Below are 61468 nucleotides of genomic sequence, written 5' to 3'. Positions count from 1 at the left end.
GGGTAACACTACAAATCTGCCTGGTCTGAGCACCCCAGGCACTACCTCCCTAGCTTTTCCTCAGCAATTCTAATGTCCCTGGAGTTCAGAAAGGCTCTGGTGTAGCCTCCCAAAATAAACCCTCCACCTCTGCCAGGCTGTAGTGCCCTTGGACAACAGGCGACTCATCTGTAACATGACCTCCTACCTCAATGTGAGTCCATTGCTGCTGGTAAAGGTAAAGGACCCCTGGACAGTTAAGTCCAATCAAAGGCGACTGGGGTTGCGACGCTCATCTCGCTTTCAGGCCGAGGGAGCCAGCATTTGTCCACAGACAGCTTTCCAGTTCATGTGGCCAGCAGGACTAAACTGCTTCTGGCACAACGGGACACTGTGACGGAAACTAGAGCGCACAGAAACGCCGTTAAGCTTCCCACCACATCGGTACCTATTTATCTACTTGCACTGGCGTGCTTTTGAACTGCTGGGTTGGCAGAAGCTGGGAGAGCAACGGGACCTCGCCCCGCTGCGGGGATTCAAACCGCTGGCCTTCGGATCGGCAAGCCCAAGAGACTCGGTGGTTTAGACCACAGCGCCACCCGCGTCCCCTGCTGGTGCTGATACTTCCACACTGGCCCTTGATTCCTACTTTGCTGGCCAGTGTAATAGCAGTTGTTTCTTCTGAGGATATACCTGAACGTGGAGGTGCCTTGTCACTTGTTCACTTCTCCCTCCGCTGTCCCAACCCCTTGTGCAGACTCCTGATGCTCTGCCACTTCTAGCCCAGCTGTGGCGCCTTCTCATTGGGCCATCTGGATGGGAGAGGGACACACAACATGGAGGGCTTCAAAGTTCAGTGCGTTGAATTGCACTTGGAAATAAACCTGTGACCAGTGGAGATGACTTAGCATAGGCATACAGTGGTACCTCTGGATGTGAACGGGATCCGTTCCGGAGCCCTGTTCACATCCAGAACAGAACACAACCCGCATGTGCGCGGGTTGCGATTTGCTGCTTCTGCGCATGTGCGTGATGTAATTTTGAGCGTCTACGCGAGCGGCAAAACCCGGAAGTAACGCGTTCTGTTACTTCCAGGTGCGCAGCCCGAAAACTCTCAACCTGAAGCAACTTCAACCCGAGGTATGACACTAATACTCATTCTGCTAACCTCAGACATTGATCTGGTAGTTGTACTGGAAATCACCTGGTTCAAGGGGAGCTCCTTGTAAAACATTACTAAGGGTTGAGGGATAGCTCAGTTGGTGGGCCGTGAGGCTTTTAACCTCAGGGTTCGAGCCCCACATTGGGCAAAAGACCCCTGAATTGCAAGGGCTTGGACTAGATGATCCTCACGGTCCTTTCCAACTGTAACTCATAGGAAACCTCCTGCTTGGCAGGGGGTTGGACTCGATGGCCCTTGTGGTCTATTCCAACTCTATGATTCTATGAATGGGAGCGACTGAGTACAAGCTGCAGCTGGTGAAAGGTGCAACCAAGATGTGAATTTGCTGCTGAACAGGGAATGTGCACACAATTAACGACTGTTAACGACTGGAATTGGTCTTACAGGAAAAGGAAGTGGCTTAATTGCAACTTATTACCAAACTTAAAACCATGGAGAGACCTGGTCTGAATAGAGACATTGGATTCTTATCTCATACATGATAAAGCTATTTTTAGCCATCTCACCCCTTGCTTTTTCCTGTAAGACCATTGCAGTCGTTAACACTCGTCAACAGGTTTACCACACCTATCAGCCAATCACCCATTCCCACCACCCTTCTGAGTAACACTCCTGCCCACCCTCTCACTATATATAAGGGTCTGGTGACTTCTCTTTCAGTGTATCTGGAGAAGTGTGCATGCACACAAAAGCTCATACCAATAACTAACTATGTTGGTCTCTTAAGGTGCTACTGCAAGGAATTTTTATATTTTGTTTCGACTATGACAGACCAACATGGCTACCTACCTGAGTTTCTACAGAATGCCTTTCCCACATGGCTATTTAGAACCAGGTTTATGATGATGATTTATTAAATTTGTATACTGTCCTATACCCGCAGATCTCGGGGCTGTTCACAAGATAAAATCACAAAATAAAAACAAAATATTTGCAATTAAAAACAAAAACAACAACAACCCAATAACACCCCCTTATACATCTGAGACTATTGAGGACAGTGTCCAGATGCAAAGGAATGACTATTCTGGCACAGTGGAGCCTCCTCAGCTCTAATGTTAGAAATGAATCATTATCCCCAACCCTGCTGAGGCAAACGAAATGCCACCCGTCATGCGGGCACGGGAAGCTTCTCTCCTGTGTCCGCAGCCCAAACGAGGCCTTCTGCTGCTCCTTTTCTCTCCCCTCTTGAAACTCCGAACAGGCCTAAACAGTTCGCTTCCCGGTCCTGACTTGTTGCCAATTTAAGAAACCAGAAACTCCTGAGATGACCTCGGGCCACCAGCTGGTTTCTGGCTCGGGAAGGCCCGCCTTGTGTTTCGTGCCAAGCATTCGTTCCCTGTATGCAGTTAAAGGAGAAGAAGACGGTGGAGGAGGTAGAAGAGGCGACGGCACTCTAGCCGGCCAGGAAGGAGCCATGGCTGCCGTCTTCCTGCCGGGCAACCTTCAAGATGAAGCCACTTGCTCGGTCTGCCTGGAGTACTTCAAGGACCCTGTCTCCATCGAGTGCGGCCACAACTTCTGCCGCTCCTGCATCGCCAAGAGCTGGAAGAGCCTGGAGAGCGATTTCCCTTGCCCTCAGTGCAGGGAGGTTTTCAAGGAGAAGAGCTTCAGGCCCAACAGACAGTTGGCCAACATGTCGGAGATCATCAGCCAGTTCATCGTGCATGGCGGCAAGGGCCTGGAGGAGGACGGGCTCTGCGAGAAGCACAAGGAGGCCTTGAAGCTCTACTGCAAGGACGACCAGAAGACCATCTGCGTGGTGTGCGACCGGTCTCGGGACCATAGGCCGCACACCGTGGTGCCCATAGAGGAGGCTGCCCAGGAATACAAGGTAAGAGATCTGATGCGCTGGTGTTCTGCACAGGTGTGGTGGGAGTGGCCCCTAGCTGGATAGCTCACAGGCCTTTAGACGGACATTGTTTGCTGCTAAGAAGACAACCCCTAAAGCTGAAAGTTCTCTCCAGAATTTGTGGAAGGGGAGTGGAGGAGAGCGGAGGGGAAGGGATGACAGACCCTTGGATCTCAGGGTTCGACTGCCTTTGGTTTTTGCTTTTCCAGGAGGCCTAGAACAGGAGGCATTGGCGCCTGTCACTCTCTGAGCCCCCTCAGGATGTTGTCATCATCACATAAGAGCCCACCCACCTGTCAGATTTGGCCCACAAGGGGTGCAGGAGTTTATGATCTGGCCCTCCAGCCAAAAAATACCCCCCCTCCTGCCCCCATTACCATATGGCTAGATAGGACCCAGGCAGTATTCTCTCTCCCCTGACGCCCCTGGAAGGGCAGGGTATAAATATTATTTAAACTGTAAAAGTTCCATGTCAGACTTTGGTTAAAGGCACAGGAGAGAAACTGATCTCAAAAGCTGAAAGCTGCAGGTTTCAAGGATGAACATAGAGAATTTGATTCCATTTGCATTTATGAGCAAACCTAATTTGCACTTTCCAAAGCAGTACGCAACTAAAACACGGCGATCTTCCCAAATTTGCATGTCTCCAAATTTTGCAGCGCAGTTCTCCAGTCACGTAATGTGTGCAGATATGCGTGTACTAGAGTAAAGTGTGCATATATCAGTGAAAATAGTATACAGGAATGCATTGTAGAAGAGAAATTGCTTTGCAGAAATGTGCATTTTATTCAAAAGTGCACACGAAGTTGTGTCGGTGGGGGGAAATTTGCACTGAAATGCTGAGGTTTTTATAAGGACGTGGTTTTCGTTTGTTTACAAAAATGCACAAACTGATGTGGAATTATGGAGGGCAGGCCTTGAGAATAGAAAAGCTGAGAGAAAAATGGACAGGTGTGTCCATCCCTAGTCTGGATGTGGCGTCTTAGAATCGTCAAGCATGGCAGTGCCTGCCTAGGTATCTCTGCTCCCTAGTTAGCCCCATTGAGCTCAATGGGACTGATTCCCAGGTAAGGGTGCATAGATTGCAGCTTGAATTTCCCATGAGAGGGCAGGCATAAGTTGCACCTGTGCAGCTTGTCCTTGTCAGGCAGGAAAAGGTTAAGCAAGTAACCAAATTCCCGATCTATTTCTGGGAGGGAGAGTTCCCAAAGTGGGAATAAGGTCACAGGCTGACACTGTTTCTCTGGAGAGCGGGAGCCCAGCTTGCTCTTCGCCTGTGCAGTGCCAATAGCTACTTAAAATAGAATTTACAGCTGATGAAGGAGGGGTGGCTGTAGGCTTAGAAAGGCTGGTCCATTGGCCCTGGAAGATTTTGGGGCAAGTTGTTCTGGGCTTGAGCTACGGGTCCTCCACCAACTTCCCTTTACACAAGTGGTCTTTGCACTGGGGACCACATAACACCGGTCCTGAGAGATCTGCATTGGCTCCTAGTACGTTTCCGAGCACAATTCAAAGTGTTGGTGCTGAACTTTAAAGCCCTAAACGGCCTCGGCCCAGTATACCTGAAGGAGCATCTCCACCCCCATCGTTCAGCCCGGATGCTGAGGTCCAGCGCTGAGGGCCTTCTGGCGGTTCCCTCATTGCGAGAAGTGAGGTTACAGGGAACCAGGCAGAGGGCCTTCTCGGTAGTGGCGCCCACCCTGTGGAACACCCTCCCTTCAGATGTGAAGGAAATAAGCAGCTATCCTATCTTCAAAAGACATCTGAAGGCGGCCCTGTTCAGGGAGGTTTTTAATATTTAATGCTGTATTGCTTTTAACACTTGATTGGGAGCCGCTCAGAGTGGCTGGGGAGATTCAGCCAGATGGGCGGGGTATAAATAAGAAATTATTATTATTATTATTATTATTATTATTATTATTATTATTTGTGGGAATCTATAGCTGGGTCTCCTTTTTTATTTTTAATACAGCTGCCGTGAAGGGCTCCCAATTTACATAGGCACCCAAGGCTGTTGGAAAGCAGTTTCAGCGAAGGGCAGTGATTCGAATCAGGGCTATGGTCTGACTGCACATAACGTAGCAATCTTGTTGAAGCTACAGTGGTGCCTGGCAAGACGAAATTAATCCGTTCCGCGAGTCTCTTCATCTTGCGGTTTTTTCGTCTTGCGAAGCACGGCTATTAGTGGCTTAGCGGCTTTAAGAAAAAGGAAACAAACTCGCAAGACGTTTTGTCTTGCGAAGCAAGCCCATAGGGAAATTCGTCTTGCGGAACGACTCAAAAAACGGAAAACCCTTTCGTCTAGCGAGTTTTTCATCTTGCGAGGCATTCGTCTTGCGGGGCACCACTGTACGTTGTTCTGTCATGGGAAGTTACAAGGGAACCCCAGGGTTAATGCGATCTGGTGCTTAGAGCAGGGATGGCCTACAACTCCCACGAGCCCCAGAGAGCATGGCCAGTGGTCATGGAGGATGGGAGTTGTAGTCCAATGACACCAGGTTCCCCATCCCTAGGTTAAAGCCAGGTGTTGGGATAGGGCTTGTGAGTTGTGGATTCGAATCCCCGCTCGGCCACGGGGTTTACTGGGTGACCTTGGGACAGCCCCCATTCAGTCTTACCTACCTTACATGGCTGTTGTGAGTTTAAAACAAACATGAGAGAAACCCTGGTGGGTCATTCTGTTCTGCATTCTGTTTGACCAGAATTTTCCCTCTGCTTATGGGAAGCCCACATGCAGGAACTGACGGCAGCAGCACTCCGTCTGTTGCTGCCAAATTACTGCTGCAACCTGAAGGGTGTGTGTGTGTTTTTGTGTCAAACCACATGCCAATATGAGCTTTTTGGAAGAAAGTGAGACCTAAATGAAACAAACTAAAGCTATGCCACTTTTAGTTTTGTTCGAAGGAAGGTTGGACGTAAATGTAATAAACAAAGAATAGATCAGTGAATCGTTTTTAATTGAATTTATTTCCTATCTTTCCTTCCCAAGGGTGGCAAACAGATACACATTAAAAAAAAACAACAACACTTATTGACAGCTGCACGAATTATTATAGCTAGGAAGTGGAAGGGGCAAGCAGAAAATAAAATGGAAGAATTGTATAAAGAGCTGTGGGATACAGCTATTAACGATACATTAACATGTGCCATTAAGGTAAGCTGGGGAATATTCAGGAGAAACGAGTCTGAGGAGATATGGAAAGTGTTTGTAGAATTTGTACTGTTAAAACAGAAAGGGGTCAAACCATCACAAGAGGTGTTGAAATTTTGGGAGGTTGGGTAATTACATTGGAATGGTCTCGGTGTGGGGTGCACATTTTTATTCCTATTTATGTATGATTATTACTTTGTCACGGGACGTGGGTGGCGCTGTGGGTAAAAGCCTCAGCGCCTAGGGCTTACCGATCGAAAGGTCGGCGGTTCGAATCCCCGCGGCGGGGTGTGCTCCCGTTGTTCGGTCCCAGCGCCTGCCAACCTAGCAGTTCGAAAGCACCCCCAGATGCAAGTAGATAAATAGGGACCCCTTACTAGCGGGAAGGTAAACGGCGTTTCTGTGTGCGGCTCTGGCTCGCCAGAGCAGCGATGTCACGCTGGCACGTGACCCGGAAGTGTCTCCGGACAGCGCTGGCCCCCGGCCTCTTGAGTGAGATGGGCGCACAACCCTAGAGTCTGTCAAGACTGGCCCGTACGGGCAGGGGTACCTTTACCTTTATTACTTTGTCAAAATAAAATTTAAAATAAGACAAAAAGAAAAGGAAAACAAAGGAAAACATTCCAAAACAGATTAAAACATTCCAAAAACAATTTAAATTAAAAAAAAACCCAACAAGCAGTCACAGTAAAAAACTATTCTGTCCAATAACCTTGGGGTTGCCAGGAACAGTATTCTTTAATAATAATAATAATAATAATAATAATAATAATAATAATAATAATAATAATTATTATTTATGCTCCGCCCATCTGGCTGGGTCCCCCCAGCCACTCTGGGCGGCTTCCAACAAAACACTAAAATACAATAACCTATTAAACATTAAAAGCTTCCCTAAACAGGGCTGCCTTTAGATATCTTCTAAAAGTTTGGTAGTTATTTTTCTCTTTGACATCTGGTGGGAGGGCGTTCCACAGGGCAGGCGCCACTACCGAGAAGGCCCTCTGCCTGGTTCCCTGTAACTTGGCTTCTCGCAGCGAGGGAACCGCCAGAAGGCCCTCAGCACTGGACCTCAGCGTCCAGGCAGAATGATGGAGGTGGAGATGCTCCTTCAAGTATACTGGACCACCAGATGCCTGGGAAAACGGGAATGTTTTCAAATTCCTCCTGAAAGTTAACAAAGGAGACAGGCACAGCTCACTAGGGGAGGGCATTCCACAGCCACCACTGAAAAATGGTGTGGAAGCAGGAATAACACAGCCGGTCCCAACGCCATCGTGCCATTGCTCTGATCATTTTTGGATCAGAGCCCCTGGCTAACTGCATTAATGTAAAGAAGAAACAAACATTGGGCGGCCAAGTTACAGATCTCCTGGGCAATGTATATTTAGGCCTTCAGGTTAATTTAGCTAGAAGAGCTACCGCTCCATGCATGAATCACTGGTTAGTTCCAGGTATCACTTGCTAATAGGAATGTTGGGAGCTTGTCCACATGGGCCATCACTTAGCACGGGCAATGCAAACATACCAAGGCTAAGCCTCCTGGCCCAGCTCTGAATGGGAGCCAAGCTGGGAGGTACTAAGGAACAGGGATCTGTCAGGACATGCAGATAGCAGTGCAAATTGACATTTAGGGCTCCTCTAAATGACCTGTTTATTGAGGCTTACATAGAGGTTAGACTAGGTCTGATCTTTACTGAGCATTCGTTCTGATTTATTTGCAGGAAAGGTGGTTCCAACGATGACAATTCATCTTGATTTGCTTGTGCAGGTGTACATGTACAGCTTCACCCCACGTTTTTTCAATGCATTCCCCCATCACTTTCCTAACTGCAAAAAGTCTGTTGTTGTTTTTTTAAGTAGGTTAGTTGCACAAGGCTGGCAGACCGCTTTAACTGTGCAAACCTACATTTCTTGCAAAATGCAGTCAGTCTGGAGGCAACCTTAAAACATGGCTGCACATTAGTCATCATCTCTCCATGCCTGAGCACATTGAGAAGATGACCCTCCTTTTAATACTCCTTGATGTCTATTGTATAGGTAAAGGTACCCCTGCCCGTACGGGCCAGTCTTGACAGACTCTAGGGTTGTGCGCCCATCTCACTCAAGAGGCCGGGGGCCAGCGCTGTTCGGAGACACTTCTGGGTCACGTGGCCAGCATGACATCGCTGCTCTGGCAAGCCAGAGCCGCACACGGAACGCCGTTTACCTTTCTGCTAGAAAGCGGTCCCTATTTATCTACTTGCACCCGGGGGTGCTTTCGAACTGCTAGGTTGGCAGGCGCTGGGACCGAGCAACGGGAGCGCACCCCGCCGCGGGGATTCGAACCGCTGACCTTTCGATCGGCAAGCCCTAGGCGCTGTGGCTTTTACCCACAGCGCCACCCGCGTCCCCGATGTCTATTGTAGGTCAGCGCATTAAAACGGTAAGCAGGACTGAATCCAAGCCAGGGATCACTTGGTTTGAACCTCATAACCTTTGTTCAGTATCCATCAGCATTAAGCATGTGAAATAACACAGAGCCAACTGTGGACTGCATCTCCCTTGTCAATCATCATTGTGACAGTGGCCTACGTGAGAATTGTTTCCCCTTCCTCCAAGTCTGAGACTGCAGCTTTGAGCCAGATCTGAGTCCAGAAGCATCTAATTTTAGAAATTAAACATGGGAGGTGTAATAAATCCTTGCCATGTGGGTATTCGTGCTGCCAGGTGGAACAGCAAGGCAAAAGCATCGCCTTTCTCTGCTTTCAGCTTCTGAGTGGAGGCAGGATCGCTGGCATGAAACACCTGGCAAACCTAATGGGCACTGCCAGTTGCAACTCCACACACACACACACACACACACACACACACACTGTTATGTACCATTACGTGTAGTGCTGTATAAAGGAAACCATTACGATTGTAACTAATGCCTTATCTCGGTGGGGAGGGGTGTTATGTACTGAAGTTCTCACACTGGGCCAGCAGGGGGATACTGTAGATAGTTTTTACTCAGGTCCACATATGCAAATAAGGGATCGAAAGTGACGTTCAGTGATTGGATAGTTACAGAAAGTGGTTACAGTTACGTTATCCTGGAGCTCTATATAAGTAGGCTGGCTGAACCCTTCAGTTCAGTTCTGTTCCAGCTTACAAATAAAGAGCTGTTTGAAGAACCGCTGTGTCATCTGATATGTTCACCCACAATTTCACACACACACACACACACACACACACACACACAGTGCCAGAATTACGTATAAGCTAAACAAGCTATAGCCCCCAAAAGAATTTAAAGGTGGGGAAACCCACTGGATGTACATTTCCAAAATATAAGATAAAAAACAAATAAAATAAAACCTACTGACCTACTTAGGATGTAAGTCACGGGTCCCGCCTGCTAGCCTGCTCCCTAAAATATCACTGGTTTGCTCATTTCTGTATATAGGGTGCCTACATTCTGCATAGACTGGTGAAATGGCAACATGTGCAAATGGCTTTAGATACCTATTAGGTCCATCAGTTACCAGATAGCATATATTCAACACAAAAAACAGTGACAATTTGTTGTTGACAAAGGACAGCTGGGCATATAAAGGGCCCCATTACCTTCAGTAGCTTAGGGCCTCATCAAACCTAAATCTGGCCCTGCGTGCATGTGTGCGCACACACGCACACACTTGTTGTTGAGTCATTTAGTTGTGTCCGACTCTTTATGACCCCATGGACCAGAGCACGCCAGGCACTCCTGTCTTCCACCGCCTCCCACAGTTTGGTCAAACTCATGCTGGTAGCTTCGAAGACACTATCCAACCACCTCGTCCTCTGTCGTCCCCTTCTCCTTGTGCCCTCCATCTTCCCCAGCATCAGGGTATTTTCCAGGGAGTCTTCTCTTCTCATGAGGTGGCCAAAGTATTGGAGCCTTGGCCAAAGTATTGGAGCCTTGGCCAAAGTATTGGAGTGCACACACACACCTACTCAAATCCCTGCAAATATACAAGTTGCTGTCAGGAATGACGTGGTCCTGCAGGTCCAATGAATTCTGCATCACCTGACGTTCCTTTTGCCAATAGGATTTCCCACTTTTATCAGACTGGAGAGATCCTGGTTCAATTCCTCACTCACCATGGAGCCCAAATGGGTGCCTATCACAATCTCTCGGCCTACTCTATTTCACAGGGCTGTTTTATAAGGATAAGGTGGGTGGAATTATTGCAGAGCAGCTTGAGCCCCCTGGAAGAAAGCTGGGATAAAAATGCAGTAAATAAACAGAATGGCGTAGTTGCTTGAGAAGCAGCAATTCCGGAGGTTAAGCCTTCTGCATAACTGTCCCTCCAAGATTTCTGTGCCTGGATTCCCACTTAATGCAACTCCTTCTCATTAGTAGCATTGGACCCTGCCTTAAAGTGAGACAGACCATTGTCCATTATTGAAGGACCAGCCACATCTGCTAATGGGTCCCCGGAGCACAGGTTCACACAAAGTGGCAAAACGTCCTTGCAGGTTATTAACAGGATTTTATTTGAAGTGCATATATGCAGAACAAAGGTACAGGGCGATAAGCAACCTGCACACCCAGTCAGGGTGCGCCCCCTTTTTATAGATTTGCAGAATAGAATACCACCTGATTTCTTGTAAATCACCTGATTTCTTGTAAACCGAAACTTACAGTAAGTTCCTATTACCATGTAAGGTCTTTGGCCTCCCTCCCTCTTTCCTGCAATCTCCCTCCTCCTGGGGTTACAATAAAATCCATTCAACCTTGTTCTTTATCTCTACCCGCCCAACCAGACATTCCAGCGAGAGGCCCATTTGCACTGTAACATTTAAGCAACAGAAAAAACCCTGTCCTGCTGGCTGGTGTAGAAACCTCCCCCCTTTGGGATAATATAGAACAATATTGCAATATGCCCCTTCATTATGGCCATATATATATAGCCAGAGTCTTTCTCAGGAAGCAGGTCTTTCCCACCTCTACCAACTGGATGTTAACCTTGTAATATTCTGCATTCAAAACGCATGCCATTTTTATATGGATGGTGAACTGCAGCCTGATGCAGCAAAAATATGCGATGGGACCAACTGACTACCTTTAACTTTATCTCTCAGTTATCAGTATAAAACTTGTTTTGTGGTTCCAGGTATGGATTGCTCTTTCTCCTGCAGAACAGATCCCAAAGTACACGAAAAATGCAGGAACTTTAATATATATCAATTTTATGTTTTTGGATCTTAGGAACAAATTCAGGCCCGTTTGGATTTCTTGAAGAAAGAGAGACAGGAGCTTCTGGAATTCAAAACACAGGACGACAAGAAAAGCCAAGACCTTTTGGTGGGTATCAGTTGTTACTTACAAGCTGGCAAATGGGTACAGCATTGACTCAGATGAGGGTGTATAATATAACAGAGCTGAAAAGGGTTGAATGGGTGGGGGCTGCCCTTTTGCCTTTCATAACAGCTTAATATTGTGATGAAGTGTGGAGCTGGTAAAGCAAATGTAGCACCCTGCTTGTGGTTAACGCTTAGCTGGAATGAAATATTCAACGCAGCAATAGAGAAATTAAAATAATAATTTATTTGTCAGACAAATAAATGAGAGGCACAGTGGTATATGGTTACCAAGCTCTGGCCTGGCCTCCTGCCATTATGGCCAGCACTTATATTTCCTTAATCCAGCCCCCTTCGCTCCTCCTGTGGCTGCATCTGTCCAACCAGCCTGGTTGGATTTCCTATTGGCTGATTGCTATAACTAATCCTAAAAGATACACCCACATCCTCCTGTCCTTATATGGAGCACAAAGAGCTATATATTGTTACATCTATAAATGACAAATAAGTAGTAATATATCTTACATGTGTCTCAACAAGGAATATTAATTACCAGCTCACCTCTTGCCCTCTTCGCCCTATTGCCTTCTAAAACAAATGGTTAATCTTAAATTTTTATCTTAAACATATGTCAAGGATCTTGAGTTTCACATCAACATTGAAAGATCTCCTTCATTTTGAAGGTTTCTAAACAAATGTCTGACAACCATATATCAGGAGCGCCCAGATGGCGTCTTCCTGTCTAGCAGGGGGCTAGGCTGGTGACTGACTTAATTTCAGGATAAATACAACTCTTACAACTATATGAAATAAGAATCTAGCATTTCTTAAATCCTTTGCATAATTACATTTAAGCCAATATATTTAAGCTAATATATTTCATACATTATCATAGGTAACCTTTTAAAAGAATAAAGCTTCTCAAAGTAGAAATTAAGGAACTCAGTAAAAAACAGCTTTTAAAAGAAACCTCTTCAGTTCACCCCCCCTTTTCACCCTCCTTTCCAGCCTCAAAATAAAATAGGAAGAAGCTTCTTCTTCCCCAGCCAAGCCAGTTGCCTTTCCCAACATTTATTGCTCTTTTTAACTCTCTCAGTTTAAGAAAGAAACTGCCTTTAAAAAAAGACTTCCCAGAAATGCTCTTTTTCTGCCAGCTAGATGCTTCTCCATTGCTCTTGGCCTTAGAAAATACAGCTCAAGGTTTAAGAGAGGCCCATAGTATCATTTTACTATTTACTCATTCCTAATTATATTTATCTCTGCCTTTGTTATCTTCTGTAACATGTAGGGTCAGTGTCCGTTCTCAGCCTGTAATTTCAGCTTTTACGACTTTGAGAATTGTTTTCTGCTATAAATCAAGGGGGGCCCCTTGTCTTAGGAGAATGGCCAAGATTTTCTCTGCCTGGCATGAAACATTTGTGAATTTAAGCCCATTTTAGACTTTATGAACCTGATCAAAATATAAGTCAATATAGACCTTGATTAAAAATGCAGTCTATATTCAGATGCCACACAAAGACAAGCATTATCATGCACTGCCCATGTCTGCCCATGTAGCTCCTCTTGAAGGTGCAGAGCATGACAAGAATTTGAAAATTTTGAATTTGAATTTGAAATCCCGCAGTCAAGCATTGCTACACAGAGAACAGAGGTCTTTGGCTACATCCTCACTCAAAAGAGAGACTATAAATGTGCTTCTGGGTTACATGACAGTAGAATACAAGGGGTATCTGGATGAGTTCCACAGCAACAGGTTCACAGCCAAAGACCTCTGTTCTGTGTGCCAATTGATGGGCAGGCACCTTGGTTACGTGGCTGGTTAAAGCAGTTTCAACTCATAACAGACCCAGAACACAAATTTATAGAGCGGATGACAAACTAGGTGAAAGGTTAGGAGTGTCCCTTGTTATTTTTGCAAATTATAACTCTGTTCCTTATCCTCTGCTGCCATCTATTGTTTGGACTTATTTATCATTTACTCACCCTCTACAGCCTTTGTGGAAGCGAAAAGATGCTTCCTGGATCTTTTTGGGGGCAGGATTCAAATCACATACTGGCAAATTCAGGTTACACGATTAAAGTGGATTTGGAGCTTGTAAGCAACTAGCCCACATCCCATAATGCTTTTTGCAATAAGGAAAGTGATGGCAGCATGTATTGGAAAGTGCAGGTCTGGCTGCCATCCCCAAACACGACAGTAGATGCCCTCACTTGTAATTTAAGGAGAGGCTACAGGTTACAGGTTTTAGGGGGTCAGTCTGGATGACACCCAGGGGTCCCTTACAAACCTGTGATCCTGTGTAGATGAGGTTAGAATCTATAAGAGGCAAGCGGCCAAACCAAAACCCCCAAAACCACCATTCTGAAGGGCCCTTTTATTGACACCATTCTGACGTTAGTTGGCCAAAGTTGTGCTTACGCGCAATCTTGGTTTTGTTTCTTTAAGAAAACTATAGAGACTGAGAGACAGAAGGTCCTCTCTGAATTTGAAGGGATGCGCCAGTTTCTGCATGAACAAGAGCAGCTTCTTCTGGGTCAGCTGGACAAGATGGAGAAGGGCATCACCAAGAGGCAGAACGAGAACATCACTGAGCTCTCCAAGGAGATTTCTCTCCTCAACAAGCTCATTGCTGACCTGGAAGACAAAATCCAAGAGCCAGTGCTTGATTTCCTCAAGGTAAGACTTTCAAATAAATTACGCATGTATCCCATAACCTTTGTGCAAAGCCAGATAATTTATAAGTGATGCTGGTGATAATAGTCACCAGCATCGCTTATAAATTATCTGACAAACTGCACCACGATAGATGTATGGATGTGTGCACACTTGCAGAACTTGACCTGTTGTACTTTCTTGATCAAGTACTTAGAAACCTCACCTCAGGAAGGTGCTTTCCTCAAGGAAAGTAAAAGCCATGTTATCTCTGCCTTGACAGTGCTGGATTTGACCAGAATATTGACATTTAGGGTGGTCTCCTAGGCCACATTCATGCCACACTTTTAAAGCACCATGATGCCACTTCAAACAGTCATAAAAAGGTAAAGTAACGGACCCCTGACTGTTAAGTCCAGTTGCGAACGACTCTGGGGTTGCGGTGCTCATCTTGCTTTACTGGCTGAGGGAGTTGACGTTTGTCCGCAGACAGTTTTTCCGGGTCATGTGGCCAGCATGACTAAGCCACTTCTGGTGAACCCAGAGCAGCGCACGGAAATGCCATTTATCTTCTCGCCGCAGCAGTACCTATTTATCTACTTGCACTGGTGTGCTTTCAAACTGCTAGGTTGGCAGGAGCAGGGACCGAGCAACGGGAGCTCACCCCCATTGGGTGGATTCAAACCGCCAACCTTCCGATCAGCAAGCCCAAGGCTCAGTGGTTTACACCACAGCGCCACCCACATCTCAAACAGTCATAGCTTCCCCCAAAGAATTCTGGGAGCTATAGTCTGTTATGGGTGCTAAGAGTCGTTAGGAGACTGCTATTCCCCTCACACACTACAATTCCCAGAGTTCCTTGGGAAGAAGGATTGATTGTTAAGCCACTCTGGAGATTGTAGGTCATGGAGGCGGAGATCTCCTAACAACTCTTCATTAAGGGTGCTGAGAGTTGCAGGTGAAGCTTTTTACAGCACAAACTGAAGCATTATCACTTGCTAACATCTGCGGATCGAGCAGCTGTCAAAAGCAGAGGAGCCAGGGAGTTAGGAAGAATGTAGGTCGCCCTGACATCCACAACAAATTGAATTAAAACAGGACTGAGTTTCTTTCGATTCAGAAACAATATTTTCTGATTTCTGTGTTGGGGGGAGGGAAGAAAAATACTCCCCCTCACCCCCGTCACTTGAAAATTGCTTTGCAGAAAAGCTGTGCTCTGTGGTGTTGATTTTTAAGCCTTGATTTTTCTGTTTGCCACCGTTCTCAAGTTGAACCTAATGTTCCCATGCCAAGCAGTTTCTTTGACCTATTTAAAGGCTGCAGAATTCCTCACTGAGGATGGCTGTAGCCCAGAAACCTGGGCTGTGGTCTCTTTCTATACATAGCATACTGTACTAAGGACATCATCACGATCATGAGAAAGATCACTGTGTGATACACTTTAATTTTATTAACTTTCAACATTTTAAACATATACAGTCAAAAAGCATTTTTGTCTTTTCTCTAATTTTTGCCAGCATCCCACCCCTTTTCCAATAGAGTTGCTGTTTCTCTCCTGCTGCTGCACCCTGTCTTTTACCTATCAAATCCGAACCACCAGTCCACAAATGGTGGACAATTCTGGTATGAGCATTGGTGGCGGTGTTGTGGCTGTGGACTAAACAGCATAGCTGTGGCATAGCTGTCAACCGTCCCTTATTTGGCGGGAAACTCCCTTATCCCAGCGCTGTGTCCCGTTGCTTTCCCTTATTGATGATGTCTCTTAAATTTCCCGGGTTTCAAAGGAAGCAGCTCCTCTCCCTCCCTCCCTCCCTGCCGGCCAGGGAGGAGGGAGGCTCCAACTGTGTTGCTTGGCTGCGTTGCTCACCCAATAAGGAGTCTAAGAACAACTGGGGGGTGGAGCTTGCATGCCTTGTGCCAATCAAATCGGCTGTGTTGCCTGGGGACTCGCCTTTGCTCAGCGCTTCCCAGCGGAGAGGTGACGGTGTGGTTTTCCTTGCTGCACTCCCTTTGCTGGTTTGCTGCGCTGTGGGAACCACCACTTGAGGCTTCATTTGGCTGCTGGGCTGGCTGGGCTTTCTGCCTTTGGCTCGGGAGCTGGTTGACTAAAGTCCCTTATTTTGGCTGCTGGTCCCTTATTTTCGAGGCTGCTGGTCCCTTATTTTTAAATCTGTAAGTTGACAGCTATGCTCTGCGGGCTTCCAGCCCTTCTCCAGACAGCTGCCGCTATGCTTCTGCTATACACAGAAGTCAGTTGTCAGGAACTGCAGCAGAAGAATCCTTTTAAAAAGCGTTTGTGACTCCTACATCTATATGGCAGTAGATGCAGCAGGATGGAGTGGCAACTAGAAAACCAGAATGTCCTACACCAAGGCGATCCTTCCATCAGGACAAGTGCTTAGGTTTGCCAGATGGAACGAGCCTTGCCCTGATCCACAGGCCCAAAGGAGGTGCCTGTTGAAGTGTAGGCGGGTTCCCATGAGGCAAGAAACAGTGATAACAGCAAGAACCTTTGTTGAACTAACAGAACTGGACAACGGGCAAAGCAACTTCTTATATACATTTCTGAAGGCCTGGGCCACTCCCACTCCCAACATGATTGGCTATCTAAACTTCCAAGCTGCGAATCATGACTCAGAGTTTGAGGGCCAATGGCATAAGCCCAAATACTGAATATGTACTGTGATTGGATATCATGTATCAAATCAGAACACAGGGGCTCAGAATCCTTAGTCCAGACCAGGCACCCCCAACCTGCGGCCCTCCAGATGTTTTGGCCTACAACTCCCATGATCCCTAGCTAACAGGACCAGTGGTCGGGGATGATGGGAATTGTAGTCCAAAACATCTGGAGGGCCGAAGGTTGGGGGTGCCTGGTCCGGACTCAAGCTCAGGCAAACACAGACCATGGAATACATAACACCTTTGCAAGTGGTTTGATGCAGGGGTACCAAAGAAGGAGGCCAGAAATGCCAGAGGGATGCCCCTCTCCGAGGCTGGGATCCAGTGGTGCGAGCAGGCTGCAGCTCCACCCCACAGCTCACCCCACACACCCTGGTTGGCTATTGTAGAAGTTACGCTGCTGGGGCAAACACAGAAACAGCAAGTGTCTGTCATGACTCTCTACTCCTGGGCAAACATTTTATGCATTACCTGTACAGAAAACTGTCGCCAATGAAGGGGGAGCAGGAGAAATCTTAAACATGTAGCAGAGTTTCCAAAAAACAGACCAGAGGCGATTGTACTTCATCCAGCAGAGCTTTACTTTCTACTGAAGGCAAATGAGCATAAATGGTCACAAATCCAGTGTAATCAGGATTGGCACAGTCCATAAAAATTCACTTGCAGCAAAAAACAATAAAACTTACACTTAAAAGAGTTTATAATCAGAACTATTCAGAATAGGAAAAATATCTACATATCAGATCAATACTTTCTGTACAAAGAAATGGAAACTGACAAAAACACCATAATCTCCCATTGGCCAGAATCTCCCCTCGGTCCACAGGTGGCAGGCATCGAACTCTGTCTCCTCTTCCTAGGCCAATAGCCAAGCGTGCCAAGACAACAGAGATAAGCGTGGCATCAAAGCAGGCCAATTAGCATATATCAAAGCAAACAGATAAACATAGTGAGCTCATTCTTGCATCAAATACTAATTAGTCTTGGGGTTCTCTTGACTACCAAGATGGCCTTTACAGGCCTTAAGGAACAAATATTCACCGTTTGGTTCTACACAATCCTCCTCTCTTCCCCCTGCATGCTGTTCCAGGGTGTCAATGACTGGCTGGATGCTGAGAAGTGGTGGGAGGCAGCAGCTGGGGGACCCTCATGGGAACCCCCAGGGGAAGAAGGCTCAGAGCCCGGGGATTGGTGGTGGGACGACGATGAGTGGCCAGAGGGAGCAGACCGGGAGGAGGAGGAGGAGGAGGTGTCGGAAGCTAAAGAGGTAACAGGGTTTAGCCAGCAGGGATATTCTGACAATTGAAGAATGGCAACAGAAAGTACAGTGGTACCTCAGGTTACATACGCTTCAGGTTACAGACGCTTCAGGTTACAGACTCCGCTAACCCAGAAGTATTACCTCAGGTTAAGAACTTTGCTTCAGGATGAGAACAGAAATCGTGCTACGGCGGCAGCAGGAGGCCCCATTAGCTAAAGTGGTGCTTCAGGTTAAGAACACTTTCAGGTTAAGAACGGACCTCCGGAACAAATTAAGGACTTAACCCGAGGTACCACTGTATTGGAGTATGTGGAAATAGCAAGGCTAACTGGAAAAATCTGACAGCAGGACGATGAGAAATTCCAAAAAGAATGGTCCAAATTTATGGTATACTTAGAGAAAACTGTACATAAATAAAGAGACTCACAGGACTGAAATAAAACTCATAACGTTTATTGTAAACATTTGGTTAGACCACAAGATGCAATGCTGTAATATAATAAGGAATGTATGTCTAAAGTAGAATACAAAAATTTATTAAGGAATTATAGACATTTATAGAATGTATACCGTATTTTTCGTCCTATAGGGCGCACCGGCCCATAGGACGCACCTTGTTTTTTGGAGGGGGGGAAGTGAATAAAAAAAAATTATTTCCCTCCCCAGCTGCGGCTGCCGCCCCAAGCCTTGCGGACACTCGCCCGAAGCATGGGGCGCCCTCCGGAGGGCTCCCCGTGCTTCGGGCTGCAGGCTGCCGCCCCAAGCCTCGCGGGCCGGGTGGGACCTCCCGCCGGGCGCGCAAGGCTTGCGGACACCTGCCCGAAGCACGGGGCGACCTCCGGAGGGCTCCCCATGCTTTGGGCTGCAGGCTGCCGCCCCAAGCCTCGCGGGCCCGGTGGGACCTCCCGCTGGGCGCGCAAGGCTTGCGGATAGCTTCCTGAAGCCTGGAGAGCGAGAGGGGTCGGTGCCTCTCGCTCTCCAGGCTTCAGTGAAAGCCTGCATTCGCCCCATAGGACGCGCACACATTTCCCCTTCATTTTTGGAGGGGAAAAAGTGTGTCCTATGGGGCGAAAAATACGGTATATAGCAATCACGCTTAAGTAAGAGCAATATAGAGAAGCCAGAAGAGGGGTGGAAGGAAGTTAATTCGGATAAGATATAGATTGAAAGGAGAATACTATTGTTAAGCTGTATTGTGTTTAAGATATTTGGAAAAAATTACTGGGGGGGAAACACCAGGGTTTAGTGAGCAGGAAGAGGCTGTGGCAGAGAGCAGCCCAGAGGCAGAAGCGGAGGCTGGAGAGGAGGGAGACCAAGAGGCTGCTGAGGGTGCCAGGGAGTCTCCCCCTCCTGCTGTGACCAGCTCCCCTCTCCCCTGGTCTCCCAGAGCCCAAAGATGTATGAAGAGGGTGGAGCAAAGACAGACAAGGTGTCAGAGTCTCAGGTTGCTTGGGAAAGACCCGGGGGGGGGGGGGGGGAGGAGGCTTAGAGAGCTGTAGGAAGGCAAGGACCTTCCGTCCTCGCAACTGCCTCATCGGGGCAAGATCTACAGGGAAGAATTGCTAGGCTCACTAGGCCCGAGCTGCTGCTTCTTTGAAAGGGTTAAATTCACCGACACCTTGTGAGTTACTGCTGACCTGCTACCGATATCCGACCTGACGCCACCCACACCCCCGCTCAAGTTGATTGCTGGGTGGGGTGAGAAGATGGGGGAAGACCTGTTGTGCATTCAGAAATCATTGTGTGGGATTCTGCTGACATGACTGGTTAGGTGAATCCCACCCATTGATTCTGGAATTTATGTGAATAAAACAGGAAGCAATTGCCGGGGGTTGGACTAGATGGCCCTCTGGGTCCCTTTCAACTCGACGGTTCTGATTCAATAATGGAATGGAATGAAACTGCTCTTCCCCCAACCCTCTTTCCCTCCCCTCTCCTGTTTCCAGTGTGGTGTAGTGGTTAAGAGTGGTAGACTCGTAATCTGGTGAACCAGGTTCGCTTCCCTGCTCCTCCACCTGCAGCTGCTGGGTGACCTTGGGCCAGTCACACTTCTCTGAAGTCTCTCAGCCTCACTCATCTCACAGAGTGTTTGTTGTGGGGGAGGAAGGGAAAGGAGAATGTTAGCCGCTTGGAGACTCCTTCAGGTAGTGATAAAGCAGGATATCAAATCCAAACTCTTCTTCTTTCTCTTCCAGGATGTGACAAGTGCCCTGATCAGGTACGGAGCTGCAATTTCACCCCCTCTTTGTTCTTTGTTCATGAACCAACTGAAAGGTCAGTGCCAGCCATTCAGGGAAGCAGAGTCTCTGAGGCATATTCTGCAGGCTGCAGCCTAGATGACTCTCTCGGGTCATTACAAATCCCAGGCTCCTTATAACCACTTTGAGTGTGAATATGATCCCACCCTCAAAGTCTCAGCTTTCCATCACCTACATAGACAGCCAGACTGGCAGCTCTCAGACAGAAATAGGGAGTGTGGGGAGGGCTAGGGAGAAGGAAGAGTTATTTTCTTGTTTATTTGTGCAGCAGCGAAGCCACCAGGGTGAAGTTTGACCCTTGAAGCCTCATATGTAAAAAAACAAAACAAACGAACCTCTTAAACTGGGAGGCAAAGCTTTGCTCTTTTGTCTGTCGTAACTCTCAGTTCAGTAACTCTTCTAATTTTCGCAACCTGTCAGAAGCGATGACCTTAAATGTCAGAGGCCGGTTCCCGTTTCTTCTGACATGAAGGGCCACACCTGCAATTTCTCTCTGAAGACCGTGGTCCTCAAGGGAGTGCTGAAGAAATTCAAAGGTAAAGAGAAGCAACACCTCTCCGTTCAAATCCAATCTTGATATTTTAGCATCTGAAAGTGGAAGCGTTGGCTTGTGGCATGCCATGGCCCAGCACAGAGCAGTTTCTTTCAGTCTCGATAACAATTTGCATTATTGATTTTACAGAAGACAGCCTGAAAGAACTGCTTTCTTAATTGACTAACGCAGGGGTTGTCAACCTGGTCCATACCGCCCACTAGTGGGCGTTTTGGGGTTCTGCGGCACAAGCTGAATCATTTCTTCCATCGAGCACTGGTGGGTGGTAAGGAAATTTTACCACCAAGAAAGATGCATTAGTGGGCGGTAGGTATAAAAAGGTTGGCTACCCCTGGACTACGGGATGCGTCATTGCAGTGCAGCGATGGCCTCTGTGCTAGCTGGATTTTCCGAAAGGGTTTAGACAAATTCACCTGGTAGCCAGCAGTTTGTGGGGTGCCTGCTCTGTATTCTTCTTTTGCACCGGACAGGGGTGGGATTTGCTGCCTCTACCAAAGGCTATTAATCATGGTGGCCGTAAGGAGCAGCCTCCATGTTCAAAGGGAGGGGGCAATAACAGGGGGGGGGGAGAGCAGCTACCTCCATGAATCAGAATGCTGTACTACAGGGGTGGAGAACCTCTGGCCTCTGGGCTTAATTTGGGCTACCTGGTCCCATCATTTAGCCAGTGAGGTCATTTTGGCCTAGCCACGCCCACCTGCCCTACACTTGGCATCAGGTATGGGGCAGGTAAAGAGACAGCAGGGTTTGGGGGCGGGGAGGTTGCAGGTAACCTGTTGAGCAGCACCTACAAAGCCCTGTGAATGTGGTTTTGCAAGCCCCGACAATCAGCTGATGCGGACAGCTGTAACCAGCAGATCTGGAACATGGAACAAGTTGGTCTGTGCCAGCCTTCATCAATCTGCTGCCCTCCAGATAAATTGGACTACAACTCCCATCAGCTCCTGGAGGGTGCCAGCTTGGGAAAGACTGGTATATGCCATTGACAATATTTGTTTATGGCACAGAGGTTACTAACAGTTTCCATTCTCTTGTATGGGTCTGTGTGTGTGTGTGTTTGGTACAGTCATACCTCATGTTACGTTTGCTTCAGGTTGCACATTTTCAGGTTGCATCCTGTGGTGACCCGGAAGTACCGGAAAGGGTTACTTCTGGCTTTTGCCGCTCACGCGCAGACGCGCAAACACGCAAAATGATGTCACGTGCATGCGCAGAAGCAGTGAATCGCCGCCCGCGCACGCACAGATGCAGGTTGCGTTCTGCTCATGTTGCGAACAGGCCTCTGGAACGGATCCCGTTTGCAACCGGAGGTACCACTGTATATGCATATCCAGGGAGCTGATTGTAATTGCAAGAGAAGTTAAATTATACACACACACACACTGCAAAAAAAACCTGTGTACCCAATTAAAAATAGTGGGTACTGTATAGTATAATATAATATGTACGTATATGGTGTTTGGACAGAATCTCTTTCCGCTGTTCCTAGTTAGCCCTGATTTTCATTAATGGACTTCCTCTTCTTTCAGATCACCTGCGGGATGAATTGGGGAAAGGTGAGAAAGGTAAGTGCTGGTAATTAGCTAGATTTTCTGAAGAACCAGATCATACAGATAGCAACCAGGGGAAGTTCCTGAACAGATTCCTCTCCTATACCCAGTGCTTTTTTTTCTTTAAAAAATGTTTAGGGGTACTCTCATTTTGACTAATAAAAAATAATCACCATTTTATAGCTCAAATCGGGAAAAATAAATACAGTAAATGGACAAAAGTACAGAGATTCACAAAATGTACCCCTGCATCCCCCCAGAAGAAAGCACTGCCTATCTCTTTCAACCTCCTTTGTATTAACTGTCAATGTTTGCCCAGATGATGATGATGATGATGATGATAATAATAATAATATTTATTTATTTATTTATTTATTTATTTATTTATTTATTATTATTATTATTATTATTATTATTATTATTATTATTATTATTTATACCCCGCCCATCTGGCTGAGTTTCCCCAGCCACTCTGGGCGGCTCCCAATCGAGTGTTTAAAACAATACAGCATTAAATATTAAAAACTTCCCTGAACAGGGCTGCCTTCAGATGTCTTTTAAAAATAGGATAGCTGCTTATTTCCTTGACATCTTATGGGAGGGCGTTCCACAGAGCGGGCGCCACTACCAAGAAGGCCCTCTGTCTGGTTCCTTGTAACTTCGCTTCTCAGCACTGGACCTCAGTGTCTGGGCTGAACGATGGGGGTGGAGACACTCCTCCAGGTATACTGGGCCGAGGCCGTTTAGGGCTTTAAAGGTCAGCACCAGCACTTTGAATTGTGCTCGGAAACATACTGGGAGCCAATGCAGATCTCTCAGGACTGGTGTTATATGGTCTTGGTGGCCACTCCCAGTCACCAGTCTAGCTGCCGCATTCTGGATTAATTGCAGTTTCCGAGTCACCTTCAAAGGTAGCCCCACGCAGAGTGCATTGCAGTAGTCCAAGCGGGAGATAACCAGAGCATGCACCACTCTGGCGAGACAGTCTGTGGGCAGGTAGGGTCTCAGTCTGCATACCAGAGGGAACTGGCAGACAACCGCCCTAGATGCAGAATTGACCTGTGCCTCCATGGACAGCTGCGAGTCCAAAATGACTCCCAGGCTGCACAGGTGGTCCAGATGCTCTGCACTGAGGGATGCCTGACTAATAATAATAATAATAATAATAATAATAATAATAATAATAATAATAAAATTTATTATTTATAACCTGCCCATCTGGCTGGGTTTCTCCAGCCACTCTGGGCGGCTTCCGACACAATATTAAAATACAATAACCTATCAAACATTAAAAGCTTCCCTAAACAGGGCTGCCTTCAGATGTCTTCTAAAAATCTGGTAGTTGTTTTTCTCTTTGACATCTGGTGGGAGGGCGTTCCACAGGGCAGGTGCCACTACCGAGAAGGCCCTCTGCCTGGTTCCCTGTAACTCGGCTTCTCGCAGCGAGGGAACCGCCAGAAGGCCCTCGGCATTGGACCTCAGTGTCTGGGCAGAATGATGGAGGTGGAGACGCTCCTTCAGGTATACTGGACCGAGGCCAGTATATGCCCTTCCTGTTAATTTTTGCTGTTGTTCCTGTGGGGGGTTGACTTAACGCTCTTATCCTGCCTCCTAGAGGAGCTGCTCCTGGACCCAGAGACGGCCAACCACCTCCTCATCCTCTCGGCGGACCTCAAGGGCGTGAGGATGGGCTGCCGAAAGCAAGATCTACCTGACAACCCCAAGCGCTTCGACACCAACTCTCGCGTCCTGTCCACCGAGGGTTTCAAGTCGGGGAGGCATTACTGGGAGGTGGAGGTGGGGTCTGCCGACGGCTGGGCCTTTGGGGTGGCCAAGGAGTCGGTGCGCAGGAAAGGCTTGACCCAGTTTAGCCCTGAAGAGGGCATCTGGGCATTGCAGCAAACGGGAGGGCGGTACTGGGCAGTCACGGTCCCCAAGCGCACCCCGATTTTCATGCCCGAGAGGCTCCACAAAGTGAGGGTTTACTTGGACTACGAAGGGGAAGAGGTGTCCTTCTACAACGCTGACAACATGCAGCACATTTTCACCTTCAACGTTGCCTTTACAGAGAGGGTGTTCCCCCTATTCTCCGTTTGCTCCACTGTCACCTACATTAAACTTTGCTCCTGAGAGCAGCTTCGTTCCAAGAGGGTGGGCAACTACATTATTTGTGCGCAATGAAAACCATAGCCCGCTTGTTTTCGATGCCAAGGCGTCTGTCCCTGGGGGCCACCACCGAGGAGGGCCTCGTAGTCACATAACCTTGTGATGGCTGCAGGAAAAGTGCTTTGGGGGTGGGAAATGCCTTCAGAGAGCCAGTGTGTGTGGTGTAGTGGTTAAGAGCGGTAGACTCGTAATCTGGTGAACCGGGTTCGCGTCTCCACTCCTCCACATGCAGCTGCTGGGTGACCTTGGGCCAGTCACACTTCTCTGAAGTCTCTCAGCCCCACTCACCTCACAGAGTGTTTGTTATGGGTGAGGAAGGGAAAGGAGATTGTTAGCTGCTTTGAGACTCCTTAGGGTAGTGATAAAGCGGGATATCAAATCCAAACTCCTCTTCTTCAGATGCGGCGGGTGGGGCAAGATGGCTGGGTGTGTGTGTGTCTCCTGCTTAAAACATTGGAAAGAGGCACTTACCAATATGTGTTGAAAGCTAAGGGCTGTGCAAGGCCGTTGGTTTGCCCTAGGTTACTCAAAGGCACGTAGACAACAGGCCTAGATGCACCCACAACTGCACTATAAATTTTAGTGCGCTATGATACCACTTTAAACTGTCATGGCTTCCCCCCAAAGCATTCTGGGAGCTGTACTTTGTTAAGGGCGCTTTAGGAGATGCTAATTCCCCTCGCAGAGCGACAGTTTCCAGAGTGGTTTAACAACCCAGGGTTTCCCGCCTAAAGTAACTGACGTGGACCTGAGTGAAAACTATATACATTATACTCCTGGTGGCCAGGGTGAGAACTTCAATACATAACACAAACAACCCTTTTAATAACCATTAATTAATGCAGAATGAGTACTGTATTGGCTACAACGGGCAAAACATCCTCCTGTTTCTCTCCTTGACATTACATGGAAGCATTAATGTTTTGGATTCAAATTTTACACTGTGACTTTGTGTTGGGTTTTTCATTTCTTTACTCTGCACTGGATCGGTTTGACTATCAACATACACTCAAACCTCAGTTGTCGAATGTAATCCGTTCCGGAAGACCGTTTGACTTCCAAAGTGTTCGACAACTGAGACGTGGCTTCCGACTGGTTGCAAGAGTTTCTTGCACTCAAGCGAAAGTCGCGTTGGACATTCGGGTTCCGAAAAATGTTCAAAAACTGGAGCGTTTACATCCGGATTTTTGGCGTTCAGGAGCCGGAGGCATTTGGGAACCAAAATTTGACTGTGAGTCACTGCACAGACTTAAACTGACCCAAGTCATTCCTCCTTCACTGCAAGGGATGTGAAGGGTCCCTACCAGAGACTCATCGATGCCCTCACGAAACTAGAACCCCCAGAATTCTTTGTTGGAGGCAGACTATTGACCTAGCATAACCTTGAAAACAATTTATAGAGATATGCATTGTCTCATCTGGGAAGAAGAGTCCCTTTTGCGTTACGGAATCTCCTTTCAGCTCTCGAACGCTTTGCATCATACATACGTCATTTGGTTTTCTATACCTACTTTTAAAAATTCTGCAGCACGGAGTTTGACCGCATGATGACGAGCATTTTGAAACTTGCTGATTGTTGAAAGGCCTTTGCAAACAGTACCTGTGGATATGGCCCAATCCCTCCCTCCCTCTTTCTGTCTTTGCCTTCATACCATTCAAGCTCTCTGCCTAGGCTTAGCCATTGTTGGAAGCATTCAATGGGTGCTTAAGTTGCTCATTATCTAAATATGACCTTGGAATGTGCCTACAAATTCCATCCATTTGCAGGATGGAACTACCGTAATTTGTTTAGCTTGAGCAAGGGCAAGGAGACTGACAGATTTGCTATGAGGCTGAGCTTATTTTGGGGGGAGCGGGGTTGTATGGCCCTGATGCAGCTGTGAACCTAGAACTGCTCTTCTGTGTACTTGCTTTTGTGCCTCTGTAATCCTCCTTGCTCAATTTGTACATTTGTAAATAAATTGGTTAGTACAGAGACACCATAAGTGTGTGTTGATATTTTCTTTGAAGGAAACGTCTCTGGACTTTCTCCTTGACTGTGGTGGTGAGGGGGAAGGATGAAGGAATATTTTTAAAATTGCTGATATCTTTTAAATAACTGACATCAGTGCATTTGGTATCATTAGCCATTTCCCACCCCTGTGGTTCTGATATCATTATGCCTTCTTCCTCAGAAGACAGATTGTTGCTCAAAGGCTGATATTCAATCTTGTATGCATCATGGGCATAGCAAGAATATTTGTTAGGGGCAGGCAGGCCTTTTGTTAGTGGGGGGGGGGCAGAACCTCCATTAGCTATGTATTCTTATTGATTTTTTTTGACGGGGGGGGGGGGAAGCTGCCCCTTCCCACCCCTACTTGGCTGCGCATTATTTCTTTTTAATTTATTTAATTGATTTATTACCCTGACCTTCACCATAAGGTTTCAGAACAGGCATCAATTTCAAAATGCAGCATTAAAAACAGTTTAAAACAAATGAACAAACAAATGCTGCCTTTCAGGCTAGGGAAAGCCCTATTTTAGGATGCGAGGACAGCATCTAATTAAAATATGGCCTACATTAGAAAGCATTGGGCATAAATTGGTCTGAGTGGAAACACACAGTGCTTTGGTATGCTAAGTTCCTGTTAAGTTGTGGGCGAACATATCAGACGACACAGCGATTCTTTAGACAGCTCTTGTTTATTCACAGGCCAGAACAGAACTGAGCTGAAGGGTTCGGCCAACCTGCTTATATAGAGTTCAGCTACAAGGCAACAGTAACAACTTTCTGTAACTATCCAATCACTGAATGTCACTTTCAATTCCTTATTTGCATATGTGGACCTGAGTGAAAACTATCTACAGTATCCCCCTGCTGGCCCAGGGTGAGAACTTCAGTACATAACAGTTCCTTCATTGCTCCTTTTCACATCCAACTACTGCAGAGGCAGGAAGTCCCCCAAGTGGAGAAATCTCTCTGTAGATGTCTTAGTAACCATACATGGGAACTAAGGCTGTGTGCACACCATAAAGTACATTTGCCCCGCAAAAATCTTGGAAACTGAAATATGTTAAGGGTGATGGGAACTGAGCATTGACATTTGGAACAAGTTTACGTATACAGAATATAGTAGGTTATTAATAATCATATATGTATTAGGATAATGATAGTACTTATATATCTATATAATAATGTATGGTAGTGTAACTGATTATATTTAGTGGACCACATTATTTAGTTTTTCTTATTATATTTTTACTTTTTTGCGCTTTCCTCTCTTTTTCTCATTATTTTCTATAACTGATTTTTTATATAATAATAATAATAATAATAATAATAATAATAATAATAATAAATTATTATTATTATTATTATTATTATTATTATTATTATTATTATTATTATTTGCTGGGAACTATAGCTCAGAGGAAACAACAGTTTCCAGGAGTATTTGAGGGGGGAAATGTGCTTTGAATGTGCTTTTAAGCTATAGTGTGTACAGATTTGTACCTGATATGAGATGGTGCATAGTCAGAGACAAACCAAGGAGGGCGTTTGAAGATGACCTCAGTGCAGGGAAAACTATGGAGATAGGAAACCTGTCCATGACTCTGGACCCAAGCCATGAAGGAGTTTAAAGGTAAGCATCAGCATTTGGAACTACCCTGGAGATGGACTGGGAACTAGATGAGAAAAGACATTCCCAGCAGTCAAGGAAGCAATTTTGGGAAGTTGAGGCAGTCAAGGAAGACGTATTTTCCACAAACTGCCATTTCCAAACCTGTCTTCAAAAGCAGCCCCCGTATAAAGAATGGCAGTAGTCTAGGAGGTTACCAGAGCAGAGAATACTAAGGCTAGGTTACCAATCAATAATATTCACAGTAAATTGATCCTTTGATTAGATTTGATAGACTTGATTCATACACATCAGCATGTAGCCAGAATGCAACTATCAGTATAGGAGGGAGGTGTTATAGGAATTCTAAGATTTTTTTTATATCAGGAGGTATCTGCTGACTAGGGGAAAACCTCAGGTTTCCAGAAGACACAACAAAACAAAACTTTAGGGCACCTTTTCCCCAGACTGAGAGTCAAGGCCGGCTCAAGGAAAACATTGCTGGTTCAGGCCAATGATCTACCTATCAGGGGCGGACTTTGGTAATATGGTTGCCCTGAGCGAGGACAAAATTTGGCGCCCTCCCTACTAACTTTGAATATAAATATAGGTTGTTGTTGTTTAGTCGTTTAATCCTGTCCGACTCTTCGTGACCCCATGGACCAGAGCACGCCATGATCACTGCAGATGGTGACAGCAGCCACAAAATTAAAAGACGCCTGCTTCTTGGGAGAAAAGCAATGACAAACCTAGACAGCGTCTTAAAAAGCAGAGACATCACTTTGCCAACAAAGGTCCGTATAGTTAAAGCTATGGTATTCCCAGTAGTGATGCATGGAAGTGAGAGCTGGACCACAAAGAAGGCTGATCACCAAATAATTGATGCTTTTGAATTCTGGTGCTGGAGGAGACACTTGAGAGTCCCATGGACTGCAAGAAGATCAAACCTCTCCATTCTTAAGGAAATCAGCCCTGAGTGCTCACTGGAAGGACAGACCCTGAAGCTGAGGCTCCAATACTTTGGCCACCTCATGAGAAGAGAAGACTCCCTGGAAAAGACCCTGATGCTGGGAAAGATGGAGCGCACAAGGAGAAGGGGACGACAGAGGATGAGATGGTTGGACAGTGTTCTCGAAGCTACCAGCATAAGTTTGACCAAACTGCGGGAGGCAGTGGAGCCCTGTATAAAAAGAGATTTAAGCAGAGTGTGGCCTGCCTGACGTCACCCACGCCGGCTTGCGCGCCAGAACCAGACGCTTGTAATTACACGTTCCGGTCGGCAGATGGCACTGTTCTTGCACAATCTCCCCGCTTCTCTCCTCCCCGCCGCGAAGGCGAGCCTGTTTTGCTATTTCGCTGCCTTTTGAAGCCGCTGCCTGCAGCGATCAGGAGAAGGGCCGCCTGCAGGGTTTGAGCGAATTCCACTGCGGAGCTCGCCTGTAACAGCCAGCGAGCACGATTCAGCGTAGAAGCATAAATTAGCATTGCTTATTAAAGCAGGAACAGCAGCACGCAAGCGGCAAGGAGCTTTGTCTACAGGAAACAGCACCATGTTTAACATGTAGGCTCCATAGCTCAGGGGTTAGAGCACTGGTCTTGTAAACCAGGGGTCGCGAGTTCAAATCTCGCTGGGGCCTTACATTTTCCCCCACTTACATAAATCGCCATGAACAAGGCAATCCTTTTCCTGCATTGGTACATTGAAATCTCCTTTGCAATCGTGCGCTAAATGTTTTATTTAAATCGACAATGTTACGTGGATTATTGTAAAAAGTCTAACAAGCGATTTTAGGATTTTGTTACCACCCAATCTCAAATTAACATATCCTGAAATTTCCGGCTCAGATATCAAAATAAATGTGTTGCCTGATTTATATAAATTACCCCCTTTTTTTGCTGACATTAATTAAGGGTAAGGAGCTGCTTATAGATCCCAGACTAAACAGTTCAGTCCATTGCAAGTCTGCTCATATGTTACTTCCATATAAGCGTCAGCAGAAGTGCAGCCTCAGGTACCATTTCTGCAGTTATGACTGATGTACATACTATATATTAATTTATTGGGCAAAGCTGTAATACGAGAACTTTTAAGATTCCAGAGAGGACATATTATACCAGACCGCACCTCCATTCCGCACTCCCATTTATTACCGGTAACTGATTTGAAGAGCGGGGGGGAATAAATATAGGAAGATGAAAGTAAAAAAGTAGAGGTAGTAGCACAACGCGAATATTAAAAAACAGCAAAACAAGGAAGTGAATGGTGTGTGTACAGTCAGTACAGAAAGTTATCTGCGAGGTTCAAATACTTTACTGCGCTCAACTTTCTGCGAGGTGGCTCGTTGGTCTAGGGGTATGATTCTCGCTTTGGGTGCGAGAGGTCCCGGGTTCAAATCCCGGACGAGCCCGTTTTTTTTTGGTACGCAATTATAATTTGCGAATTTTAAAAGTATGTTTCTCTCGAAAATATATCTTCGGGTACGCACATGTGGTCTTTTTTACTTTTTTTTTAATAAGTGGTGCATGTTACAAACCACCTTCGTTTGCAGCAGATGTGTTTTTTCAAGAGAAAACATTCGTTTCAGAAAAGGGTCAAGTTACCATGTGGATTGTGTAATGTCTTTGACGGGGAGAAGTTTGTGATTGCCGTGAGAAAAACTCAGAAGGGCCCTCCCGCCACTTAAACCAAGGGTTGGGCACCCTGAATGAAACAAGAGGAAGACCAAGATCAAATGCAGATCTAAGGGTTTGATTCCTTTTTAGCACATAGTTCAGAACGCAATATTTTGGGTACAAAGTCTACTGCTGGACAAAGAAAGTGACTGTCGTGACCCAGCATCTAATTCCCAATTTTCTAGATTTTCTAACTTATATGATAACGGCATTCTGTACCCACAAAATGACTTTAACTTTCTTTTAAAAGTCACGAGGCACTCAGTTTTCACATCGTCATATCTACCGTAAATTCTGTGTGCAATCCTTAACTTTCCTAAAACAAAAAAATAAAACAGTGCTGCGATTAGGTTTAGGGAGCATTGAGGAAAGCGAGTGGGCGTGGAAGTTTCTGTAGTGTAGTGGTTATCACGCTCGCCTAACACGCGAAAGGTCCCCGGTTCGAAACCGGGCAGAAACAACGTGAAATTTTATTTTACACACAGCAATAGTAAGATATTAATTTAATAATGTGTTGCGGCCTGTGCAAGAGTAAATTCCCTGATTTCGTTTGCTTAAGCTAAAGCAAAGACTTGTTTTAAATGCTGACAACTGACTCAGTAACGACTCATTAATTAATTACTACCTTCAACACTGTAATTTAAAAGATGAGAGCAAAGTATACGCAAGGGATATTTTATGGGGAACGGTGACATCAACTCTCAAAAATATAAAACAAATTTTGCTGGCAGCGGTGGGATTCGAACCCACGCCCCCGAAGAGACTGGAGCCTTAATCCAGCGCCTTAGACCGCTCGGCCACGCTACCGTATAAACTCTTCCGCTCTCTGTCGAAGTCCATGTTCTACATACAATGACTAAAAAGATGTAAATTAGGACATCTAACTTAGTAGCAACTGCACTGTTATGGAGTTGTTTATCCCACCGCCGAAGTAGTTGTCCATTCAGCCCGAAAAACAGCAACAACAAAGAAATTCAGCTCAGAAGAAAAGAATGCACTGGAACTGTATTTTCTTTGATAATGGATGCAATTCACTGAATAAATGCAAACCATCATTAATAAATAAAAGGCTCCTGGGGGCCAAATGTGGCCCTCTACGTCTTTTGCTGTTCTCAGAACTCTCCCCAGGCTACAACCCTCAATGGCCTTGCTCCCCACCCCACCCCGCAGGTAGCTCTGCGAGGGAAACAGGGGTCTCCTAAAAGCGCTCAGCTCGCTTAACAAACTACATTTCCCAGAGTTCTTGGGGGAAGCCATACTGCTCATTCTGCAGATAGGGCCTAAGACGTGAACAGGTACGGGAGCAGGGATTATACACACCGGGATAAAGTTTTAGAATACACCTGCAACCAAACCGACCGTTCCACCAAAGCAGATTCAGAGCAGCCCAAGCTGTCTAGGAAGATAAATAAAAAGGGAAAAAGGTAAAAGGCGGATCTACACGGATCCTCGTGAATTCATATGATTTTTTCATTCAAATTAAATAAAACCACCATGATACTGTAGACCATGTCTTACTCTGTAGAAAGCATCAAAAAAATCACGCATCCACTGTTTTGGGGGGGCGCAGGGGCGCAAAAACATGGTTAAAAAACACGGATCCTCATGGATCCTCATGATTTTTGCGCTAGATCAGCCCAAACTCACTTTCAAATTACAAATCATGTCCAGGGGCACAACATCCACCACAGAAATCACGCATCCACGGCTTCCTGGCGAAACCGTGGCCCAAAAACGTGGTTTTCAAGAACGGATCTTCATGGATCCACACGCTTTCTGCATCGGGCCAACCCAAACTCACCGTCAAATCACATATCATAGTAAGGGGCACAGCCTACAACACAAAAAACTCGGATCCACACCTGCCTGGCCACGCCCTGGCCCAAAAACGTGGTTCCGAAGCACGGATCCTCATGAATCCTCATGATTTTTGCACTAGATCAGCCCAAACTCACCGTCAAATCACACATCATGTCCAGGGGCACAGCTTACACCACAAAAAACTCGGATCCACGGCTTCCTGGCCATTCCATGGCCCAAAAACGTGGTTCCAAAGCACGGATCCTCATGGATCCTCACGCTTTTTGCATTGGACCAACCCAAACTCACCGTCATATCACACATCATTCCCAGGGGCACAGCCTGCACCACAAAAAACTCGGATCCACGGTTATCTGGCAATGCCATGGCCCAAAAACGTGGTTCCAAAGCACGGATCCTCATGGATCCTCACACTTTTTGCATTGGGCCAACCCAAACTCACTGTCAAATTACACATCATGTCCAGGGGCACAGCATCCACCACAGAAATCACGGATCCACGGCTTCCTGGCCATACCGTGGCCCAAAAACATGGTTTTCAAGAACGGATCCTCATGGATCCTCACGCTTTTTGCATTGGGCCAACCCAAACTCACTGTCAAATCACACATCATGTCCAGGGGCACAGCTTACACCACAAAAAACTCGGATCCACGGCTTCCTGGCCACTCCATGGCCCAAAAACGTGGTTTTAAAGCACGGATCTTCATGGATCCTCACGCTTTTTGCATTGGGCCAACACAAAATCACTGTCAAATCACATATCATAGCCTGGGGCACAGCCTACACCCCAAAAAACTCGGATCCACACCTGCCTGGCCATACCGTGGCCCAAAAACGTGGTTCCGAAGCATGGATCCTCATGGATCCTCATGATTTTTGCACAAGACCAGCCCAAAGTCACTATCAGATCAAACATCATGGCCAGGGGCACAGCATCCACCACAAAAAACTCGGATCCACGGCTTCCTGGCCATACCGTGGCCCAAAAACGTGGTTCCGGACCACGGATCCTCATGGATCTTCACGCTTTTTGCATTGGACCACCCCAAACTCACTGTCAAATCACACATCATAGCCAGGAGCACAGCCTACACCACAAAAGTCACGGATCCATGACTTCCTGGTAAATCCATGGCCCGAAAATGTGGTTTTGAAGGACGGATCCTCATGGATCCTCACGCTTTTTGCATTGAGCTACCCTAAACTCACCGTCAAATCACACATCATGTCCAGGGGCACAGCCTACACAACAAAAAACTCGGATCCACGGTTATCTGGCAACGCCATGGACCAAAAACGTGGTTTCGAAGCACGGATCCTCATGGGTCCTCATTATTTTTGCACTAGATCAGCCCAAAGTCACCATCAGATCAAACATCATGGCCAGGGGCACAGCATCCACCACAAAAATCATGGATCCACGGCTTCCTGGCCATACCGTGGCCCAAAAACGTGGTTTTGAAGGTCGGATCTGCACGGATCCTAACGCTTTTTGCATTAGGCCACCCCAAATTCACTGTCATATCAAACATCATGTCCAGGGGCACAGCCTGCAGCACAGAAAACTCAGGTCCACGGTTATCTGGCAATGGCATGGCCCAAAAACGTGGTTTTGAAGGTCGGATCTGCACAGATCCTAACGCTTTTTGCATTAGGCCACCCCAAATTCACTGTCATATCAAACATCATGTCCAGGGGCACAGCCTGCAGCACAGAAAACTCAGGTCCACTGTTATCTGGCAACGGCATGGCCCAAAGACATGGTTTTGAAGCACGGATCCTCATGGATCCTCACGCTTTTCGCATTGGGCCAACCCAAACTCACCGTCAGATCACACGTCATAGCCATGGGCACAGCCTGCACCACAAAAAACACGGATCCACGGCTTCCTGGTCATACCGTGGCCCAAAAACGTGGTTTTGAAGCACGGATCCTCATGGATCCTCACACTTTTTGCACTAGATCAGCCCAAATTCACCATCAAATCACACATCATCGCCGGCGGCACAGCCCGGACCACAAAAAACTGAGATCCACGGCTTCCTGGCCATACCGTGGCCCAAAAACGTAGTTTTGAAGCACGGATCCTCATGGATCCTTACGCTTTTCGCATTGGGCCAGGCCAAACTCATCATAAAAGCTTTTTGACACCTAATCGTCTCCGCCTCTCATTGCGCGGGAGTCTCCTGCGCAGGGTGGGCGTCGGTAGCGGAGTGCCTGGGCTCTCTTCACTGACTTCCAGGGAAGAATCCCGGAGCCCTTCCACCTCCTCTTCCCATTGCTCTCCTGGACTCTTGGTGTAACGCGTATTTCCTTCCCCTTCCACCGAGCTGAGTCTCCCCCTTGTGCTAGGACCTTCACCTGCAGAGTCTGAGACCCTCTCCTTCTCCCGTGTCTCTGATGTCAGTTCCCTGACAGGTTGCTAATACACCAGAGGACAGGGTCAGAATTCAAAATGACCTGAATAGCCTAGAGAGCTGGGCCAAAACCAACAATATGGAGTTCAATAGGGAGAAATGTAAGGTACTACACCTGGATAGAAAAAATGAAATGCACAGGTGGGGGACACTTGGCTTGACAACAGTACCAGTGAAAGGGATCTGGGAGTCTTAGTTGACCACAAGCTGAATATGAGTCAACAGTGTGATGTGGCAGCTAAGAACGCCAATGCAATTCTGGGCTGCATCAATAGGAGTATAGTGTCTAGATCAAGTGAAGGAATGCTACCACACTATTCTGGTTGGTCAGACCACACCTGAAATACTGTGTCCAGTTGAAGAAGGATATTGTCAAGCTGGAACATGTCCAGAGGTGGGTGACCAAAATGTAAAAGGTCTGTAATCCAAGCCCTATGAGGAGAGACTTAGGGAGCTGGATTTGTTTAATCTAGAGAAGAGAAGATTAAGGAGTGACATGATAGCCATGTTTAAATATTTGAAGGGATGTCATGTTGAAGAGGGAGCAAGCTTGTTTTCTGCTGTTCTAGAGACTAGGATGCAGAATAATAGATTCAAACTATGGGAAAAGAGATTCCACCTGGGCGCGGTAATCCAGTCAGGGAAAAAGGGAGGCATACTATGTTTAGGGCACCATTTCCAGCCTCTTCTCCTTTTCGGGGTGAGAATAGTGGATCCTAAAAAGGGCTGCTCAGTCATGGATACAGCTGCTGAGCTGCTCAACTGCCTTATTCCTTGAGTCAGAACGACTGAACGCCCATGTGTCGGCTCATGACTAGGGGCTTCACATTCCTGCCCCTGTAGCCATTTAGTGATCGCCATGGGGGTTGGGTTTGGGGGGGGTTGGGTTGGGTTTTTGGAAGATGCCTGTGCGTGAATTTGTTTTATGTGTGTAGATCAGTGCACACTGACCAACGCACAGCCTTCGCAGTAGGGCTCTGTTCTGATGGCATGAGTAGTCACGACGAACTGGTGGATCCTATCTCATGCAGCCTTCATCCGCCTTCACAGCCGTTGTAACACACTGCTTGTTATCACCCGCCTGTTTTGCCATTGAGGACTTCTTGGCTCATTCTTTGTCTAGCTCCTTCCCTGTTATGTACTAAGCTTGGATCCTAGAACAATAGGCAAGTAGGATCCTAGAATGCAAGAATTGATTGGCTTGCAGGAAAGACCAATCAGGCTCCAGGAGGGAAGCAGAACCAGCCATTCAGACGGGACTCATTGTGTAAATAATGTATATAAAAGCCTGAGGTTTTGGGGGAAATTCAGTCACTGTTTTACAAGCTGCAATAAAGAGCATGAAATCACTACAGGACTCTGAGCATATTTACTTTTCTTTGACCTTACCACCTTGGGTGACCCTGCTGGGAGTACGAGATTCCCAACGGCTTCACTCACAAGGGTCATAGGAATGTGCAAGCCCACTCACCATGACAAGTGAGAGAACTGAGATAGATTGCACTGAGCCCTGGTCTCATTAGACAAAGTGTTCCACCAAAAAGGCTCTGGCTCTGGTTGAGGACAGCTGGATATGTTTTGGGCCAGGGACCACCAGTAGGTTGCTGTTAGATGAGCATCACACTCATGGGGGTGTATTGGAAGATAATTCCCACAGATAAGAAAGGTCACAGACTGTTTAGGGCTTTAAAGATTAGCACCAAAACATTGAACCTGATTTGATACTCCACCTGGAGCCAATCCAGCTGATTAACAACCAACTGAATGTGGGCTCTCCACAAAGTCCAAGAAAGAACTCATGCATCTGCATTTTAGACCATTTGGAGTTTCTGGAGCAGTCTCAAGGGTAGCCCTGCATATCTCTCTCTCTCTCTCTCTCTCTCTCTCTCTCTCTCTCTCTCTCTCACACACACACACACACACACACACACACACACATATTTAAACCCTGCACTCCCCGGCTCAGGTGTATAGCAAGTTAAAGTACTCTAGTACTGTATGCAGGTGACTACTGCATGGATCACCATGGGTAGGTTGGAAAGGGACAGGTACAGTGCCGATTGCCTAACCTGACATAGATTCAAAAATTCCAGTTTGGCTACATTTGTGACCAATGCCTCCATAGAGACAGAAGCATCCAGGATCACACCAGGACTCCTGATGGCAGCTACAGGTGACTATTGCACCCCATGAAGAGCTGGGAGCTGGCAAACCAAACTGAAATTATTCTGGCCCAGCCATTGGATGCCCATCTTTAAAGGATAGAGATTCAGCCGACACTGTTTCCTCCATCCCAGCACACCCACCTAAAAATTGGCCAATATATCCAGGGTAGCATCTGGCCAGGGCCATGAAGCAGTAGATCCATGATGTTTGTGGTCAGATCTGTGGTTATGTACAAGATATGTGAATGAAGGGTGAATTTGGGGTTCCCCAATGCAAAAAGTGTGATGATCCATGAGGATCCGTGCTTCAAAACCATGTTTTTGAGCCATGGAGTGGCCAGGAAGCCATGGATCCGTGATTTTTCTGGTGCAGGCTGTGCCCCTGGAAATGATGTGTGATTTGCCGTTGATTTTTGGTTGGCCCAATGAAAAAAGCGTTAGGATCCATGAGGATCCGACCTTCAAAACGACGTTTTTGGGCCATGGCGTTGCCAGATAACCGTGGATGCTAGTCTTTTGTGGTGCAGACTGTACCCCTGGACATGATGTGTGATTTGATGGTGAGTTTGGGGTGGCCCAATGCAAAAAGCGTGAGGATCCATGAGGATCCGTGCTTCGGAACCACGTTTTTGGGCCACAATATGGCCAGGAAGCCGTGGATCCGAGTTTTTTGTGGTGCAGGCTGTGCCCCTGGCCATGATGTGTGATTTGACGGTGAGTTTGGGTTGGCCCAATGCAAAAAGCGTGAGGATCCATGAGGATCCGTGCTTCAAAACCACGTTTTTGGGCCATGGAGTGGCCAGGAAGCCGTGGATCCGTGATTTTTGTGGTGGATGCTGTGCCCCTGGCCATGATGTTTGATCTGATAGTGACTTTGGGATGGTCTTGTGCAAAAATCAGGAGGATCCATGAGGATCCATGCTTCGAAACCACGTTTTTGGGCCACGGTATGGCCAGGCAGGTGTGGATCCGAGTTTTTTGTGGTGTAGGCTGTGCCCCAGGCTATGATATGTGATTTGACAGTGATTTTGGGTTGGCCCAATGCAAAAAGCGTGAGGATCCATGAAGATCCGTGCTTTAAAACCACGTTTTTGGGCCACGGTATGGCCAGGAAGCCGTGGATCCATGATTTTTGTGGTGCAGGCTGTGCCCCTGGATATGATGTGTGATTTGACAGTGATTTTGGGTTGGCCCAATGCAAAAAGCGTGAGGATCCATGAGGATCCGTGCTTCAAAACCACGTTTTTGGGCCTTGGAGTGGCCAGAAGCCGTGGATCCGAGTTTTTTGTGGTGTAAGCTGTGCCCCTGGACATGATGTGTGATTTGACAGTGAGTTTGGGTTGGCCCAATGCAAAAAGTGTGAGGATCCATGAGGATCCGTGCTTCAAAACCACGTTTTTGGGCCATGGATTGGCCAGGAAGCCGTGGGTCCGAGTTTTTTGTGGTGTAAGCTGTGCCCCTGGGAATGATGTGTGATTTGACGGTGAGTTTGGGTTGGCCCAATGCAAAAAGTGTGAGGATCCATGAGGATCCGTGCTTCGGAACCACGTTTTTGGGCCATGGCATTGCCAGATAACCGTGGATCCGAGTTTTTTGTGGTGCAGGCTGTGCCCCTGGGAATGATGTGTGATTTGATAGTGAGTTTGGGTTGGCACAATGCAAAAAGCGTGAGGATCCATGAGGATCCGTGCTTTGGAACCACGTTTTTGGGCCATGGAGTGGCCAGGAAGCCGTGGATCCGAGTTTTTTGTGGTGTAAGCTGTGCCCCTGGACATGATGTGTGATTTGACGGTGAGTTTGGGGTGGCCAAATGCAAAAAGCGTTAGGATCCGTGCAGATCCGACCTTCAAAACCACGTTTTTGGGCCACGGTATGGCCAGGAAGCCGTGGATCCATGATTTTTGTGGTGCAGGCTGTGCCCCTGGGAATGATGTGTGATTTGATGGTGAGTTTGGGGTGGCCCGATGCAGAAAGCGTGAGGATCCATGAGGATCCGTGCTTCGGAACCACGTTTTTGGGCCTTGGAGTGGCCAGGAAGCCGTGGATCTGAGTTTTTTGTGGTGTAATCTGTACCCCTGGGCATGATGTGTGATTTGACAGTGAGTTTGGGTTGGCCCAATGCAGAAAGCGTGAGGATCCATGAGGATCCGTGCTTCAAAACCACGTTTTTGGGCCACGGTATGGTCAAGAAGCCGTGGATCCGTGATTTCTGTGGTGCAGGCTGTGCCTCTGGACATGATGTTTGATCTGATGGTGACTTTGGGCTGATCTAGTGCAAAAATCATGAGGATTCATGAGGATCCGTGCTTCGGAACCACGTTTTTGGGCCAGGGCGTGGCCAGGCAGGCGTGGATCCGAGTTTTTTGTGGTGTAGGCTGTGCCCCTTATTATGATATGTGATTTGACGGTGAGTTTGGGTTGGCCCAATGCAGAAAGCGTGTGGATCCATGAAGATCCGTTCTTGAAAACCACGTTTTTGAGCCACGGTTTCGCCAGGAAGCCGTGGATTCGTGATTTTTGTGGTGGATGTTGTGCCCCTGGACATGATGTGTAATTTGAAAGTGAGTTTGGGCTGATCTAGTGCAAAAATCATGAGGATTCATGAGGATCCGTGTTTTTTAACCATGTTTTTGCGCCATTGCGGCACCACGAAACAGTGGATGCGTGATTTTTTTGGTTCCTCCTACCGACTAAGATGTGGTCTACAGTAGCATGGTGTTTTTATTTTGTTTCAATATAAAAATCATATGAATTCATGAGGATCCGTGCCTCGGATCCATGTTTTTATGGTGCTGCAGCGCGGCAAATTGTTGAATCCACGTTTTTTATAGTCCAGTTTGTAGGCGTGCCTTCTAGGTGTGATTTGACACTGCATTTGTTGGAATTATTTTTAAAAAACTGGAGGATCCATGAGGATCCGTGTAGATCCGCCTTTTATGCAGACCCAATAAAAAGTATCTATCTCTAGGTGTGTTCTAAGAGCAGCTGACAAAGAAACCGTTTCTCTCTATATGTTCAATCTTGTATTTCATAGCTGTCAACTTTTCCCTTTTCTTGCCAGAAATCCTATTCGGAATAAGGGAATTTCCCTTAAAAAATGGGAAAAGTTGACAGCTATGTTGTATTTAGACCACAGTAGGCACTGTTGGATATAACTTTGTCTCTTCTGGTTTAGCTGTGTGTCCTGCCATTAGAAAGACTCAGAGGAAGGGTGAACATCTCCATCGACTGCACTTAAGCGAATTCTTGACTATGGTTTTGGAACAGGTGCTTTGTGCAGCTCCCATCTGCTCTCAACTTTGTGCTATAAACATCCATCTTCCCTTTTTTCCCTTTGTTTTTTCTCCTCTTTCAACACGATCTTCTCCCTCCCACCTCTCCTTTTTCTGTCTCTTTCTCCTCTTCAGAAAATACGAAGAAAATATCCAAGTTATAGCACACAACCACGAGCCCAAGTGGCTGAAAACCTATAAGAAGCGCTCCTCTCCTGACTTTGGAGCGGACCTGGAAGAGCGAAGTCTTCACTCAGGTCCCGCCCATAGGGAGCCAATCAGCGTCGAGCTGGGCTCCCGATGTCTCTCGGGATAGCAGGGCCCTCTGTGCGACTATTCAAGGCGGGAAGTCAGCGCCGGGGACAAGTCGAGGGCGGGAAGCGGCTGCCTACGTCTTACACCTTGCGCCGCGCCCCGCCGCAAACGCTGCTCTCCGCAAGAAGCGGGCGGGGAACGAGGCTGGTGTTTTTGCATCCCACCTCGAAGTAATAAATTTTAAAACTCTAACCTTGATTTAAGGAGATGCTTATATTCCAAATCAAATGGAGCCAAACTTGCGGCATAATCCATTAACTGAAAGACAAACTACCTGGCGACCTCAAGAAATATCCGTGCGTTTTGTGGCCCCAGGGCTTGATTCATATCAATATTCGAGAGCAAGAACTTTCATTTCAGAAAGCCCCGAATGAGAATTCTGACATTCTATGCCTATTGTCAACCTTGATTTGTTTTTAACGGGCAAAATGCCAATCTACGTTCCTGAATTAGGTGCAAATGATGAATGAATCACTTGGTGTTTAAAGTCAAAAATCCCAAACTTGTCCAGTCTTTGAGGAATATGATTCCTAAGAGAATTTTCCCAGGAAAATTTGACATCTGAGATATGGGCACTTCATAATTCATTAAAACATGAGTTACATGTTCTTCAGACTGAATTTTTAAAAAGAAAGAAACAATACATATCTCAGTTGGGTGTGGTGACCTTAAACCCTTGCCTTGTTTTCCTGAATAACCAGTCAGGAAGGCAGGTGGCAGGAGCCCACTGATACTATTGACTGCTCTACTGGTTAACTACAGGCAAAACTTTCATCAGGCTCTCATGCCTTGGGGAGTATTCTAGATAGGATTTTGATTCACATGAAGGTATGGGAAAATAAATATCAGGGCTGGGGGACTTGGGGCTCTGCCAGATGCTGTTGGACTCCAGCTCCAATCAGCCCTAAATATCATGGCCGATGGTCAGGGTTGATGGAAGCTGTAGTCCAGCCATATCTAGAGGACTCACCAGCTCTGATGGTCATCCCGGTTTTTACTTGTGTGTCTCTTCCAACATCCCCCCCCCCCCCGCCCCCGTTTCCAAACACTATATTTTATATGCCTGTTGTCTTTGTCCATGGGGTTTTCTTGGCAGGGATACTGGAGTGGCTTGCCAGTTCCTGCTCCAGGTGGATCACGTTTGGTCAAAACTCTCCACTATGACCTGTCCATCTTGGGTGGCCCTGCACAGCATAGCTCATAGCTTCTCTGAGTTATTCAAAGGCAGTGATCCATGAAGGGAATTGCTTTTCTTGGGAGAAAAGTGATGACAAACCTAGACAGCATCTTAAAAAGTAGAGACATCACCTTGCCGACAAAGGTCCGTATAGTTAAAGCTATGGTTTCCCAAGTAGTGATGTATGGAAGTGAGAGCTTGACCACAAAGAAAGCTGATCGCTGAAGAATTGATGCTTTTGAATTATGGCGCTGGAGGAGACTCTTGAGAGTCCCATGGACTGCAAGAAGATCAAACCTATCCATTCTGAAGGAACTCAGCCCTGAGTGCTCCCTGGAAGGACAGATCCTGAAGCTGAGGCTCCAATACTTTGGCCACCTCATGAGAAGAGAAGACTCCCTGGAAAAGACCCTGATGTTGGGAAAGATGGAGGGCACAAGGAGAAGGGTCCATGGCGTCATGAAGAGTCGGACACGACTAAACAACAACAACAATTTATATTTTCCACAGGTGGCCCTACCTCCTCTTCATTTTCAGCAATGCAGGTTTATAAGTTCAGAGTTCCTATTTAATTTTAAATTTTAAAATAAAAAGCTCTACCAAGTGATTTGGTTGCAAAACAGTGAGCCTGGCTGTGACATATCTGATGTACCAGCTCGCTATACCGACCATTTCAAATACGTTTCGATGCATTTCACATGGTGCTGCATGCAGAGGCAGAGCTAGCTGAACATGCTGTGCACCCAGGGGTGGGGCAAGTCACCCATGGGAATGGGGTGAGCATCCCAGGGGGCCGGGACGGTGATGTCACCCCCCTCAGGGATGACACCCAGGGCGGATCGCTCCGCCATACCCCCTTCCTCCGCCAGTGACTGCATGATACTGGCCATGTGCCAGTCATCCAGGTGGAGTCACGTACATCTCGTCGTATGCAGTATTGTCTTGTCTTGGGGGAAAATCCCTGAGATGATTTATCAGAAAAGAAAAATGGTCTACCATTCACAAAGCCAGCCTTCTCAGAAACTGAAGGTGACCGAATCAGCTAGCTGGGGAGTGGCACCAAGATGTTGAAGGGCAGGCGGAACTGTGTGCCAAGTGGCCTGCCCTGTGTTGCCCTCCTGCCCTCTGTCCTATTGGTATGGATGAAGCAACATCCAGCTGCCCATCTGGTTGGTTCCTGTAAGCAACCAGGCAGTGGTGCCTCTTCCCTCTCTTACCCCAGCTTGCTTGTTCATTGCTTTGCTGCTGCAAATGTTGTGACACCGCTGGCCATACCTTGGCTTCTGGCTCCCTATCTCCTCTGAGCCAAGCGAGCGTCTTTTGGACAAGGCATTCTGGGCAAGGGGATTGTCTGCACTGCTGCTGCAGCCTTGCCAGGGCAGCTAGAAATTGTTTGAAATAATAGTTAAAAGTTTAGTAACTGTTAACTGAATACAAAAGGTTACGCTAGCGCAGCAGAGCAGGCCTTGGTGACATCTAGGCTGGGCTACTGCATTGTGCTCTACATGGGCTACCTCAAGGGACGCAGGTGGCACTGTGGTCTAAACCACTGAGCCACTTGGGCTTGCCAATCGGAAGGTCGGCTGTTCGAATCCCCGCGACGGGGTGAGCTCCCGTTGCTCTGTCCCAGCTCCTGCCAACCTAGCAGCTCGAAAGCACACCAGTGCAAGTAGATAAATAGGTACCACTGTGGCAGGAAGGTAAACAGAGTTTCCATGCGCTCTGGTTTCCATCACGGTGTTCCTTTGCACCAGAAGCAGTTTAGTCATCCTGGCCACATGATCCAGAATGCTGTCTGTGGACGCTCCCTCAGCCTGAAAGCGAGATGAGCATCGCCTTTGGACTTAACTGTCCAGGGGTCCTTTACATTTACATGGACTCCCCTTGAGGTTGGTTCAGAAATTACAGCCAGTGCAGAATGCTTTGGCCCAGCTTTTGACCAAAGCAGTTCCATATTAACGTTTTACACCAGTGTTGAAAGCTCTGCACTGACTGCCAGTACATTATCAAGGGAAGTTCCAAGTATTGCTTTTAATGCACAAAACCCTAAATATCCTAGGACCTGGTTAATTTGTCACTGATTCACCTGCTGGATTACTGGGATAATCTGGAGAAGCTCTCCCAACTGTCCCACAGTTAACTTATATTTGTTTAGCTTCTATGCACAGCAAGCTTTTAGCAAGTGGTACCAGTAATTTGGAACACTATTCCTATAGACATCAGGCAACTGTCCTGCAGCCAAATCCTGATATTTCGTTGCTTGCTAAAAATGTGTTTGTTTTGGCAAGAGTCTATAGAGAATTTCTGAAGGGTTGGTCATTTTTTCTGCAATTTATGTTTTTAGAATTTTATGATGGTTTAATGATTTTATCTTATACTGCCGATATTTATTTAATGAGTTGGTGGTTCATAAATATTGTTCTAAGTAACTAATAAATAAATCCAGCTACAAATGGAAAGCAGCTCCAGCTGCACAACCAATCTCCACCTCATCCATAATGGCCTGTTGTGAAGGACCTCTTGCCCTTCTTCAGAGCCAAACAGACAGAAGGGGAGAGAGAGGCCACAACATGGTCACTTCTATGGAAAAGGGGATTGGGGAGATGAGGAAGTAGAGACCTCAGCAGTGGTGTCAGAGGGGAGGGCAGGGGATGGCTCTGAAGAGACATGCAATCTAGGAGATGGTGGACCAGGAGCAGTGCAAATCCACTCTCTCCTCCCAGCCCACCATTTATGTGGGGGTTATGTTCTAGGGCCCCACGAACATAAGTGAAATCGCGTAAGTGGGGAGCACCCTCAAAAAGCCCATTTTCCCCTGTTCTCCAGCTCTCTCTCCACCCAACTCTCTCTTCAACTTGAGCTGAAGCTCTGGGGCCGCCTGGAGGACATGTAGGAAAGTGGCAGCTGCTGCTGCGCTACTCCATGCATCAGCTGTTAGGTGGGGAGGCTGAGCAGCATGAACAAAGCCATGCTGTGCCTCTGGTCTCTTTGGGGCTTCCTCCGTCCTCAGTGAAATCCCCTTTGGGCTCCGGGGAGGGTCTCCTCACAAGCCACAAGGACTCTCCAGCTCTCTCCAGTCACGATCCTATTTATTTAATTATTTCTCGGCACCGTGTGTCCACGCGATCATGCACTAGTGGAATGCATGTACAGTGGTACCTCGGGTTAAGTACTTAATTCATTCTGTACTTAATGGGGCCTCCTGCTGCCGCTGCACCGCCGCTACACGATTTCTGTTCTCATCCTGAAGCATAGTTCTTAACCTGAAGCACTATTTCTGGGTTAGCGGTGTCTGTAACCTGAAGCGTCTGTAACCTGAGGTACCACTGTATATGTAAACTGCTAAAGATGAGGTAAGATGAAAATCAGATAGGGGGGACTTGAGGAAGCTCACCTAAAAATGTTTAGAAAAAAACAAGACAAGAATTTGTTTGTATTGTTTGTTTTGTTTAGTTGAGTTATAAAATGAATAATTTTTTTGGGAAAAAGAGAAGTCATGCTGGGAGCAATTCAGGAAGCTGAGGCAGCAAAGCCTGGTCAGATGGGGAACATATTTTGGGTGGTGTCGGTTTCCTCTTCTCCCAGAGGCCTGTCAGAAGCCCGCAAGCGGGACACGCCCTCTGCCCGCCTGAGATTCCCAGAAACTAGTGTTCAGAGGTATGAGGAAGCAGGCCGAAATAACTTCCAAACCCATGTGTTGAAATATTGCATTGGCAAACATGGGCATTCTCCTCCGTGTTTGCTAAACAACATGCCTGCAGGAGTTAGGGTGGGACCTTTGGCAAGGGAGAAGAAGTGATTAAGCAGCCTACATCATTTTGCTGCCCGAGGCAGAGGACAAAGATGGCACCTCCTCCCGTGAAGAAAATAAGAAGAGTCCTGCTGGAACGAGTCCCATGTACAAGGTGACTATGGGAGGTCAAGCCTATGGGAATCACATAAACTGGACATGAGAGTGATAGCATCCTTCTGCTCCATGTGCAGAAGCAGGGCCGGCTCTGTCATTAGGCAAAATTTACAGTGGTACCTTGGGTTACATACGCTTCAGGTTACATACGCTTCAGGTTACAGACTCCGCCAACCCAGAAATAGTACCTCGGGTTAAGAACTTTGCTTCAGGATAAGAACAGAAATCGTGCTCCGGCGGTGTGGCGGCAGCGGGAAGCCCCATTAGCTAAAGTGGTGCTTCAGGTTAGGAACAGTTTCAGGTTAAGTACGGACCTCCGGAATGAATTAAGTACTTAACCTGAGGTACCACTGTATCATGATTTTTAACCATTTTTTTATCACTCTTACTTTTACCATAAAAATCTTCACATTTTATCACTTACAAATAATACTATTTTAAAATACACTATCTTCTACTTCTAACCCTACAGCCTATATCCACTTCCAAAGCTATTCTAGGATTTAAATATTAACATATTTTTTTTGAAATATTCTTTAAACTTATTCCAGTCTTCTTCCACCGTCTCTTCTCTTTGGTCTCGGAGTCTCCCAGTCAGTTCGGCAAGTTCCATATAGTCCATCCAGCCTGACTTCTCAATCCAACAACCAGGGGCTTACAACAGAACTGAATGTGAAACAATGATGAATACAGGGTGGGTATTTCTTTTAAGGGTTGAGTCCACAGCCCTGCCACTCCAAAGCATAATAAATAGAGTCACAGCCCATTAAAAGCCTGGAGGACTGAAAAGGTCTTGACCTGGCATGTTAACCATAAATTATTTCTCATGGGTGCCTGCAGAACCCAATGGAGGAGGCATTGCTTAACAAGGGCGCTGCAGCTGATAAGGAGATGTTCCCGATTGTCCCCTACCTAGCCTCCAAGGGTGGGACCAACTCAGAGTTATGCCATGAATCTGAAAGACACAATTGTTCCTTTTAACCTAATGCTATGCTACACCAGGGGGACGCGGGTGGCGCTGTGGGTCAAACCACAGAGCCTAGGACTTGCCGATCAGAAGGTTGGCGGTTCGAATCCCCGCGACGGGGTGAGCTCCCGTTCCTTGGTCCCTGCTCCTGCTAACCTAGCAGTTCAAAAGCACCCCAAAAAGTGCAAGTAGATAAACAGGTACCACTCCGGCGGGAAGGTAAACGGTGTTTCTGTGCGCTGCTCTGGTTCGCCAGAAGCGGCTTAGTCATGCTGGCCACATGACCCAGGAGCTGTACGCCGGCTCCCTCGGCCAATAAAGCGAGCTGAGCGCCGCAACTCCAGAGTCTGTCACGACTGGACCTAATGGTCAGGGGTCCCTTTACATTTATGCTACACCAATGCAGTTCTAAAATGCTGTAACATCTTTTGGCTAGTTTCTGGCGTCGATCAATGACTTCATGGGTATAACTCTCTTCAGCTGTTCAGCGAGGGCAAAAACTGTGCACAGTTGGACACCTGAGAGATGAGTGCAAGCAGCCTCCCCAGCTGCTCAAAGTTCCTCAAATGGGGTGGGGGAACATACACCAAACCTCCCAGGCCCTAAGGAAGTTAGATCATCCTCCACCAGGGCCAGGGCCTTCTCAGTGATGGCTCCGACCTGGTGGAATGCTCTGTCCCATGAGACCAGGGCCCTGCAGGATTTAAACTCCTTCTGTTGGGCCTGTAAGACAGAACTATTCCGCTTGGCTTGCAATTTGAACTTAGCCTGATCTTTTATTCCCCTTCCTCCCTTCCCCCTCCCCTTTTTATGAAGATTACCCACTCTGGGATCCCACAGCTAATTCTCCCCTGGTCTCCTCACTGGCCCAAATAGGACTAATTTAGCCAGCTAGCCCTGGTGATCATCTAATGTTTATTGGATGGATTTCCCCTCTAAATTGATTTTTTATTTTTTATTTTATTGTTATTCACGTTTTATACTGTATTTTATGCTGTTTTTTTGTAGCATCAATTGTGTTTTAAATTTGTTGTTAGCCGTCCTGAGCCCGGTTTTCTGAACAGGGAAGCACGGGGTATAAATAAAAAGCATTATTATTATTATTATTATTATTATTATTATTATTATTATATGAGGAGCTGTTTCATTATGTCTCTCCCTTGGCTGTGAACTGAACCTTCTTCTTTGGCGATCACTCATAGCCAAGTAAGATGGTTTTCCATAAATACGGTTTTAACAGCGAGTCTGTAAGTGACTGTGGAGGCCAATTCTGTATCCACACGTCTTTCCACAGTGGTGACATAGGTTTCCGGGCAGGAGTTGATCACGGTGAGGGTTTGCCAAACGTGCCTTCCTCTTAGCACGTTTCTCCCTTTCGTCTTGAGTTCGAGCGTCTTCAAAGTCCATGACACATTTGGTAAAGGCTGTTCTCCAATTGGCGGCTCACAGACCAGTGTTTCCCAGTTGTCAGTTTTTACATTTTAAAGATTTGCCTTGGCGGAGTCTTTGAACCTCTTTTGTTGACCACCAGCATTCCGCTTTCCATTTTTAAGTTCAGAATAGAGTAGTTGCTTTGGAAGGCGATAATCAGGCATCCACACAACATGACCGGTCCAACGAAGTTGATGTTGAAGAATCATTGCTTTGACACTGGTGATCTTTGCTTTGTAAACTGAACCACAAGATGCTCCAAAGGGTGACTAATGACTGTTTAAAGTCAGTGCACCCTCTGATTTTGTTTTTTAAGGGAAGTCTTTCCCTTTCCAATGATGATGATAATGATGATGATGATTATAAATTTATTATACCCCACCCATCTTTCTGGGTTGCCACAGCCACTCTGTGCAGCTTCCAACAAAAATAGAGAGGGGAAGGGGAGGGGCACAAACAAACACCAAGCATTAAAAGATTCCCCAAAAAGGGCTGCCTTCAGATGTCTACAAAGAATTATATAGTTGTTTAACTCTTTGCTGGCTGGGTGTTCCTCAGGATTGGAGGTGAATACTGAGAAGGCCCTCTGTCTGGTTCCCTGTAACCTCACTTCTCACAGTGAGGGAACCGCCAGAAGGCCCTCGGAGCTGGACCTCAGTGTCGGCGCTGTACAGTGGGGGTATCCCACTACAGCTCACCATGAGAATTTCATTGAAATTTCCCTTCCCTTTTTGATAATTTCCAGATGCAATTACCTTTCTTATTAATTGATGGAGAATGGTTGGGGAAAATGGGTGGGGGGTTAGACCCTATTTGAAACAATGCAATGTGTGATGGGACGCGGGTGGCGCTGTGGGTTAAACCACAGAGCCTAGGGCTTGCCGATCAGAAGGTCGGCGGCTTGAATCCCCGCAATGGGGTGAGCTCCTGTTGCTTGGTCCCTGCTCCTGCCCACCTAGCAGTTTGAAAGCATGTCAAAGTGCAAGTAGATAAATAGGTACCACTCCAGCGGGAAGGTAAATGGTGTTTCTGTGCGCTGCTCTCGTTTGCCAGAAGCGGCTTAGTCATGCTGGCCACATGACCCGGAAGCTGTACAAAGCAAGATGAGTGCTATAACCCCAGAGTCGGTCATAACTGGACCTAATGGTCAGCGGTCCCTTTACCTTTACTAATGTGTGAATCAGCTGTAGCACAGACACATTTTCAGAGTTTGTCTGCTGTGTAAGATGCATTCCCTTATATATTTCTTTAAACTACTGTACACCTATCTCAGGTGACGCTTGTTCCATTGCAAACCAGGGTTTGCAGCTGTAGGGCGTGAGCCACTATTTCTCCTGTTCTCCTTTCCCAATACTTCCAAATTACAGTATATGTCCTGGAAAATTCCACCCCAACTCCTCTAGCATTATTTATGAGGGAAATACAGGCTTGGCAACACTCTTGAACTTCTCTCATAACAAGTTGATTCACCCTGAGATTTGGGTCATGATTTTGCGAAAGGCCGTAAACACATGCTATTTTTTTTGCTATGTAAACTATGTACTATTTGTTAAACTTCCTGGTTTTCAAAATCATATACTGGAATCGTTGCTGTCTGCCAAAACAAACAGCATTTAGGTACATATGTTAAATGTTGTTTATTTGCAAGAAGATTTCAAAGGGTGATTAATTTTTTGAGCAGTTATTGAACTTTGATTAGATTCTTACTGCATAGATGGAGAAGGAGGTGCACACCCCTCTAATATAACGTTGCCACACCCCCATGGAAGTGAACTGTCCACTCACAGGACCACCCACATTCATTAGGAAATATTTTCTGATGGTTAAATTATAGATTTAAATCAGGCCTTGCTTTAAGGTGGAGACTCCAGCTCCCACCAGCTTGAGTCAGAATGCCCAATGGTCAGGGTTGATTCGAGCTGTAGTCCAACAGCATTGGAGAGCCACAGAAAAGCCACAATGTTGTTGTTGTTGTTGTTATGTGCTGAAGTTTTCACCCTGGGCCAGCAGGGGGATACTGTAGATAGTTCAGGTCCACATATGCAAATAAGGGATCAAAAGTGACGTTCAGTGATTGGATAGTTACAGAAAATGGTTACCGTTGTGTTCTAGTGGAGCTCTATATAAGCAGGCTGGCTGAACCCTTCAGTTCAGTTCTGGCCTGGCCTGTGAATAAACAAGAGCTGTTTGAAGAATCGCTGTGTCGTCTGATATGTTCACCCATAACTTAACAGTTGTTGTTGTTGTTCTTGTTGTTATATCCCACCTCTCTCCCAGACAAGGACGTTGCAGACCCCCCAAGTGTCCCTATTTTCCAGGAATAGTCCTGGATTTACACAAGCCGTCCCGGTTTCTGATTTGATCCCAGAATTTCCCACTTTTCCTTAGGACGTTGCTATATTCATCGAGAAATGTTGGAGGGTATGGTAGGATGTCCCTATTTTTATTGAAGGGTATGGAGTTATGGGACCCCCAAGCCAAGGAGATAAGTAACTATACAACCTTTAGAAGACATCTGAAGGCAGCCCTGTACAGGGAAGTTTTTCTTACTGTTTACTGTTTTATTATGTTTTCATATATGTTGAAAGCTGCTTGGGGCAACCCAGTCAGATGGATGGGGTAATAATAATAATAATAATAATAATAATAATAATAATTTTCATCGGAGAAATGTTGGAGGGTTTGACGTTGTTGTTATATTTATATCCCACCTCTCCCCCAGACATTGACTCAAGGAGGCTTACAGGTAAAAGAGAAACAGCTAAAAACATAGAAAAAACAATGATTAAAAAGCAATGCAACAGTAATAGAATTAAAACAATCTCACAGCACCAGCCTTTCCCTTACAATTTGGAGACATATGTTGTAAACAAAATCTGCCCTTTTTCCCTTATGGGGTATCCAAGAGCCCGAATAGAGTCCTTACATGGGTTCCCTATTGGTAGGAGAAAAGAACAGAGGCCAACCAGAGAATATTGAGAAGCAAAGCAGCTTAGTAAGCTTGATCTTTATTGATCTGTTGCAACAGGGTGCTCCCCTCACACATAGGAAAGAAGGAGAACACCGAACAAAGGTGTGCCTGCCCTTATATAGACATTTTAAATTCCCTGCCCTGGAGCTCTATACATCATATACATCTATACATCATACATGCATCACAGAAGGGGTGTGACCCAAGACCACCCCCCACAAACATCATACCTACATCACAGAAAGGGCGGTCTACAGCAGAAATTTGAGTGTTGTTGTTTTTCCTGTCTGGCAGGTTTTCTGATAATGCCTTATCTGATTGCCTTTCCTGGTAGTCTGCCCACTCCTTTGAAATGATGATTACAATTACCCACTTCCTGAGACAATGGGAAAGTTCCCTCACCTCCTCCCTCCTTGCAGAGAAAACATTTGGTCAGTTTGGGAGTCAAAATGGTTTCAGGGAGTCAAAACGGTTTCAGGAAACTAAGGCACAGAAAACAAACTTTGCTATATATCAGGATGGGACTGTTTGGGAAAGAATGGAAAGCTTACAGGGATTTGGAGGGTCCTGTGAAGGAAGCAGAAGGCAGCCTGAACAAATATTGCAAAACTCAATCTACGTCTTTCTAAGAGACAGAACTTACAAAAGAGTGAAGGCAGTATGAACTTGCTGACATTTTGTCACTTCAATACTTAATCACCCCACCCCCAAAACACTGTTTCTTTTTTTTCTTTTTGAAATATATTTTTATTAAAGATTTATTGGTTTACAAAAGCATGTGCAATGTCTCTTTTTTTCAAGTTACATTTTCTACAGATCAGTTTCATTTGTTGAGACATTAGTGTTACATTAGGAAGAAAAGGGGGAAAGAGGTGGAGGGGGGGAATGGTGAGTGGGGTGGGGTCAGGTGGCAATGCTATTCTGCTTGGTGTATGTGTGGGGTTTTGTGTCAGCGTCACTTGTGTGAGTTCTCCTTAATATTCACTTGTTTTCCTTTGGTGGTGAGGGAGGTTGGGGTTGGCCTAGGGTGTGGTTGGTTGTCTTTGCTGGGCTGTGGTGAGCTTTGTTTTTGTGTGTGAGTGGGGTGCGCGTGTGTTTTTGGATCAGGTTAGCCAGATTGATTCAAATGCTGTTGGTGGGTTCTTGTTGTTGTCTTGTTGGGTTGTGCACGTGATAAAGGGTAACCATATCGGGATGAAGGTGTCTTCTTCTATTTGTTCCCATGTCAGTTTCAGTTTGTTGGTTAGTTTTTTGAATAAGGCTGTGTACCACTCTTCCCTGCCCACGAGCCAGATCACTGCTTGGACCCGGATACCTTGTGGCCGCAACGGCACGCACCACAAAAGGTGAGTGGTCTTCTCATACTGCCTAGATCTCTTACGCTGAAAGTGAGTATGGAGATGTCTATCACCTTGCCAACAAAGGTCCGTATAGTTAAAGCTATGGTTTTCCCAGTAGTGATGTATGGAAGTGAGAGCTGGACCATAAAGAAGGCTGATCGCCAAAGAATTGATGGTTTTGAATTATGGTGCTGGAGGAGACACTTGAGAGTCCCATGGACTGCAAGAAGATCAAACCTCTCCATTCTGAAGGAAATCAGCCCTGAGTGCTCACTGGAAGGACAGATCGTGAAGTTGAGGCTCCAATACTTTGGCCACCTCATGAGAAGAGAAGACTCCCTGGAAAAGACCCTGATGTTGGGAAAGATGGAGGGCACAAGGAGAAGGGGACGACAGAGGACGAGATGGTTGGATACTGTTCTCGAAGCTATGAACATGAGTTTGACCAAACTGCAGGAGGCAGTGGAAGACAGGAGTGCCTGGCGTGCTCTGGTCCAGGGGGTCACAAAGAGTCAAACACGACTAAACGACTAAACAACAACAACAACAATTGTTTCCCCTGCTTTTTGTGCACCACAAATAAAATATGTGCAGTCACTGGCAGAGGAAGAGGAGTGCGGGCGGAGCGCATTGTTCCTGGCAGCGCGATCCCAGTGGGGTGCCATTGTGGCTGCCCCCCCACCTGTGCTGCGTGCCACGCCCCCAGGACACGCACCAGCTCTGCCCCGCCTGCTCTTCTCCCCCCCGGTGCCGGAGCATGAAGCTCCGACACTGTGTGCAGTGTGCATAAGAATTCATATTTTTTTCAAACTATAGTCCAGCCCCCAACAGTGTCTGAGGGACAGTGAACTGGCCCCCTGTTTAAAAAGCATGAGGACCCCTGATCTAGTGCCTGAACTACTTTAGCCCGCCCTTCTGTTGATGCTCTCTTTGTTGTTCTTGGGTTTTGCAAGCGCTGAGTCCTGCTTCTTAAAATGCTCCCTTTGCCCCTACTTTCTTTACCGTCAGCAGCCTTTTATGTGGATACCGTGTTATCGCTTTCTTTTGCCTCGAGGCACTAGGCCTCAAGTCCCAACGGTGCAGTCCCAATGGCACAATCGCCTTGAAATACACTTGCTTCCTCTTCCTGTTTGGGAGCCTTGCGACACCACCGGCACTTTTCTTGCATTGGGCTTGGCCAAAGAATTTGCTTAGTGCTAGCCATATTTGGGATGTGGGTGGTGCTGGGGGTTAAACCACAGAGCCTAGGGCTTGCCGATCAGAAGGTCGGCGGTTCGAATCCCCACGATGGGGTGACCTCCCGTTGCTCGGTCCCTGCTCCTGCCAACCTAGCAGTTCAAAAGCATGTCAAAGTGCAAGTAGATAAATAGGTACCGCTCTGGCGGGAAGGTAAACGGCATTTCCGTGCGCGGCTCTGGTTCGCCAGAAGCGGTTTAGTCATGCTGGCCACATGACCCGGAAGCTGTACGCCGGCTCTCTTGGCCAACAAAGCGAGATGAGCGCCGCAACCCCAGAGTCGTCTGTGACTGGACCTAATGTTCAGGGGTCCCTTTACCTTTACCTTTTTAGCCATATTTGACCTTAGAGGCAAGGAGCTCTTGGATTAGGTGGTTATTTACTTAATTAATGCATTTATATCTCAACTTCTTCTCCAAAGAGCTCAAGGCGGCCTACGTGGTTCTCCCCCTCCTCATTTAACCCCCACAAAACTGCGCAAGGTAGGCTAGGCAGTGTCTGACCCAAAGACGGATATTAAGCTTCATAGCCAAGTGGAGACTTGAACCCTGGTCTCCCAGGTCCTAGTCCAACACTATCTTGGTTTATTACCATCCAACACTGCTCCTTGTCTTCACTGTAGGATATTTTAATTTAATATATTTCATTGTGTGTGTGTGTGTTAAGGTTTCCAGATTTTGCTCAATGAATCCGGGGACACTTTTCAACTTCCTCCTAAATAGATGGATTTTGTCAGGGGACTGATTTGTAAATCTGGGGACTGTCCCCGGGAAACGGGGACGTCTGGTAACCTTAGTGTGTGTGTGTGTGTAAAATATTTTATAACCTGACCTCAGTCCAGTCTAATCTGACCTAATGTCTTCTAATCAGTCAGTAAATATCGGGGTTGCTAGATAGCTGCCAGGGAGCAAATTATGCTGTAATCTCTGACATTTCCCTTCCTGTATTTGTAGAAAGATTGACTATATCACACTGAGGTCATTGCTTTCCTTGCTTCCCACCCAGGTTTTATTAGACCCTTAAAAATCTAACAGAATATCCTATAAAACCCATTGGGCAAAAGGTGAGATCTTCTTGGCCTCACTTTTAAGCATTCCAGATCAAACTTTGCGTGTCTTTCCCGCACCCCGTGTTTTTTAAAGGTACTTTCTTAGAAGATATGCAACTATATTGTGCCATCCGTCTCGGTTGCATGTACTGTGCTTCAGGTGACCTTTACCAGATAGGTGTGTTTGGGAATTGCCCTTTGAGAGGTTGGTCACCAAAGAGGTTTCTGAATCACTATTGGCTCATAGCCTGCCACATTCTGGCTATAAAATAAGAGCATTCACTTGCCATCCTTACACTGCCTATCAGAACATGGACCAATTCTGTAAGTCTTTCATTTTCTCATAGAAATTTTAGGATGCAAGTGTCCTCTGGGACATCAAGTTATGGCTATGCTCTTTCTAATTCTGATTTGTTTTTAACTTTATAATGTCTTCTTCTTCTTCTTCTTCTTCTTCTTCTTCTTCTTCTTCTTCTTCTTCTTCTTCTTCTTCTTCTTCTTCCTCCTCCTTCTCCTCCTCCTCCTCCTCCTCCTCCTCCTCTTCTGTTGCTGAAATATATAAAAAATAAAAAAAATGTCCAGTAGTACCTTAGAGACCAACTAAGTTTGTTCTGGGTACGAAGTTTCGTATACACGAAAGCTTATACCAAGAAGAAACTTTTTTTAAAAATACATTTTTATTAGTTTTTTTTAACATATCGTTTAACATAACTTTTAATCTTATACAATAGTTTAGACTTCCGTCAACAACCTCTGAAGATTTTCCGTTCTTTATCACTTGTTCTGCATTTCTTAATTTCTCTATTACTTTTAATTATCATTAACTAATAATTCTCTTCATAGTCTTTCTTGCAATATTTCAAGTAGTCCTCCTTACAGAACTTCTTGCAGTCCTACTAGCGTAATCTGTTCATTACAATTGCTTTTCATATGCCAAGAACAAACTTAGTTGGTCTCTAAGGTGCTACTGGACAAATTTTTTATTTTTTATATATTTCGACTGCGTCAGACCAACACGGCTACCTACCTTCTGTTGCTGTTACTGTAGTAACTTCATAGCAACAGAGTCAAGCTGGCTAGAGCCATATGTTGACTATCCCTTATGGAAACCTTGGACAAACCTCTGTTGGGGATGATTAAGGTATCTGACATCCTTTTCCAATCTGGTGCCCTCTAGATATTGTTGGACTACAACTGAGCATTGGCCATGCTGGCGGGGGATGATGGGTGTTGGAGTCCAATAGCGTTGAGTGGGCACCAAGGCTGGTATCTGATGTCCGATGTGAGAAGGACAAGGAGATGGATCCACCGTCTCTTCCTTGATCCCTTGCTTACAAAATTCTTCTTTGAATTCATTTTTTTGTACCGTATTTTTCGCTCCATAAGACGCACCCGAGCATAGGACACACCTAGTATTTAGAGGGGGAATGCAAGAAAAAAAGTATTCTTTACAGGGAGCACTGAGCAGAGTCTGTATGCATCCCAGGCTCTGCTCAGCGCTCCCTTTTATGAGCCGCGTGGAGCGTGTGTGCGGCTCTTGGGGGCTTTTCCCCGAGGAGGGAGAAGGGCAGCCCGTCACTGACATGCTCCGCGCGGCTCTTGGGGGCTTTTCCGGGAGGTGGGGGAAGGGACTGAGGGGCTAAGCCAGAAGCTAGAACAGCAAGAGGGAGCACTGCGCAGCAATCCCTCTTGCTGTTCCGGCTTCTGGGATAGCTGCACAGCCTCCATTCACTCCATTCACGCACACACATTTCCCCTTACTTTTTAGGAGGGGAAAAGTGCATCTTATAGAGGAAAAAAATATGGTAACTGTCATCTTAATTGTAACGACGTCTTTGTCTACATCTTTTTAATGCCTTTCTTCATCATCTTTGCAAAAAGGAATGCTTTCTGACATGGGAGGGCTATAAGTCAAAGCAGGCAGGGAAACAGGGAAGTTCGGAGGAGACTTGGAGCTTTGGCACATGGTAACAACTGCAGTTAAGCGAAGAAGAACAATTGGGAGGCAATATCTAGTGCTGTGTCTTAATTTTGGCCAAGGACAGCTATACAGTTAATTAGTGGTATTTTTCTAGAAAAAGAGGTGCTGGAACTCACTCTGAACACCTCCCTTGTTCTCTTATAATGGCAATGGCGCCCACCTGAGAGGTGCCGGAACTGAGTTCCGGTTGAAAAAAAGTCCTGCAGTTAGTACATTTGATTCTGTTGTGAGAAGAGACTACAGGAATATTTCTCTGGCCCCATTTGTAACATAGACAATTAAAAAGAAAATAGGCACCAGGTTTCCACCCAGTTGGGGGTCAAGCACTAAGTGGTTATTTCAGTGATTTCTAGAGAATTTAAAATTGGAAGGTGCCAAAATGCACGACTCAAACAAATCAACCAAAATTTACATTTTTCATGCATTATTATTATTATTATTATTATTATTATTATTATTATTATTTATCTGTATACTGCCCTATACTCACCGGCAGTGCTTTTTTTCTAAAAAAAATATATGTTTAGGGGTAGGTACTCTCATTTTTGAGTCAAGAAAATCACCATTTTATAGTTCAAATTGGGAAAAATAAATACAGTAAATGGACAAAAGTACAAAGATTCACAAAATCCGTACCCCCAGAAAAAAAGCACAGCTCACAGGTCTCAGGGTGGTTCACAACATAAATTCACAATATAAAAAGACAAAATACATAATAAAAACAAAAACAACCCAATTTGAACAACACATTTTAAAAGGGCATCAGATGTCATTTATGAATTCACTCTCCTTTTTTATATATTGTTCCTGCTCAATCATTTCTTGTTTTCTAGCACTTTTCCCCTTTCTGCTGCTCGTGATAGCCTTGGTTTCCCCAAATCACGCTGAGGACCGTGAGGAATGGATGAAGTGTTTTGAGGATCCCGACTATGAGGAGCTGTTAAATGTTGCCAGAAATGGGCTGGGAAAGGCTTCAAATCCAAAGACCATTGTGATTGTTGGGGCAGGAATAAGCGGGCTCACTGCTGCCAAATTGCTGAAAGATGCGGGACATCAGGTAATTGTACTAACAAAGGCTGGAATCCTGTGTACACTTTCCTTGGGGTCAAGTGGATTTACTTCTTAGTAGCCATGCATAGGGACGCGGGTGGCGCTGTGGGTTAAACCACAGAGCCTAGGACTTGCCGATCAGAAGGTCGGCGGTTCGAATCCCCGTGACAGGGTGAGCTCCCGTTGCTCAGTCCCTGCTCCTGCCAACCTAGCAGTTCGAAAGCACGTCAAAGTGCAAGTAGATAAATAGGTACCGCTCCGGCGGGAAGGTAAACGGCGTTTCCGTGCGCTGCTCTGGTTCACCAGTCATGCTGGCCACATGACCCGGAAGCTGTACGCCGGCTCCCTCGGCCAATAAAGCCAGATGAGCGCCGCAACCCCAGAGTCAGCCATGACTGGACCTAATGGTCAGGGGTCCCTTTACCTTTACCTTAAGCCATGCATAGGTCTGCAATCTGACAAAAAGGAGGAAGAAGGGGGGTGGGTCTAAAATGAGTGGTTCTGCAGAACATGGGCTCTTTCCTGCCACTTGAGACCCTTAATTGTAGGTGCCAAGGTTTGAACTGCGCATCTTGCTCCATATAATGAAGCTATTGCCCCTCCTATGTGCATAGTTATGTTTTTTGCATCCATGCTTGCAGGGGCCGATCTACTATGAAACTAATGAAGCTTAAGCTTTGGGGCTCTTAATCTCAGAGGGGTCCCAAATGTGACTTTAGTCCACGTTGCTTAATTCTTGGGGGTCATCTAGGTAAAAAGGTAAAGAACCCCTGGACTAGTCAAAGATGACTGTGGGGTGCAGAGCCCATCTCACTTTCAGGCCAAGGGAGCTGGCGTTTGTCCACAGACAGCTTTCTGGGTCACGTGGCCAGCATGACTAAACCACTTCTGGCACAACTGGACACCATGATGGAAACCAGAGCACACAGTAACATTCTTTACCTTCCCGCTGCAGCAGTACCTATTTATCTACTTGCACTGGTGTGCTTTTGAACTGCTAAGCTGGCAGGAGTGGAGCTCACTCCGTTGTGCAGATTTGAACTGCTGACCTTCTGATCGGAAAGCCCAAGAAGCGCAGTGGTTTAGACCACAGCACTACCTGCATCCCTTTTGGGTCTACTAGACCCCATTTGAGTCGGACAACTCAAATTCATTATTTTTGTTGTATGTATTTTAACAATCCCAAAGTTTGGGAGTCCGTAGCACAAATCTTATAAAGGTGTGGTGATCTGTCGTGGAACAACCCCACTGAGGAAAGTGGTTTCCCCAACCTTGTTTCTGGTTGTGAAGGGGCCCCCATGTTTGTTTCTGGATCAGCAATTGGTAAGGAAGTGAAGCATAAACAGCGACAATGCATTTGTTCCTAGGTTCAGATTCTGGAAGCCAGTGACCGCATTGGGGGTCGGATAAAGACCTATCGTGAGAAAGACTGGTACATGGATATGGGACCGATGCGTCTGCCCAAGGCACAGAAGTAAGGCAAAAATCTTGTTGCCAATCATGCACAAAACTCATTCTGTTTTAGAAACATCTGCGGGTGAAGTACTTTATTTTACCTTGGATGTACCCTCCTTCCCATTTCCTGGAATTAGCAGTTGCTGTGATTTTGTTTAGTTTTGAGTAGGCGTCTGCCTAGAGAGCAGACTTGGGAAGGGAAAGTGTGAAGGGTATCGGGTGGTTGCTCGAGAGCAATCAGGCAAGATGCCTCACTGGTCTGTTCTAAAGCTTTATTATTGGTGCTAAAAACCTTTACAATGCAGAGCGCCTCTATTCCATGTCTTGCTCATTCACTGGCAGAATCTGAGAGTGGGCGGTCCTTAAATCTTCCCCAGCAGAGTAGTCTTTTGACCCCCAGTCTACGCCTCCCCTCTCTGCGCGAAAGCCTACTGCGCAAGGAAGGCTTGGGTAACGGGGAACCTCCCTCCTCCCCGCTTTGCTCAGGCAAGGTGTCCTGGCACCGCCTTGCATCCTCCGAGCCCTGCATCTCCTCCCCACTAGAGGCGTGGCTTCCTTCCTCTGCTGAGGAAGTGCTGCTTCCCACGATCTTTGGGGGCTCTCTGTAATCCGTCCGCCCTTTCCCCTCTCGCCCCTGAGCCGATGGCAGTTTCCTGACAGGAAGTGACCCTACAAGACCTGCTGCATTCTTGGCCATAACAAAATATGTTCAGCCTTTCGTTCCTATCTGGCATTATCCTCCCTTCTGATCTGTGGGTGTGTAATGAATGTTTCGCAGCCTTGCTAGCATCCCTGAATATGAAAGCACCATGTCCTGTTATATTATTTTACACATATACTTTTTTTAAAAAGGCCTTTCTTACTCCTTTCCCCCGCAGAATTGTTCGTGAATATATTAAGAAATTCAACCTCACGTTAAACCCGTTTGTTCAGACGGATAAGAATGCCTGGTACTTCATTAGAAATAGAAAGGAAAAAGTGTCTGCGGTGGAGGAAAACGCCGAGCTGTTTGGATATGAAGTGGCTCCCAGTGAGAGGGGGAAATCTGCCTCTAAACTCTTCCACGAGGCACTAGATCGGGTAGGTGTTTTGTAAAGAGGCTGTGTGTTCATGAACCAGCTTGCCTGGTCTTCTGGTAAGGCCTGGCTCCAAGTACCCTCTTCCGATCACATAGGACTATAAAGGCCCGCCCAGTTTAGCATCCTGTTTCTAGCCAACCAGATGCCTAGGGGAATCCAGCAGCAGGGCCTGCGTTCAGCAGCCATTTTCCCAAGTAGTGGTCAGCAGACTGGCACCACTCGCCCGGCTTCCCAATGCCAAGCACTGCTGCTGGTTACAAAGAGGGAGAAGGGCAAGATCGGTGGGGTCCAGGACAGAGCCAATGCACCCCACTGCACCCACACTACAAGGAGTTAGTTCCACAACACTTTGGCCCTCCCAGCATTGGGAAGCCAGGTAACCACTGCCACGCTGCCCTGCTGACTGACGCTGCCTCTCCCGGCTTGTGGTTACCTGCAGCAGGTATTCAGTTCGGCAGTGGAACTGGTTATACCCTTTAGCAGATACACACTATGCTTCTACAAAGGCCTTCCCATGGTGGTGCTACAATTTTTTATTGGGCGGAGGGAATGCCCTTCACAGGGAGGCTGGCTAGCCTGGCTGTGACCGTACAAGCTGGCTAGCCTGGCTGTGACCGTACAAGCTTTTTTTGGGGGGGGGGGGGCAAATGAAGGCCTTCCTATTAGCAAAGGCACGTCAGACTATGAATGATTTCTGGAGTTGCTTTCTAGTCTGCTCTTCCCATCTTTTCTTTCTTTTCTCTTCACGCTTTTGGAGAGCCAGTGTGGTGTAGAGCCAGAGTGGTAGTCTCGTAATCTGGGGAACCGGGTTCGCGTCTCCGCTCCTCCGCATGCAGCTGCTGGGTGACCTTGGGCCAGTCACACTTCTCTGAAGTCTCTCAGCCCCACTCACCTCACAGAGTGTTTGTTGTGGGGGAGGAAGGGAAAGGAGATTGTTAGCCACTTTGAGACTCCTTAAAGGG

The 61468-nt window shown here is 46.6% G+C and overlaps 2 protein-coding genes and 4 non-coding genes across 8 annotated transcripts in view; 5 read left to right on the top strand and 1 right to left on the bottom strand.

Moving 5' to 3' along the window:
* Nucleotides 1-1627: 1627 nt before the first annotated feature.
* LOC114588514 (E3 ubiquitin-protein ligase TRIM7-like) lies at nucleotides 1628-26577 on the top strand. Of its 3 annotated transcripts, none has more exons than XM_077920321.1 (7): nucleotides 1628-2996; nucleotides 11384-11479; nucleotides 13922-14152; nucleotides 20267-20289; nucleotides 20753-20865; nucleotides 22412-22447; nucleotides 24048-26577. In XM_077920321.1, exons 1-7 carry the CDS (start codon nucleotides 2430-2432, stop codon nucleotides 24560-24562), a joined length of 1581 nt encoding a protein of 526 aa, XP_077776447.1. In that variant the 5' UTR covers nucleotides 1628-2429; the 3' UTR covers nucleotides 24563-26577. The 3 variants fall into 3 exon arrangements, with proteins under 3 accessions (XP_077776447.1, XP_028569708.2, XP_077776449.1); XM_028713875.2 differs by having other exon boundaries at nucleotides 1629-2996; nucleotides 20750-20865; XM_077920323.1 differs by lacking the exon at nucleotides 1628-2996 and adding an exon at nucleotides 10153-11288 and having other exon boundaries at nucleotides 20750-20865.
* Nucleotides 26578-29761: 3184 nt separating this feature from the next.
* TRNAT-UGU (transfer RNA threonine (anticodon UGU)) lies at nucleotides 29762-29834 on the top strand. The gene has a single exon. It is a non-coding gene; the product is annotated as a tRNA-Thr (tRNA).
* Nucleotides 29835-30533: 699 nt separating this feature from the next.
* Nucleotides 30534-30605, top strand: TRNAP-UGG (transfer RNA proline (anticodon UGG)). The gene has a single exon. It is a non-coding gene; the product is annotated as a tRNA-Pro (tRNA).
* Nucleotides 30606-31257: 652 nt separating this feature from the next.
* On the top strand, nucleotides 31258-31330 carry TRNAV-AAC (transfer RNA valine (anticodon AAC)). The gene has a single exon. It is a non-coding gene; the product is annotated as a tRNA-Val (tRNA).
* A 265-nt stretch (nucleotides 31331-31595) lies between these two features.
* On the bottom strand, nucleotides 31596-31677 carry TRNAL-AAG (transfer RNA leucine (anticodon AAG)). The gene has a single exon. It is a non-coding gene; the product is annotated as a tRNA-Leu (tRNA).
* Nucleotides 31678-57757: 26080 nt separating this feature from the next.
* LOC114588610 (L-amino-acid oxidase-like) overlaps nucleotides 57758-61468 on the top strand; it is a 7793-nt gene continuing 4082 nt past the window's right edge. Inside the window, exons 1-3 of the mRNA XM_028714019.2 lie at nucleotides 57758-57979; nucleotides 59340-59446; nucleotides 60306-60507. Coding sequence (XP_028569852.2) covers nucleotides 57827-57979; nucleotides 59340-59446; nucleotides 60306-60507 — 462 coding nt within the window. The 5' untranslated portion in view covers nucleotides 57758-57826. The remainder of the gene's footprint in view (nucleotides 57980-59339; nucleotides 59447-60305; nucleotides 60508-61468) is intronic.

Source organism: Podarcis muralis, chromosome 2, assembly GCF_964188315.1.
Source record: "Podarcis muralis chromosome 2, rPodMur119.hap1.1, whole genome shotgun sequence".
Taxonomy (NCBI): Eukaryota; Metazoa; Chordata; class Lepidosauria; order Squamata; family Lacertidae; genus Podarcis; species Podarcis muralis.
Note: the sequence above shows the minus strand (reverse complement) of the source record. Positions and strands in the feature narration are given on the sequence as shown.

Coding starts and splice junctions, on each gene's coding strand:
- LOC114588514 (XM_028713875.2), top strand. CDS start 2,430: ATGACCTCGGGCCACCAGCTGGTTTCTGGCTCGGGAAGGCCCGCCTTG. Junction 11,480..13,921: donor AGAAAAGCCAAGACCTTTTG/GTGGGTATCAGT, acceptor TGTTTCTTTAAG/AAAACTATAGAGACTGAGAG. Junction 14,153..20,266: donor CAGTGCTTGATTTCCTCAAG/GTAAGACTTTCA, acceptor TTTCTCTTCCAG/GATGTGACAAGTGCCCTGAT.